Below are 72,089 nucleotides of genomic sequence, written 5' to 3' on the forward strand. Positions count from 1 at the left end.
AAGAACCATTGTCGCTTTCCGAGTATCACAACCTTCGCTAGTATCTCTGGCACCTCGTTTGTGCACAAACAGAATACAGAATAAAGAATAATGACAATAGTAAACATCAGAAGAGCAATAGGTCCTCTCCTCCGACCATGTCGGTGCTCGGCCCCTAATGAAAGGGAAATAAAATCTTGTCGCAATGAATTGAAGATAATTCCGTTTTGAATTTTGGTTCACTGCACCGCGTGCCTACATCATCAATGAGTTTGAAGTGAGGTGTGTGTCCATGGTAGCTCTGCTGTATGTGTGTCAGACTGCAAAATGAGGAACAATGCTTGCATAGCAGGTTGGGAAGGGACACATCACCATGACAACACAGGGAGGAGTAGGATGTATGGAATTAAAAAGATGGATGCAACATTTTGCCTCCAATGCGGAGACAAAAACACACATTGGAGTAATTTTTGTATGGATGAAATAAAGCAAGCACACAAAAAGGGCACACGCACAACTGCATGACACATTCACATACATGTATTATTCCTCCAACACATACCCGATGAGCACACACATTTCTGCTAATCCATTTATCCGGTCCTTGCCTAATTTGCCACAGCGATGACGAACTGAAGTAATTTCCTCCACATTTATTTGTTCCAGTTCAATGAACTCTTAAACAATTCAGTTTGAACTTTGATTACTTGTCGCCCATTTGCATAATCTTAGTCCAGGACAATACATCCGTATGCCAGTATAGTTAAGGCAGTTTGAGAAGAAAAATTCAAAAACAAGCCAGAAGTCACATATTTATCACATTTATCACGTTTAGACCTTCAACAAATTCCTTATGACTTCATTAGGGTTGTTTTCAGACTTGCCAAAATCATCGGCTGCTTTGAACTCATTAAAAAGATTTATCATTTTGACAATAGTTCACTTCAAGGGGGTGTGTTGAATACAAAAGTGTAATGATATGAAACAAATTTGACAAATGCTATCAGTGTGAGCCAGACATGTCAGCAGCGGCAGTCCAGTGAGATTTAACACAGAGATAATAGTGACATCTGCTGGTCACTCGGGAGAATGATGATGCTGGTGCATCGAGCACGTCGATGGAAACCTGTCCTGATGAAAGACAAAGCACAGCTTAGATCTCAGTTTAACGATTTTGCTCTCAAAAAGTGTGCAATACTTTCTCTCCGGCATCTCGGCTCTGATTCTAGTTTAGATTGTTTTAAACTGGCAAGCCAATAAACCCTTGTCTCCTGTCTCTCTACATCTCCCATGTGCATGCACACCCACACACGCGCAGGCCTACACTTACACTTATTATGCACATGCACGCAAACACACACTGTCTTTAGCCCTGGGAAGGCTGGTTTTTCTCTGTGACATCAAATTTATTTAATCAATCCAGCACAACCCCAGCTGTCCAACATGAAGTGTTTCCCAATTATCTTAATGTGATTTGATCCCTGCTGTTGGCTGCTCCGCCACTGATTACGATGTAATAATATACTGAGTACACACACACACACACACACACACACACACAGACAGTTTTCTGTATTCTGTGCTCTGCTGTCATCGGATAGCCAGTGTGAGTAATGACAGGACAAGCTGTGACAAAGGGGGGTACGGGGAGACATGTACCCCAGGAGAGGAAGGATGAAGGGATGGAGGGACAGGATGGATGGAGGGATAAAAAGGCAGACAGATACGGAGCTTTTCGGGCCCCAGCGGACCAAACAGCCACTGTCATCAAAACGCCAGCGCATCCTGCAGGACGGCAGGCCTAACAATGTGGTGACAGGGCAGATGAGACGTTAAATAGACATTAGGAAGCACGTCACAACCCCTATGGGGAACAGAGGTACAGATGGAATAGAAGAAGACAGAAAGAGGTGACGGATGACAGGTACATTTTATGAATCCCAGCAGAGTCTCTCGCGGCAACTCCCTTTGGTTTGATCCTCAAAGGAAGTACATAAGGAAGTGGACAGTTTTGGTGGCTAACTCCATGATGACAGCGTGAACACGGGTCAGATGAAAAAGCCATTATCATGAAAAGCTGGTTCCGAGGTGCAGAGATGTAAACAAACGGCACTGCACATTGTGTGCAGAAGATCACCTGGCAGGGCGAGCAGTGCGACGGGTCTGCTGTCGGCAGAGTGGCTCTGTGACAAACGAGGGGAAGGAGGGTTAAAAGGGGCACACGGTTGTGGCTCTCCAGGGAGTTCTTTGTAGACTAGAGCCCAGGAGATGGTCTGACCCCTGGAGCTACCACCACCACGCCGACCCACCTTTTAACCCGGGCACAGGCGAGAGGGCGAAGGCTAGGAATTTGATGGTTCTCTGTTTTTGGAGCCTTGAGGCTGCAGTGAGGAGTCTTCGAAGCAAATGTTCTTAAAATGAACAACGGAACATTAGGAAAATATAATGTTTATGAATGCATCATTCATTTTTTATTATATGCTGGAAATGCTTATTGTGTAGCTTTGGTAATACATAGTATTAATAATACAACAATATTATTATTTAATCACAGACAGTTAGCCTAAAAGCCTGGGCTTTCTCTACAGTAAATTCCAACGTTGTTATGATATTTATTTTTTATGTGTGTTAATGTTGTCAAAGGGATGCCGATCTTTGTGAGACATGATTGAAATCCACAGGGCACACTCCTTCAATACGTTTATTAAAGTTTCTATCTGCCCTCAGTGCCTTTTTCAGCAACACTTCACTGATTTTGTCAAAGAGCCAATTAGCTGTCTTTTCCTTCACTTCAATTATTTATCCAATTAATTTCATGCCCCTTTTCATTTTAAACTTTGATATTTGTGTTCAAATATTGCAGCAACTCTGGCTCAGGGGAAGCTTTGTTTGGTTATAACATCAACCACTCAAACTTAATCTGCACCGTTTGGAGCATTTTAAGGGTAATTGCCCGTTTGTTCAAGCCTCATATATTGTATCGCTTAAAAGAAAAGTTAAGTTCTGCAGCTTCATTACTGAACTGTTTTAAACATTTTCATTCATCCTGTATATTTCACAGTGGATGATGATGATTTCTTTATGTTTCGTCTATCAGCATCACATTTAACTGCATAAAAACGCGGATTTGAGAGCGACCGCCGGTACAAGCCGAACTGCCATTATGAAGGTAGAGCAATAACATTATAATGGTGCCCTGTCCCTGTTTTCAATTTCACACTCAATGGCTTCCATGTGGTAGAGCTTAATTGGGGCATCATCAGGGGAGTCTTTGAATCTGTATGAGTGTGTGTGCATATGTAGATAGGTATGTGTGTGAGAGGGAGAGAGAGCGAGTACTATATACAGAGTTCCTCCGTTTTTTTTTAGAAAAGCTTTGCTAAGACACTTTTATGACAAAAGGGTGATTTTTTTTACAGTTCTCTTCCTTCAGTGAGCACACTTTGCATGCCCTTAAAAAACATTAATGAGGTTCTGTAATAAAAACCTCTTTAATGAAGTAAGTAAAAACAGCAAAGCAGCAGCGGCTTCGAATTGTGACTCAAAACTATTTTAGTTTTGAGTCACAAATAATGGTCATGTTGATAAAGGTTATTATAAATAATAATAAGAAATCCATTTAACAAGAGAGCAGTGTTTACACCATCTGTCACAGATACACCTATAATACACTGCTGTAGATAGCAAAAAAACACTGCACAAAGGAAGTAAACCAGGTTTCAGATTTCCATAGGGAGAGAAAACAGACGGAGAAAGTTGACTTTGGTGCTGCTGCTTCTGTTTTCTTTCACTATTTTGTAAGTGTTTATAATGAGTTAGGTGTCCTCAGCTTGTCTTTCATCTAAAGATGAGAGAAGTTGTTAAAATGCTTGAGAAGCATATAGAAAGAAGCTGGGGTGGGACAGCAAGTGACAGTTTTCTTGCGTGCTCTGAGTTTGGCTGTTTGACCTGACAGGTTGAGCCCAGCTCACAGTCATCAAACAACCTGGACCGCGATCGTTAAATACACATCAAATGGTGTCTGTCTTTTTTGGCCCCTGTCCCTTCACTCCTTTCGGTCACTCTGCTGGCCCAGTGTCAGCTCTTTGGGCTGCGCGGCCAACAGACCATTTCCTTTTCAAGGTAATGATAAAGTGATCAAACGATTTTACGGTCTTAAGAAAACAAAACAGATGGTACATGCAGACACTGTCCATATGGACAGTCAGGAGCGTCAAGGTCGGCGGAGTAGCCGGGGCAAAGAGCAAACAGCTGTTTTTGATATAAGCTTTGATGATTATTGAACAGTGTAATGCACCATGCAAACAGTGCAGCAGAAGCAAATCATTAATAGTTCATAAGTTAGAAGGGAACAAATGCTTAATGCAAATGATAAATGTCAAAGTAAAACGTTGTTAAATGTTGGTTTTAAATATTCTGCTTGGTAAAAAAAACAACATTTTGGGACACAACATTCCCTCTCTTGCCTGACTATATTCAAAGGGAACTGAATTTGCTCACCGGTAACCAAGATGCTCACTATACTATACACATATGAAAAGCTTTTACTCCGTACTGAAAGGAAAGTAGTGTGACATCAGGCATTCACTCAAGATGGTCAAGAAATACCCCTCCCCAAATTCCCCCCCAGTACCATTATATTTGAGTTTTTTTTAGCTTGATTCCCTTTATTTAAGCTGAGCTTCCTCGCTGTAGGATTTCACTTAATGTACTAATAAATTGTGTGTCTTGCCGAGAAACACATTCTTGAACTACTCCTGTGGGTCTTAGATGCAGTTTATATGCAGGAAAAAGCTCTTGCTGCGCAAATAATCAAAGTTTACGGGACATTGTTGATGTTTTACTGGCTTTGGTTGAAGAAATTCAGGGGGAACATTAGGGTGAGGTACGTTTAGATGAGATGGCTCTCAGGACATGATCCCTGTCAGCATATGAAAAGCTTGTCGATTATACACGATGGTAAATTGTATTTTGCATGGCTGAATTGACAGCACGTTTCACACTTCCTCAGACCTGTACAAGAGCTGACGGTAATGGAGATGACTTGGATCTATATAACTAAAACACACATTTTCAGTACGGTAAAGCAGTATGATGAAAGGAGGAAGTGTCCCAGATAATGATACGGGCGATTAATCATAGCTACCAGCTTTATCCATTAGAAGGGCCTAACAAACGCAGCCTAGAAAGAGGCACAGACAGGCAGACAGAGGTTTCGGGCACTTGAGAGTGGAGTTATAAACAGCAGGAGTGTTCATTTACAGAGCTGCCCTGTTCTTTCATTCAGCCAACGTGTCAGTGGAACAGGTGTGGTGTATCCAGCTGCGTGCGACTAAACATGAACGCTATATTTCTTTCCAGAGGTAGTCACTGAAAAATGCGACCTGCTTCCCTTACATGTGCGTGAGATCATGCATCTGCGTGTTGTGTGCACATGCAGATGAAAGCAGGAAGCTAATCAAATGAAATGCATTCCATATTAATGTGATTTATTACTGCCGTGTAGCCAAATTTGGAGCTTGCAGATCGTCAGCAGAGCAATTCATCTATTTCAATTGCAGCTAACGATATGTGCCACGGGCCCCTGGATGTGTTGTTTTCCTCTTTGCTGACAGCCTGTGTTCTTCTATTCCTCCCTCAGGGATTTTGGGATTGAACAACTCTGCTCCAGTTTTGTGTGAATGACGAATGTGAACACAGTATCTTGTTGGAATAAATTAAGCTTAAAAAATGAGTACGGGAAAGTAAGATAGCAAGAGAGCAAGCAAATTTAGCACTGTATTTAAAATTGTCATTAAGCAACAAATCTGAAATGTTTGAGTTGTATAGAAAAAAATAATTGGAGAAGATGGAGAAGGGATTTTGAGGCTGGCTGAATATTTGTTTTATAATCCTCATGTGTTAGTCAGAATATTCTCACTAATTGGAGCGATCCATGTTGTTACCTTGGAAACCAAGGGTCATACTAATTTACAAAGGTCAAGGTACAATCTTTTAGCAAAAAGGATATCTGAAAAACATCTCATTAAAGTGTTTTTTCCTGTTACTGCATGTCAATTATCATCTGGTTTACCGACAAGATGGGTCCAAATGTCAGTGAATTCAGCACTAACCTGGCGGTTGCTGTGGCAACATAAACATCCTATCGCATCACCTTCGCTATTTCACAAAGGTCATAACTTATGTAGTGGCAATTCCCCAAAGCCAGAGATAATGCGAGACCTTTATACTGCAATATGTTAGAAACAATGAGTGCTTTAAAAAGCGCAGTGACACATGGACATGTCGGTGACCTCACGCCGGTCACTGCATGATTGATTACCGGCCTCGGGCTGTCCCTCTATCGAAACTTCCTTGGTTTTTAAGCTGCTTTTTGTGATGTTGTGATTAAGAATGAGGTCATGATTCATGGTGGGGTCTTCAGACAGGTAAAGGTTGGACCAGAGATTAGAGACGGTGTCCCAGGTGGTCTGACTTAGAGGGTGAGGAGGCTAAAAGGTGGAGTTTAGGGCGGGGGAGGAACCCCCTGGTTATTTGTTGGGGTTTAAGGTTAAGGTCTGGTTTTAGGCCAGATGAGTGGTTGGTATGGACTTGAAAGGGTATCCGTTTCCTCAATGCAAAGCTTTTTTCAGTTTATAGTGTCTTTTCATGGACACTCCATGGATTTTAAAACCGTATCTTGCCTAAATATGATGGAATTGTTTTGACATTGATGGAAACACATCTATTGACTTTCTTACAGAGAGAAAGAAGAAGATCAATACCACATTGATATTTGTTTGCCATTTACACATGAAGACAAGTAGCGCAACTTAGCACAAAGGCGGAAAGCAGTGTGAAACAGTTCTGGTCCTCTAAACCGGACTTAAATATGCTCACAGGTATAAATATATTCTATTTAAGATTGCCTTACTGCTTATTTGTTAATATTATGATTACCACAAAGCGTCCTTCTTTCAGATGTGCACATACAGAGTATGTGAGTTCACCATGTGCAGCTTCCTCTTTTCTGTCTATCCTCTCTTGAAACCCAATGCCCTCACGTGACCCTGTAAGCTTGCTAATTGAGTTCCTTCCGTTTATAACCATATGGTATTGGTTCCAGTTGTACTGCTCCAATGTAATGAGCAATCCCACGCGGAAAAAAATAAAACCCAATAGATTTATAACCGGCTCCTTTTAGTGATTGTAAGGAATGACCCCTGTGATTTAAAAAGGTTAAGATGTCAGTGCATGCTAGCACAAACTGAGCTAATGGCCAGTACCGCAAATGAAAAGCAGATCAAAAAGGTTTCATTTTTCAAACTTCATTGCCCTTTTCTCTCCTCTTTCTTCAACGGCCATTGCTGTTTTACACAACCAGTCTTCAGTTAGAACCGTTTGTTCATATAATATGATATCACCAAAGAAAAAGTCGCCATGCAACAGCGGCTGTAGATGCTGAAATTCAGTTTGATTCCATAACTCGTGTTGCATGCTGGCTGTGCCGAAGCTTCATCTTTTCAGGTTTAATCACACCACATATTTGCTCCGTGCTTCCACACAGTTTTTCATCTGTATTCACATGATCAGCCGTTTGAGATTACTGTTGCACGACACATTTAGGTGTTACCAGCCTGTGAGGGTGTGGAAGGGGGAGGCACGCTAACACACACACACACACACGTTGGAGAAAATGGTGCCAGAGAGTGAAATTCCTCATTGAAAACAGCGAGCTGCTGGCTGCTTTTATCCGTCCCATTTGCAACCACACTCACAGAAACCCAAAGCAACAATTTGCTTCCTGTGCCGGCCCTAACACCCCTACAGGTTAATAAGCATCATGGTGGATGGAGACCCTGCCGCTGCTTCTCGCATACACCCCTGGCTTGTCCTAGTGCCACTTTCACTTCACAGCGAGTCATTGTACCAATCGCTCCTCATTTCCTCTCCGGCGGCGGCCTGAGCTGTGCGGTAGCAGCCGGAGTGCTGCATCCAGCAGCGTGACACGGCACTCATTATGGCCTAATGGAGGTGGAGGTGTTTTTATGGCTCAGTCTGGCCCTTTCAGCCAGTCAGGTGCCACACGAGTCTCTCTCTGGGGACCTATTTACCAATGTCCTCACACAAATACTTACAGATAGACACATGGACACGCACCTGGTTTTACTCATGTCTCCCACCTCACTGAGCTCCTGGGGTTTTTTTGCACGTCTCGACTCAGAACTCCGCCATCGCGGGCCACAATTCAACCACTGCAGTGGAATTACTTTTATTGAAACTCCTAACTGCTGCAAATTGTTTGCAATTACTCTAAATTGGTCTGTTACATATTAGGTTCATAGTGGAAGTAAGTGACTTAGTGAATCCCCTCCGCATGTATCGTGAGCATATTAGTATTGAACTTCTTTGTAACGAGGCTGAGGTTACACAATTATCTATTATTGTTTGGTAATTGGCTCCTTAACTGCTCTCAATCGGTTTTAATGGTTTAAAATACTGTAATCGAGTGAGTTGCTGGTTCCAACAGGCCAGCTAGCACATCGAGAATTCCCCACAGTAAAGCACATATTAAATACACACACCAGAGGTAAGGCCTTTAGGGATTCGGAGGTCACGCTACACTGGCGTGCACATTATGGTCAATGCTTTCCTCTGAGACCCAACGAAAGTCATGTACATGCATCGATTTGTTATAATGAATAGGTGCAGAAATACAAGCCCGGTAATAAGTGGCTTAATGTGGGAGTGAGGGGCGCGGTAAAGAAGATTAGAAATAACAGCAGATGTTGCCCAACCTTTGCTATGATGGTTTGTCTTTTAAACTTGCAGTGAAGTGATAGCAGGTGATAATTTGGTTCTGGATTAAATAGCAAGAAATACAGAGAAGAAAGACAGAGAACAGTCCTTGGCATGCTGATGTTCTTCAAACCTGACTGTTTACAGTACTTTGGTGAGGTTATCTTGGAATACATCTGTGCTTTTTCTACTCCGTCCGCCCCTCTCTCTTGCTCTCTGAGCTCTTGCTCTTTATGCTTGAGTTACCACAATTACGAGCTGAAGCCAGCACAGGATGCGGCAGTGATTTAAAATGATTAATTTAGGGAATGCAGAGAGCTGACACACTGAAACACGTACTCCCACTGCAGCCCAGCATGCCACCCACAAACACAAGAAATACTTAATCGCTCATTCTGGAAATATCCCCAAAAGATGTACAGATTACCTATCTTATCCAAGACCCACTTGAAAAACGCTGTCCCTTTTAGTCCCATAGATTTTTTCATTTTTTTTAGGTTTATCACACACAAGCAAACTGTATAATCACAATAATGTCCTGTGAAATCTTGACTCCATCTCGAAGGCAAGCCGTCTCAATGTTTGATAATGTGGGACCACCTCAGGGGTCAGAATAGGAGAGAAAGAGAAGGAGCTAAGAATAACCCCCAACATCCCCACTGGCACACAACAATTATGCCTCCTGTCTCCATTTCCTTCCCCTGCTGCCAACATCTGACCCTGTCTGACGACAACACAAGTTAAAAGCCCTACATGGCCATGAAATAACATGAATGCATCAAGCCTCTCCACTGAAACTGTTTTCTCCTTGTATTCTGATTGGATTCATGCAATAAAAGAAAATGTTGTTTGTTTGTTATTGTTTTTAATCCTAATCTGACCAAACAGGTTGTATGTTTGTTTGGAGATGTAGACGCAGTTTAAAGTAATTGGCTACCAACTGATTGAGCAGTGAAATATAATGAGATCAGCAACCGAAAACCCGAATCAAACTTTCACTGTATATTTTGGATTTATTTTCCACAACAGCTGATCGAGGGTGGAGAACGCTCCTTGATAAAACGAAACATAACACAGCTGTGCCGTATCACACGAACACACACAACACTCGCAAAGTACACAAGGGAGGATGTTGTTAAATGTGTTTTGTTCAAAGACTCGAAGACCATCTGAGGCTGTGTGTCAGCCTCCTCCCCCCGAAGGTTTAATTTACACTCTATCCTTCTATCAGTCTCTCTTTCTGTCTCCTTCTAGAAGTGCTGTTGGAGATCCACAGATGTTTATTACACTCAGGTATTTATTTTGAATACGGTGCATGTGCATGAAGGAAAGTACATTTTTGGATTGATAGCAGAGAAGCTCAATCTGCGATCCCCAATCTGTGGGTTGGAATATTTGTAAAGCACATTTTTTGCTTGTGATTTTCCTTAGAATAACATTCCCTTTTACGATTCATGGCCAGATCAGAGCCATTCATTTCCTCCCCCCGTGACACTCCCTTCTTGATAATCGGTACTTTCCTCCACTCCCCTTCGTAGAAGAGATACATGCCGAAGAGAAAAATATCACTCGCGGCTCTTTACAAGGAAACATTTGCGACTGGGGGAAATATTTGCGGTTTCCCTTTGGTTATTTCCTGTGAAAAATAATTTCAGATAAAGAAAAAGCTTCTTAAATAGTTCACAGTGGAATTCCATGTTCACACTTCTTCTATTGGTTGATTTTAGTTTTAGCTTTAGTGTTTAAATTATTTTCTCATTCTCATACAATGTACTTTTTGCCATTTCACGCCTTCACGCAATTCTTCTCCCCTCCCAGCTGCTGCGCATCACCTGTTTCCACTTTCAGGTCACTTCAGTCGTACTGTAGAGCTTATTGCTCTCTAAGCCACAAAGCCGTGAGTTTCTGCTGAGAATAAATAAATAACTCAACGCTCCGACACTTGACAATCAGTAACAAACGTAAAATGTAAATAAACAGGAGACCAAGACGGAACCCATTGAAAGCTGTTCCCACTTTCTACATCTCTAGTTGTGTGTTTGTGCTACGGTCGCTGCGTAATGGGCCCTTTTTGTTTGGTGTTTACGTTTGGCGGCATGGCTTGGGGAATTTTCAAAAGCGTGTGTGTGTGTGTGTGTGTGTTTATGTATTTTGAAAATGCATTTAATTGTGCTGAGGGTTTATTGTTTAGACTGCGTAGCTGCGATGTTTGAAACTGACCGTTTGCCTCCTGAGAAATAGTCTGTTGCTGTTTTCTTTGGTTCACAGTGTGTGCGCACTGGAGGAGGAGAGGTCGCACAATGGAGCGGCTACAGAGAGAAAGTATTTTTTCTACGGAGGAGATGAACCCGTGTTTGTTGAAAAGTTACAAACCTTACGAGCGTCGTTTTATGGGAAGTGGCTGAACAAAATAAGCAAATATTTGTACTTGAATATCTTACTTGAGTGATAATGCCGTTATCATTTCTATGAACGAGATAATCCTCCACTTCATATTCCTGTGATGCTGTGTTAATGTTTGTCATTGTGTAAAGCAGACAATACGCTGGTGTCTTCACATGCAACATGGCTGTCTCTACCAGCATCATCGTGGCATTTTAAATAATGCTACAACATTATCCATGTGAATCGTCCCACCTACTCTCCTGTCTTTGACATGATGAAAGAGAGTTTGCTCTGGAATCCTTCAATTCCCTTTATGTCTTATTGGTACAGGAAGCATATTTTACAATGATTATAATGTTCAATTAATAAAACTGGCCGTATATGACACTTCTAACGTAGAGTAAATTATCACATCCAAGTTTTAAAGTTAAAACGACACAAACGAAAGATGATCATCTGAAATATAATAAATTAAAATGTAAATAATCAAAACGAAAGACGCAGCTCAAAACTGTTTAGAACCATTGCTACACTTTTACTAGGCTTCAGAGGGATCAGTACTAGAACCAATAATGAAACAGTTTCATAACCATTTAGAGAAAACGAATGAACGTTGTGCTTTCTGTAACTTACAGTTGAATCCACAAACTGTGGAGACGAGCCGTAGTCGTGACGCGATTTAAAAAGCCCCCATCCCAACACGCCCATGTGTCCTGCATGACTAAGACCCTTTATATACTTAAAGTAACCAGTAAAACACATACAGTATATTCACCTGTTTTATATTGATCAACATCCACGCTTTCTCTGCACTTTTAGTTTTCTGGGAATACTCAAAGTCCTTCCATGCTTGTTGACATGTCCTGTTGAGATGTAATTAATGATCATTATCCTTAATCATTGATAAGTAAGAACAATTGATAATTACCTCTGCTCCAGTTGTAGTTAGAGCTCAAGCAGGCTGGTGGCAGCTCGTGCAATCAAGATAACTTTCACGAATGCGTGTGTGTCCCACATTGAGTAGATGCTCCCTGGGTGACCAAGCCTGGCCGACTGCCCTCTCGCTGGAGATCTTCACGATTGCTGCTAGAAATTACTCACAGATTGCACTGCGTTCTGTATCTCAACATGCACTATGTGTGTGAATGCGCACAAGTCTCTCTCCCACATGAATACCACGAGCACGTGAGAAAAGCTGCTTCCTTCTCCAAACAATTGAGGACTGCAGACCGACTAATGGAAAATTAATGCCTGGGTTTATAACAGTTTCTGCACTCTAACCTCGTTGGATTTCAGAGTGTTTCAACCTACTGGAGACTAACTTTACCCTCAATGTTTTGCCAACTGCCAAGTGGTTTAACGAAACGTTAAGGAGTAGACAGAGGATGAGGACCGAACACTGTGATGTGATGTATTGGCCACTTACATACCCCAAACACATAATGTAGAATGAAAGTGTTTGCAATTCACGAGGGTCAATCCCTTAAAATAAGAGAAGGTTTTACACCCATGTAAAGACCATAAGCACAGATAACACATTCTCCCTCCTGCTCTTTTAGCAGTACCACGCTAATTGTGGAGGAGAATAATCAGCACCATCCAAGACTGTATATTCTTATTAAAAACTGAACTGAGATACTGCTGATCTCACATTTCCGCAGCTTCCCACCTCATCCAGAGTGAACGGTTGATCCTTCTTAATGGAGGATCAACTGGATAACAACATTGTGAAAATGACTGGGGATTATGGGGCTATTCTTTCATGTGCTTTATCTTGTCTTGCATTGCCAAATCCCCTTTGTTCACTCGCACTCTATATATCAAGACAGAGGGATAAAGAAACACAAAGTAAGCTACCACTGTGTAAGCAGTGGGAAGAAACCCATATCATATATGTGCAAACCAACACAAGATACACAATTATGTAGGCTGATATATGTTAATAAATTATGCAACGTCAGCAGTTTGAATCTGACAAGACAGCGTTGTCGGCCACGCGTCGCTCTGCCCCATTTCATGTTATCCATGCATTCATTGATAAATAAGTACACAATATGACCAGGGATGTGATTAAACGGTTAAAAGGGCATTTTGAATTAAAGTTCTAAGGCCTACAACTATGTGTCTGACGCTTGTGAACTGTGTTCCTGTTTGTCATGCTAAAACAATACGCCCCTTGGCCCCGATCCCAGGATGAAAATTGACACATTTTTGAAGTTGTTTGTGTGGAAAATTGTTACTCATGATGATGAATGGTATGGGGTAACCACACACACAAAACCACACACATATACACACACACCGGCACACACATACCTACACAGACACACATAATACTTAGAAATGATGGGATAGGCCGTATTTGGTGCTTTACACAATGCTACACACAGTGGTTTTACGTGTGTGCGTGTGTGTGTGTGTGTGTGTGTGTGTTGTGGAGGTGGGAGTTGTCCTGAGGAAGGGCACACCCAGAAACCGAACCTCCCAACAGGCAGGGAGGACAACTGTGTTAACCTTTAACCTGATCCTCTTAGGTAACTGGGACCCAGTCCCATCTGTTGAGGATACACACCCAAGAGCACTGGGTTAATCTCTGCCCAAGTGCAACAACAAGGTTATCCCATCCTACTTCATGAGTGACAATGAAACTCTCTGTTCTGAATCCAACATTACAGCTCACATCTTACACGGCGGTGACCTCTGTGTGTACTTGGCTCTGACCCTCCCATGACTTCTGCTGCGAGAGACAAAAAGAAGTTTGGATTTGGACTCACTCACGTCTGTGTGTACATTTCTGAGAGTGCAAAAAAGAATCAATGTTTACTTGAAAATCATCTGGGGGTTTGGGACCAGACGCTCCAGCCCAAGACACGTGGCCAAGGCGTCCCACCCAGCAGGGTCTGCCAAAGCCAAAGTACAGCTGCTCAAACCTCTCACCAGCACAACCCAGAGCAACGAGGCCAAGTTCAGAAAGATGATCTGCATCGGCTTTGACTGGACATGCGTGCTGACATGTTCAAACACAATTATCAGATTATCTTCGTAGCGTGACACACATTTTCATGATCACATCCATCTGAGTCACGACTCAAATAAGTTACAGTTTCGACATGGTAATAATACCATTCAAATCGATGAGCTCATCTTAAGATATCCATCAAAAAGATCTTTAGCCTGTAATTAATGGCTTTGCAATTATTTTTCCATCACTTACATGGTTTTGGGTTGCCAGTCTGTGGAAATCCCTCAAACATGAACTTAAAAGTCACTCAACGGAGAAGGGCTGCAGAGGATGTGCACCACAACATTCGGAGAAATCGTTGTTGTAGCACTTTAACAAATGCTTTTCCATAATTTACTGTGCTCTCGCAGCTATGTGCCTTTCCAGAAGAAGACGCCATGCGATAGTACTTTTGATCTCGTTTCTAAAATGTCACAATAGTCCTCCTGTTAGCGGAGCAGATGCTGAGGGCCCCTCCCCGCCTCCCCGCCTCCCCCCTTCCCGCAGCAGCAGCAGCATAATTGGGAGTTTATACCGTCTCTCTTTCCGGGGTCGAACCACCACGGAGTAACCAGCCGCCCGACACACGCACACGCACCGAGTGCAAGAGTTCAACAGCGTTAGTGTACGTTTGACTTCAATAATAAGGGAGTGGAAATATTCTTCTTCTTTTTTTTTCATTTGGGAGGGGGGGGAGTTGGGAGTGTCATTTCATTCAGCCACTTCTCTTCTGCTCGGGACGAAAGTCGCGCTGCCGGTGTGTTTACTTTTGGCCACGTTGCGCATCGCGACGGGCAATTACCGCGAGTGACGCCGCTGTTCACGGGATGCGTGCACGCGCTGCAGGTGAGACCCGGATTCCACTGCGCAGGTGAGGCGCGCCACGTAAAATTGGCAAATGCCGCGTTGTCTTTGCCACCTTTTTTGCATTTTACTAACTTGCAAGCTTGAATAACGGGATGATATCCGTGTTTTTGAACACACTCGGATACAGTCGGTGCCTGTTTGTATTCTGTTGTAGATACTTTACCCTCTAGGTGTACACGTCTTGCTTGACTGTGGATACCATCTTTTGATACTTGATATTTTCTCAAATTCTTCTAATTTTAACATTATACTAAATGTTCTAAATGAAACTCCTCATAACCAGGGTTTTATGTTGATGGATTAAAAAAAAGAGCATTGTGTCAATTAACTTTTCACATAATACAAGTGAATTTGTTATCATTTCACAATCGTATAAAGATTGTTGTATCAATCTTTAAGGAAAACATCATTTGACTCGTAAATGTCTTACTGAACTGTGTAACTAAATGCACCCCAGTATTTTTGGACAATCCAATAACTCGGAAGGTGCATTAATTAGTGAACATTCTTGCTCTACTTCCGAAGCTCAGCTCACCACCACGTGTGTATTTTGTGGTTTTCTTTGCATTGTACAGTATGATTGAAACGGAGTGCTGTGGCTTTAGTGGTGTTCATTTGATCTTTCTCCTACCTGTATCTATAACTTCTCAAGGACCCGCTCTCCACACGCCTGTAAATATTTATCTAACTCCCTACAAGGTGCTTTGGGTCAGCGGGTGTTGTGAGTGAGGCAACTAAACTACTGAGAAGGGGGCAGAGAGAGGGGAGTTGGGTGGATATCGATTTCAGGGCTTTCGATCAAAATGACTGACGGAAATAAATGATTTCTGCTTCAGGCCACAGAAAGTGAATTCAGAAAATCTTATCGTATTTTCTGATTTTCGTCTTTAAACACATTGTCCAATCTGTACGTCATGCAGTCTTCTGCATACACACCAGTTTTTGCAGATGGGGCAAGCTAAGAGCTGCTGCTGGAATCACAACCTGGTAATGTATGCTTGTGCTCTTTGCAGACTTTTGAAAAGTGACAAAAGACTCTGAAACGGGGGACCGATTTAATCCCTCTGAGATCCCTGATATCGTTGGGACTGCGCTTCGTAAGTCATAACGTGAGCCTGGTTGAAGGGTTTCGGTGGCGTATGTGGTTTCCTTTGTTCATTGTATCACTTTAAACCCACGCTGCGCTGTGCTAACCCCCGAGCCTCCTATTTGCTTAAGTTCACTCCTGTTCCGTTCTGCTTGTAATGGTCCGATCCAACCTTAACCTTTTCAATCACAGCAGCCGCATTCAGCTGTGTTTTCAATGGCTTTACAGCACCATTCCTGCGCTCTGTGACAATATCATGCCATTCCGGCTGGGGCTTTTTCCTGGACAGTGATGAAAAGTGAAAATGGAAAAAAAAAAAAAAAAGATTTTCTCAAAACAGGTTTTGTGTGGAAAGTTTCTTTTTTTTTAAAAACATACTTGCAGTGCTGCACACTAGCGCTGCCTTGTATGGTCACGTTTGAAGAATCCTTCTGCGCACACAGAGAGACGAGGCAGTTGAGGCACCTTTACTGCAGTGGCGACGTTGGAGAATCCACAGCGGATAGGTGCGAATGACTAATGGACAGACAGCCCGGGTGCGTTTGTCCGCCCTGCGGCTACGCGGCCTCTGTGTTTCTTCAGTCCCTGCTGAACGATACTCAAGCTGATGTGGGGAAAACGGCAAAACAAAAGCCGCCCCCCCCCCACTGACTGAGACAACAATTACTTCTTGAGTTACTTCCCGTAATTGTAGAGGACAGTAATGCTCTTGAGAGGAGTTGTTCCATAGCTTACATGGCTGAACGCTTGTGTCCCCAGGCCATAGAGAGACAAGTAAGAGCACTTATTACTGTCAGTCACTGTTTCCATTCCCTGTTGTTCCCCATCTGGCCACCTCGGGATGGTATAAGCTTACACGCACACATATGTTCATACATACAGGCTCTCATTGAGAGTCGCATGTCTGGGTCATGCCCCGTTCAGCATGTGAAGAGTTACTTTTTGTTTTTTTGTGCCTTAACAACAAACCTATGGGCGTGTTTTTCTAAATGCTGTTGTCTCAGTTACATGGCGGCTTTTATCCGTTTTGAATAGCCTCTCAACTTTGTTTCCATTTTATGTGTTTTTTTTTTCCATTTCCGGCCGTTCTTTTGAAAGGAGTTCAACTAGAGATCCAGTATCACGTCCTGTCTTTCCTTTCACACTGTGTGTGACAGCAGACCTGAGCTGCTGCTGCTGTCCTGAACATGTCGGCTCCGTCTTACAGGCGAAGATTTGGGGCTTAAGCGGCGACATTAAACAAGTCTCTAACAAAGACAGCACAAACACTTATTATGTTCCATTGGTGTATTTGGTTACCAAAACATCAGTTACCCAGGATATGCCAGTTTGTTTTCAGATGACAGCTTAGGGAGGGACACAATGTGGACAGATTGGACCTCAGGGTTGGAATTGTTTCCATCTCGTCAGAGTTTTCTCTGCAGTCGTACTCTTCACCACCATAACAGAAGGAATTCCATTGGACTGTCGTCTCTTCTGGGCATTAACATTCACTTATTTAATGCAAAGTGAGATCTCACTTATTTGTAATGTATCGTGAATGTGTGCAGGCCCGAATGGTCCACTCAGATTCACTTTTTCTGCAGGGAGTTAACTGTCAGAGTTCTTTCATTGTGTGACCTGTGCAATCTGTAATTAGACAGCCTGTGGATTTCTGATGTATAGGATTTATTAGCAGGTAAACCGCTGCAGAAAATAGGGCCATGGATCAAATGTTGTCCATCGAGAGGTATTAGATATCTTACTAACACGTTTCATCAGCATGACTAGTTTTTATTTGCAGACTTCAGAGACAGAGCTGACAGTGGTACTTTAATTTGTCTTGTGCTGGAAATAAAATATAGAGAATATTACACTGACAAAAGATTTAGAGAGGGAGTGGTGCCTGTCTGTAATTAAGCAGTTTTGTGTTTCTCTCTCTAATGCCGACTATAACTTCAGTTATAGGCCATGTCTTTGAGATGTGAACTCACGCAGACCAACGAGCGAGTTGCATGCTTGCCTAAACGCAAGGTGGAAAAAAAAGTTGATTGACTGTTGCCAAGTAAAACAAGCAATGTCTTGTGAGCTAGAAACAATTATCTATGTTGTTCTGCCAGGTCATTGCCTGTGGTCGGGGGAATCAAGACAAATAGCTGTGCTAATGCACTCTGTCCTGGGGAGATGGAGGGGTTTGATAGTAGTGTTCTCTGCAGGGCAACTGGGTGTTGCTAAATGCCTCATTAGAGGTGTCTCCGTGTGAGAATGCCCATGTCCAGAGCACTTCTTCCCCATCTGCTCCGTGTCTGCTGACAATTTATGCTGGGAATATTATTTTGCTTACTTAGCATGTATTGCACGGCATCTTAATAGATTCTGGATACTCGTTATTCAGCGGCTGCTGATGAATGGCACGTATTCACTGTATTTGTAGGAAGTTGAAACCCCCAAAGTCCATATATTTGAGGAGGTAACGACTTTAAAAATGTTATCTGTTTGGAGATCAGAAGCCGGCGGCCCCATATTGGCTGCTGCAGCTTTTAAATCTGTCGCCCTCACCATTGGGATTGTTTCTCTTCGCCCCTTTGCACCGTGTGCCGGCCACGCTGCCAAAGACAACAGGGACTCTTGCCGGCAGGAAGCGGAGGTGTTGCTCAACCCACATGTACGAGTTGTCTGTGTCTTGTCTTTCACACCTCTGTCTCTCACCATTTCTTCTCCCTCTCTCTCTCTCTCTCTCTCGTTTCATCTCTATCATTCACCCTTTTCAATGCCTTGCTTTATTGTGTGACAAGCTCCCGTCTATGGGTGGAACGTTTTTAATGCTCCTCTCCTAATACGATGAGCCTTTTCTTTTGTTTCCTTCTAAAAGGGGGCAGACGAGGCCTGTGCCGCTGATAGATGTAGGCACTCAAGCGGTAAAGAGAGATACATTACTTGAACGCTACCCACATGGGGGAAATTGTGTCTCTGCTCCCCCTGAAGATGCTGCAGGGAGAATGAGCCCCACTGGCAGCACTATTGCAGTCACTGAAAACGTGTGCAAAGACTTCATTTCTCACTCTTTTTCTGCAGATTGCCCATCCATCACTCAGCGCTCCATATCTGTAGTTCTAACCCTGAAGGTGTGAAGGTGCCTCAATTTGTCATCTTAAGTAAACAGCAGTCTGTTTATCGGGGTCTAATCCTCTCCAGTTTAAAGCTATGGGGGGGCTTGGATGGTCGCCACTATGCCCTGATTTTTCATAATGAACTCAACTTTCAAACACCAGATGCCAAAACTGGACTGGGAAAATAAATTAAGTGAAATGCCTTTTATCTGTCTGCCAACACGCCAGGCAAATCTATGTATGTAGATGTGAACGAAGGAATGTATGTCCTCAGATTGTCAACTAACATATGTATTTTCCCTAAACGGGAGCTTCTCTTATCTATTTATCCCGTTCTTCCAACCGCAAGAAAAATGGTTCATATTTGGACATATGTAAGTGTTGGCCACATTCATTTGGGCAGACATTGTTAATGTTGTTACTGGACAGGTGCACGTGTGTAATGTGAGATGAGGGGTATGAGGAAAGTATAAAGGAGATGTTGCAACAAGGTCTGAAGAGGGAGGAATTCTTCTGATGTGTTCATTAATTTCTTCAGTGACTGCTTGGTTAATTAGTACACGGCTGTGGAATGCGCAGGAATGCATGTAAAAACGCTCCTTGTGTTCATTTGTTATTGGGATATGGGTGATACATTAGAGGGGAACAATAAAGCAATTTCATTGAGTTGGCACAAACAGCACCAGTTTAAGAGTAAATCAGGAACATTTGTTTTAAAAAGTCAGACCTTTAAACAATTGGATACAAGTTGTTTGCAATAGATCCTAATTTCAGGCAGAACTTGTTAACCGCCCTGTTGTAAATCTGCAGTTGATTGGATCTCTTTTTTTATATGGAGTGTTCCCAAAGCAAACAACATTTTCTCTGCAGACGCATTTGTTGCTTGCCCTTTTAAAACGCCCTTTATATTGTGATGACCACATAGACATGTCACAGGACCGCTGTGTTAACACATGTACGCGCATGACCATTGCCAATCAGCATCCATGGAAAGACTAATCAAAGCACACATGTATTTAAATGAACAACAGCTGGACGTTTTTTCGTTCAGATGACTTTGATTGGACCTCTGCCACATCTTCACATTTTAAACATTAAAATACACCAAGATGTCCACTGATTGGCCGCTGTCTCGTGTTCCATCACCACACGTCGCTCCATTTGTCTCCTAGTGAAAGAAAAAAGAGCGAGGGTTCCCATGGATGTTCCCTCATATGTCTCACTTACCATTGAGTGTGAACTAATGTGTGTGCTACACACTTCTTTAATGCACTGTGCAGTCCCAGCTAGGACATGGTTCATTTTTTCTTTTACACAACATAAAAGGAGGAGCTGACAGGGCCCTAAGCCAATGACAAATATAATTTAGCTTCAGAATTGAATGAGTTATCCAAGTCAAAAGGCGATGGCTAGTGGAAACTGAAAGAAGCATGGCCGAGTGAAAGATAATAGAACAGGACTGTTTTGTTAGCGCGACCTTTTGTTTTGGCCAAACAGATTTAAATTCCTCACAAAAGGGACGCAACAGCTGATGTGGGACGAGCAAAGAGAGGGCACATGCCTTCAGGGAACCATGGCAAAACGACTGAATGGTCACAACGGCAACCTGTGTACATATCCTGCGCAAAGTTAGGAGGGACATGCGCACACACACACACACACCCACGCCCCCCCACACACACCCACGCACTTATGATTGCTCCTCCCTAGCTTGACTCTTTACTCCTGTCTCCCTCCAGAGTTGCAGAAAAGGACGTAGTGAAAGCGGACCAAGACCACTCCACCACCATGAAGACGGGGGACTGTGGTAATCAGAGTCTGGGTGAAGTATGGCCTCTGCACTGCGTGTCTGGCAGCAATTATGGCAGCAAAGGGAAGAGGATTAAGGTACTGTCCCATCTAGGCCTTCCATTAGTGGGATTGATGTTGTTGGCCACCCTCCCGTTTGGAGCAAGCATCAAACAAACTGTGCCCAGGGTCAAACTTAGCCAAAATGGTAAGAATTTTTTCTTTTTATTTTCTTTTTGTTAAAATGTTGTATGTAATTGTATATGTCCAGTATTAAAGTGTGATGAAAAAATAAGGTTTGGGTAGTTTTAGGCCATTTTGGATATTTTATCTCCTGCCAACAACCTTCGTCATCAGTAGACTTTAGAGTGACTTTAAGTTACTGACTCACAACTAAGATTCTCTTCATTTTCATGCAATCTTTATCACATTTTTCTTTTATTTAAGCCATTCCTGTCTTCAAAGCCCATGTCTAGCATTGTCCATCTAACATTTTGTCTCCTCTACAGTGTTTCCCTTGTGGTCTTATCCACACAGTCAAGGGAAACGAGTGAAATGAATGATTCTTAACAGCATAACTCAGTTTTTTTGCTAAAGTAAATCTCCTTTGAAACAACACTGTAAAGTAGGAGAGATGTAAGACTCCCTCACTGATCTGTCAGCCCACTGTATAATTCACTGGTCACATATTGTAAAACAACAGCACAATCTATTAACCCTCCCATTGATATATCTCTAGCTCAGAAGCGCGCAGTTACTTAAATAAAACGCTGTTGCAGTCCATATATTTCACGTTGACGCTCTCAGTCCGCGATGAAGCCGTCGTTCCTTTGTACATTAGCCGGTCCTGCGCGCTCTGTCGATGTGTTTAGTTTTGCGTCAACTGTTTGCTTTATGCCACCTGGGGCGAGCTGAATTATTGCTCCCCTTAAAACCCATTCGGAACTCCGGGGCAAACTTAACTTCAAAGTCTCCATCTGTCTCATTCTACATATCAGCTAAAAAAAAAACACATAAATGAACTTCAGTCTCGCTCCATAAAATTGAATCCCCACTGCGACCTAAAAGTAAACTCTCTTTGACTTCAAACCTCCAGAAGCTCTCTCTTGGTCAAAGACTTCTTAAACCCTCGACTGGAAAGAGATATGTCATGAGTCTCCAACATAAATATGTGGAAGAAATGATTGCTACGGACAGTGTTTACCCAGCATTTAGGGGAATATTTAGCTCTATAGTTTGTCTCGTTTTAGGCTCAAATCAAATCAACCTTTTGATAAAATGAAGCAGTTCATCATTTCATATTTGATTGCATTTTAATGGGGCCATACATCTGTAACCATTTTTTCCACAATCCATCAAGGCGGCATCTCTTTGCTTAGACAAGCCAGTTAAGCATTGTTCATTCAAGAGGCCGTCCGACTGCGTCTTTCCTTCACAACAAACGCGATGTCGCCTACAACTCTGTGCGCGCTTCATACACACGTATTGTCATCATCTCATCTTCAAAAGCAGCAACTCCCGCCAGCGATCACTCTTCGAAAACACATTGCGCCGTCCGCCTGTGAAGTCACGGCTGTAATAAGGGAAGGGTGAAAAGATCGAAGTGAAATCATCTGCGTTTGAGTGAGCACCTCCAAAGACGCGGGCCTTCTCCTGCAAACTTATGCAGTCCCCCCTGAAAAACACCTCAAGTTCAAGTTTGGTCCAGAGTCACAACACAGACATTGTGGCCTTCTGCCAAATGGGAAGTGAGATCATCTGGCTTGGATTTATTTTATGCTACACATTCAGATGGTTGTTACACCACATGCCCTCTTCCTGCAGTCTGCGTTACTAAAAAGCTACAGTTTATTAGTCATATGGTCATAAAGTAGAAAGACACTTTGCAGGACATGTTGCTTCTTGTAAACAGTTCTCAATGCCTAACCTCAAATTAGTGAACAGATGTGTTTAGTAACAGCGAATATAAACACAGTTCAGTGATAAATCTGTCAGTTCTGGAGCTCGCCTTTTTGGTTTCTTTATTTCTTAGTTGTTATTGACATTACTGGACATAAGTCTGTTATGAAATCCCAGAAAGAACATCCTACACTGCAAATATATGACTGCAGGCCAAGGCCATGATCCTGCAACATGAAAGCAGCATCCTAATCTCAGTTAGCTTACATTAAACTAATCTAATGAATTTTGTTTTACTTCACGCTTAAATGATGTGACTTCCTCCCTGCAGATATGGCAGATTCATTTACAGCAACACTGCAGCACAATATCTTTTCCACTTCACGCTCATATTAAACTTCAACCTTTAGTCGGAAAGGCACCGGTGCCTCACTAGTCCCGGTGATTATTGAGCACTTCTACAATAGCAGACATTGTGTAGTGTTAGGCTACGGAGCGTAAAACTAGTTGACCAGCAGAGCGTCAAACAGGTTGATGTCTTACTCAAATAAAGGTGTTGGTGAGAATGCTGCAGAGTTTGGGGGGGACTTGAGTGCTGTGCTGAGCAGCAACAGCTCTGCATGCTGTGTCTGTCAGCTCATATTGCCATGTGTTTACAGAGCAGATTAGCATTAGCCAAGGGCTAGCAGGTTTAATCTCTATGTGAGGTTTAGCCTCCCCGGGCTGGAACATATGTGGGGGTGAGAGATATGAGCATGTGGGGGTGCTGTGTGTGTGTGTGTGTGTGTGTGTGTGTGTGTGTGTGTGTGTGTGTGTGTGTGTGTGTGTGTGTGTGTGTGTGTGTGTAAGAGGAGGTATTAAGCAGGGTTGCTTGGTGCGGAGGGGTCCTAGAAGTTCAAATATTGAGGGTTGGTAACCTCTCCAATCCTTCACACCAAGAGGGTAATCACAATGTCAATCCTTTCAGAGTGACTCCCACCGGACTCCCCCCACATTGAGCCAGTGTTTATTCAAAGCATGTTGCTATACTGGCACACTGAATTTAGCCTGGTGATGGAGGAGATTTCCTCACATCAAGGAGATCAAGGACGCAGTGCTGAGCTGAGAAAGTAGTCAGTGCTGAGCTCCCAGAAGCCTCGAGTCCAGCCGATACTGACACAATGCACAGCCTGTCTATGGTACACATTGATTCTTTGTATACCGTTTATTAAAACCACTACCACTGATAATCAGATACAAGTAAAACAGGACACTTTACCATCACCTAATCGGTGAGCAAAAGGTATTCTTATCACATGCTTATTCATACCAGGCGTATGTTGCAACCACAGCTCAATTTAAGGAAAAATGTTTGGTCACCTGCAAATGAAGTTTGGGTTTCTGAAAAGTATTTTTTTTGCCACACGTCTATTCAACGCTAGTTTGTTCATTTTTCATTGTTAGCTCTATGCATCCACCCTAGTATCTATGTCTGCCTGTTGCTCTCTCTGGGACAGAACTGCTGCGAGCCGGCAGTGTTTCTCTGCTGATGGAGCCCTCCGATGGCCTGCACTCCCACTCGCTGCTGCTGGACGAGGAGAGAGGTCGTCTTCTGTTGGGAGCCAAGGATCACATCTACCTGTTTGACCTCGACAATCCGGCCGGAGCCCCCAGAGAGGTAGGCTATGCTGTGAAGGGCACTGAGAAATGTTAAAAAATGCTATTCACAGTGGAAGGCTGTAGAGACATTGAACTTCCGACAAGAAAACGAGGCAGGGAATACATTTAGCGCAATAAATAGACAGCAACCTTTGAGTTTCTATCTGTTCAGTCTATTTACTACACAATAAAGGTTTATTTTGGTAAACGTTTAAGCGTTTCCAGTAGATTTAAGAATCCTCACATCCTCCGACCGGATGATCGTGCTGTAAGAAATTCATGTCTGCACAGGAGATGAAGTTCCTCCTCCCCAAACAATAAATGACGCACCCTGCCGACATCCAGAGTCTTACTTGGAGTCACTTGAGACTTCCTGACAACCTCTTCCATTTGCTGTGAGCGGCTTACTGTTCTGGAGACACACCATGCTTCAAGGTCATGACACTTTTACCTGTCTCGCCGTTACTTGAGTTGATGTGAGGTATTTCTTTTTCCATTAGCGTGTTGCTAAGCTGAAATGAACTCAGCCCTGTGTTGCTTTAGAGAGTAGCTGACCTCTCAGTAAACAGCAGGCTGGAGATGTCTGTCTGGCGAGGTCGGGGTCATCGCGGTGGAGGGCACACACACACGTACACAAAGTGTACAGACAGACGCACAGCGCTCACACTTACACAAACACATACATGCCTTTGGACGGATGCCATAAGCTAAAGTTTGTATATGTGAGTGTGTGTTTATGCAGCTGAGATTCATCCGCGAGTGGGACGACAGTGTGTATATTTGATTTTTATCTGGTTATTTTACTCTCAAAGTGTTGCCTTTTTGTTGCTTTTCTGGTTATCGATACTGATGCCAGGCAGATATCCACCAAAGGTCTAATTCTATCTGACCGCTGGGATCAGAGTTTGAATGTGACAGTGATCTAAAAAAGCAATCTTTGTGTTTCACTTAATGAAGAAGCATACCTCAAAAAAGGAGCCCCAGGCACTAAAACACAACCCATTTTCTGCAAACAAACATTCTAATTGCTTCTTCCTTGATATTCGGGAGATAGCTGCTATGATATCAACGTCTGACCACAGTCTTTAAATATCCCCATATGCTGAGGTAAATTGATCACTTGATACTCTGGCTTTCAAAAAAAAACCAGTTGAAGCCCTTCACAAGCCTCACGGGGTACTCATTCAACACATCCCGTTTTAACACTGTTTTTTTGAAGGTTCCTCGGTGGCCTGCAAACATTTGGGATCGTGAGATGTTTTAATATTTGTGCTGGTGTATTTGCATGCGTATTCGGGCTCTGTGGACCAATGAAGAAGTTTGGAGATCGCTCTCCTTGGTGGGATCTAGGGGAGGTAACAGGTTAAGCACATAAGCCTGTTATGACACATGTGTGAACATGGTGCGTTACACTGAAAGGCTCTCTGGATGTTGTGCGTCCATTGCCCTGTTCTACCAGAACCTCGAGGTGTTGATTATTGTACAACTGAGATCTGTTGTTCAACCGTCCCCTAAATGTTGTTGAGAGGCAAAGTGTTGACACGCTCATTTGATTCAACCTGCAGTTTTTAATACAATACTGGAAAATGTATAGAAAGAAAGGGCAAATAACTGAATTAAAAAAGTGAAGAAGAAATCTTAAATAATTACAGGAAATAGTATTTAGAGAACTGGCTTGCCTGAACTTCTCTGGCACTTTGTGTCAGAGTTGAGGAGCACTGTTGGTTGAGGAGCACTCTGGTCTCCTGTTTTTAGCCTGTAAAAGCCACTAGAAGGACATTCTGATAGATCTTGGGAAGCAGTAGAAGGCTCATATCAGTAGTGCCTTTTACAATTGTATATTCCACCCTAAACTGCACATGTATTCACTGTAGAGATGCCAGGGAGTATTATGACCGGCATACTGCATACAGATATGTGAAATTGTTCTCCTGTTGGTTATCTGTCATTAGATCCATTGGCCGGCTCCCAGAGACAGAGTTGATATGTGCAAACTGGCGGGAAAAAATGCAAATGTAAGTTTTTCCAAAAATCTCTGAAGTCTATCAGTACACTGTTTTTGTGTTATAATATACACAGAATGGTCAAACTTCTCTCAAAATGTGAATCCATGCTATTTCTCTGCCCCTTCTTGTTCTAGTTGGAGTGCGCCAACTTCATAAGGGTCCTCCACAACTACAATCGCACACATTTGTATGCCTGTGGGACGGGATCCTTCCACCCCAACTGTGCTTTCATCGAAGTCACAGGCCACCGAGGGGTAAAGTGGATATCAGTGAATCTCAGCAATACAGCTGACGCAAGTTCAGGAGTTGCATTGGATTTTGTGAAAGTTTATTGTCAGAACCTTTTACCGTCTCTCAGGATGGCGTCTTCCAACTGCTGTCCAGTACAGTCGAGTCTGGCAGATTGAAATGTCCCTTTGATCCCTTGCAGCCATTCACCTCCATCCTCACAGGTAATATGAGCGATCACAACGCACTCTGGCAGTCCTCTTATCCTTCGTGTACCAGAGTCGCATTGCTTCGCAGCACTTTTTAACCAGGAATACATTGTCTTTCCCCTCCAGTCTCTACTCAGATGTTTGAGTAAATTTCTTTAAAAATTCCATTATATTTCCTGAAATGTTCCTCGATTCGTATTTTGGTTCACTGAGGCAACCCGACAGGATGGTAAACAATATAATTTGTCAAATGATGGTGGTTAAGCTGTATGTTGAATGACTGCTATTTGGCTTTTAATTCTAAGCACGATAATGTTCTGTATTCGTGAACGTTCCAGATCAGTACCTTTACGCGGGCACATCATCCGACTTCCTGGGCAAGGACACGGCGTTCACGCGCTCCCTCGGGCCTCCACCTGACCAGCACTACATACGCACGGACATGTCTGAAGAATACTGGATCAACGGTACACACGTGCTTGAATAACAGCCACCTTAACAGGCTGAGTGCGCTCAAAACTTGTTATTGCTTTTTTCTCCATACTTCCAGCCTCTCTGGTGATACAAAGAGCCTCTCTGTGCCCTCAGGATGGTTATTGACATTCCACTGTGGAGGAAACAGACCACTTATTCATTTAGCTGGAACTTTTATATGAACGCCATAGCTGAACAGGAGCCACACCTACGGTGGAATTTACAGTGTGCCACAAGTTTCACGTTCTCAGTCACACGACCGCGTAGCCGCACACACACACACACACACACACACACACACAAACACAGGCATGCAAAGCCATCACTGAGGAGGAAGTCCCCTCTCTGTGTAGACATCTGCAGTCCTGAGTGTTTCACAGCCACTGATGGGTAGTCGTGTATAAACTGTTGTCACCGTGATCTAAATCCTTACACTTGGCCTCGACATTTCACAACCACAGTCAGCGGTGTTTGGAGTCATTATGTCTGTCTCTCCGTCTCTCCGTCTCGCTCTCCAAGTGCCGTGCGGTGATGCAGGCATAGAGGGGGAGAGCACGTCTTACTGGCCTCTGCGTTCCTGTGAGCCTGCGAAACATCTTTCCAGTGCTGCGGGACTAACAATTACCTTCTGTCGAGTGTGTTAGCAGTCGTACATTTAAGTTGTTCCAGTTGGGGAATCACCCTCTGGTGGTTGGCTCTTCTCATAGAGGTTGAGCTAATGTTGATGAAATGTCACTGCAACACGAAGTGTAAGCTTTTGGACTGACTGTAACATGTTGTCGATCGTCTCCTTTTCCCCGCAGCTGTTTCCTACATCTCGTGCTCATCCTTGTTCTTCTCCACTTTGTCCTCATAGCTGCAAAAAAAAAAAAAAAAAGGTCAAACAAACAACATTTTTGTAACATGAAAACTGCAGTTCTCCTCAGCTTCCAGTAACAATGAGAAGCCAAACAGATTTCCCATTGTTGTTGGTGGAGACCAATATACAGAATGTATTGTTGTTATTTTGGGTTCATTTGGTTTCCAAAAACAAGCCAAGGCCAATGTTGCTCCGTGTCTGCTTGAGGTGTCAGTGGACAACGTAATCAACTTCATACAGGTGGCAATAGCTCCAATAGGTTTGTGTACTTACCCTGACATGGTTAACTATTCCAGCGTGGGTTTTGGAGTACATGATCTCTATTCCACACTGTTGCTTAACATTTACTGCCAGACAAGCTGAAAATCATCAAAAACTAACCTGAATATCCTGGAATTTGCTGTATTTGTCCATTTATCAAACTACACCGCACTGTTGAAGATTTGTGCGCAACCAAAGCCTTAGCTTTGTAAACACTTTTACTAAGTAATGAATCTGACTTTTCTGCACAGAGCAGGATAGTAAATAAACATGTGCTAAGTTTAGTGTTAATGCCATCACAAGGCAGCAACGCATGGTAAATCCATTACCGGACTTATTTTAATACTCTCCCTTCGCTCTCTCCTCCTCTGCGTGTCTTCAGAGGCCAGGTTTATATCTGCTCAGCCCATTGCAGACACCTACAATCCAGATGATGACAAGATATACTTCTTCTTCCGCGAGGTGTCGTGGGAAGGAAACGACAAGAGCATCCTGTCCCGAGTGGCTCGCGTGTGCAAGGTGAGCTGTCATACAAGAGAGGTGTAGAAAGCGTGAGGTTGTACGGAGGGCAGACAGGTACGGGGAGAAGGAGAAGTGGATGGAAGAGGGGAAAATGCCAACTTGAGAGATGGAGCTTAGGCAGAATAGGTGAGACACTGTGGCACCATAGAGAGAGACAGTAGGAGTGCAAGACCTCCTACAGAGTGTGAGGGAGTCATAACTCCTCCAGCCCCTTCTGATGGGGTTTTGTGCGTCAGCCGCTACAGAAGTGATTTACATCCGTTCTGATGCTTTCTTCTTCTGTGGTTATCCCAAAAGGACTTTACATTGAGAGCTTACGGCCTTTAATGCAAAAAGAGCTACAACCATAATTCAAACGCTAGTACAATTCTAAACTTCAAATTCATACCCAACAGGACTATTATCTATGTTCAATTTTTAGATAATACAATACATCTGAGAATCGTGTAATGCTTCATTGCCCGCTAACTTCTATTTGACAAAATCTCAAAACAACTATAAAACTTTGATTGATATGCTGATTGAGGAGCAAAAAGATTCATGATTAGGGACCAATTCTTGCCGTACAGTGCACCATTAGTCATTCCAAATGGGACTGGCCCTCACAGCAGTTTGCTATTAACGTTTGGAGGCCTATTGCTACATTCTTAGGAAAAGGCTTTCAGCCCATTTATGACTTGGGAGTCATCTGTAAAGCAGATTCCTCCGGATTACCGCTTTCTGTCCTTATCTGTAAGTGTGCATTTCCCTAGCAAAGGCACTTCACTTGATTTCTCTTTGAAGATTATCATCATTGAGGGCTTACGAGTGTGTGTGTGTGTGTGTGTGTGTGTGTGTGTGTGTGTCGAACATTTTCTCAATTATCAATTGGTTAGTGCTCTGCCCAACTTTAATTGGGAGGATCTCTTAAGTGCACCTCTTTGAATTGCATAGAACTTAAGTATTCTTACCACGGCTTAGGTTCAAAGGTTGCTGCTTAAAACAGCTATTCATATGCTAAAATACAACCTGCACCTTCAGTTTACAGCCTCACTTGATTTTCGTGCTCTCTTGAAACATGCTGCACCTCCATGTGTTTCTCTTCTCCTTTGATGTCTCTCCATTGTCTCTCTTTTTTGTCTGTTTCGATTACTCCAGACTGTCATTATATTAACAAGAAGGTTTTCCAGGCTGAATAAGCAGATCCATACTGGAGTCATACGGTTCAACTATTCATTTTCAGGCTGTGATGCCGTGTGTCTTCTCTCTCTTTAAGTCCATTACACAGATTACAAAGAGTTTGTAGTTATTTAACAATTTTTAATTTCATTTATTAATTCTGGTTTGCCCTTTTCTCATGTTGGGCCGCTGCACTATGCTGTATGGTTTTGTTTCAGTGTATGCGGTTGTGTTTCAGAACGATGTGGGTGGGCTGAGGAGCCTGACCAATAAATGGACCACCTTCCTTAAAGCCAGACTTGTTTGTTCGATCCCTGGAACAGACGGCGTGGACACACACTTTGATGAGCTCCGTAAGTGTTTGTGATAATAAATGGTGACAATCTGGACCAATTAACTGAGTATCATCTTCCAAAGTCTTCCTTTTAAGTGCATTTCGAACAATGTCAGCAGTCGTTAAGACGCATCTCTTCTTATTTATTCATTAAGGTAATAAAATAATTAACCTGCATGTTGATTCCTCTCTTTCTTACAGAGGACATATTTCTGCTCCCTACCAGAGATGAAAAAAACCCCAAAGTGTATGCGGTCTTCACCACCTCCAGGTAGGTTTGGTTTTCATCCAACCCTCATCAAGGCCAACTTTCCTCTTCCTCCGCAGCCTTAAACTGCTCTCTCTGTTTCCTCTTTCCTCTCAGCTCCATTTTCCGTGGGTCAGCAGTGTGCGTGTACAGCATGGCGGACATCAGAGCCGTGTTTAATGGTCCGTACGCACACAAGGAAGGGCCCGACCACCGATGGGTAGAATACGAGGGAAGGATCCCGTATCCCCGTCCCGGAACGGTGCGTTGCCAGCTGAAAGGCGCCGTAACAAACTAAAAGCTCGTACTTAATCAATCTGAGCTAAATAGGATTTTCTTTGCACAAATGGGATTCCGATTCATTGAATCCTCAACTTTCCTGCTGATTATATAATAATAAACACAGCCTGATTAAAAAATGTCAGGTTTAAGGACTAAATGTTCACGACGCTGTAGGGTATGCATGCTGTCATCTGCACATGGTGTATGACATAACCTTGGCTTCAACGAGGCTACTAACATGTTAATCAATGACTCTTTTGTCTGCAAAACATAATCAGGGCAAGGAAAGAATGCGTGGAGAATTAACTGTGTGCTTCAGGTATGCAGCTGTTTGAGAAATTGTTTACTCAGAAAGGGGGGGTTGGAGTGACAGATGTTCCAGATGTGAGACGCCTCCCGCTGTTCTTCATTTCACCGCCAGGGGAAGACATGCGCCACTGTATTGTCAGACAGAAACAACTAGTCATTTGGGTGAAAAGAACTGTGGGAAAGATACTCACTAACAACCACTCTAGGAGTTAAAGCATCCTACGATTGTGACACTTTTAACAGAAGATCAACATTTCTTTACTTGGTCCTTCAGTGTCCCAGCAGGACGTATGACCCGAGGATCAAGACCACGAAAGACTTTCCAGATGAGGTGGTCAGTTTCATTCGATTCCATCCTCTCATGTATCACTCCGTCTACCCTCTGACTGGCCGACCGGTGTTCACACGCGTCCGAGTGGACTACACCCTTTCCCAGATTGTGGTGGACAGAGTCCTGGCGGAGGATGGACATTATGAAGTGATGTTTCTGGGAACAGGTGAGTTACGGACCCTCTCCGCTTACTTGGGATTCTGTATTTGACCAGCAGAGGGCACTACATGACTATGAATTGCCTTTGGCCGATTCTGCTGATGCTGTTATAGTCTTGTGGTTGTAAAACAAGTCACATTTGCATCCATTATCCTGTCTCAGGTTCTGCATTTTAACACAGGAGTGCTCAGGTCAGAGTGGTCTGGTGTTTGTGCTTTAGTGTGTGGGCCAGAAGTGCACGTTTGCATGGGATAAGAAAACAACACAGTTTTAATAGCTGGTTGTTTTTTTTGCAAAGATTCACTTCTGAATTCAAATGTGTGCAGTGTGCCTTGCTAGATTCATCCCAATAACTCCTCCTGCATCCCGTTTCACTCTCTGTCGTAGACGTTGGCTCCATTCTGAAGGTGGTGAGCATCACCCAGGACAATTGGTCAACAGAGGAAGTGGTTCTTGAGGAACTTCAAGTGTTCCAGGTACTGTTTGCAGCACAGCTACACTCACACAAATGTAGAAAAGCAGGAACACAAAAGTGTTATTATAGCTGAGCTTTTTGATTGATGATGCAAATTGTTTCCTAGTTGGTGGAACAGTTTACTCATTAGATGGTGAAATGCTATTTGAGACACTGGCGGATTTTTTAGAGCCATTAATCAATTAACTTATGTGTTGTTTTTACTCAGTAAGTGCTCCAGCAATTGGTTATGTATTATTCATTGAAGTGTAATGTTCGTTTGTTTGACTTTTTGCAGGTTCCCTCTCCCATCCTCAGTATGGAGATGTCCTCTAAAAAGGTTTGACGTCGTTCTCATCCATTTCATTCCCACGCTTCTTCTTTTGCCTTCATTCATGCCTCATGCATTCATTCACGCATACTGTTTTTATCCCTAATTCCTTCATCTATTCAATTTTGCTCTCTTTCTTTAGCCTTCCCCACTTCCTTGTACCTCTTTCTCCCCCTTCGGCCTCATTATCTTAGGGTCATGGGTGTCAGTAGACACTTCAACCCCAATCATTGCCTCAATTAATCTCCAGCAGTGTTTGACCTGTGCGTGTGTCGGTATGCGCACGCTGGCTTTGTGTTTTTGAGAGGCTGTTTAGAAGTTCTGCTCAGAAATCTCCTTAACTTCCAACGAGTCAGAACATATCCTTGGAGTCACATTTGAAAACAGAAATCTTGAAATCTCTGTGGTCTGCTCCATGTGCCCGTTTGAGGTTGTAATGAGTTATTCATGTTATAAAGCCTTGACCCACAATTATTCATGAGGTCAATTCACAGTAGGGGAACTTGGAGGTAAATGTTGATGTATGGAGACCACATGTGAGTGAAATCCTTTTTCTTTCCGGGATAATCTATCAATGTACAGTTTTATGGGCCGCTTGTGTTGCTGCACTTTATTCAGGTATTTCTCTTCCTCTAATCAAAGGAATCTCCTTTGTGGATGAGACATTTAAACTAATATTCGTCTGTACGTTTGCCTTTTCCTGAAGCCCAGTGTGGTGTGTGTGTCTCCTTATAGCAACAGCTCTACGTGGGCTCAAGTGAAGGACTAGCCCACGTTTCAGTCAGTAGATGTCAACTGTACGGCCACGCCTGTGCCGAATGCTGCCTGGCACGAGACCCCTACTGCGCCTGGGACGGACACACTTGCTCACAATACGTCCCTGCGTCCAAGAGGTATGCTGGCCCCGTGAAGAAAATACTTTGTAGCATCATCCAAAACGTAGCATTCATCTCTTTTTGATAATTTTTGTGTGTGTCTATGGAACAAATGTAGGGCTGTTAAAGGTCAAATCTGTAACTCTGCACATTCAAAAGGGCAGAAAAAGAAAATTCCAATTTTTATCTCCATTTGCTGTATGTAATTATTTTGTTGTGCACTGCTTCAAATCATCAGTTATTCTCCAGAAACATGCACCGTCAACATTGTTAAGAAAATTGCACCATATAACAACATATAACCATTTTTCAACAGACACACAATATTGCATACTTCTGTAAGCATAAAACTGACAATGCAAAATATTAAACTGGAACATTTTCATTTATTGTTAAATTTATTCCCTCTTTGCTGCAGCATTGCGTGATTTACAGCAATAAACTTGAAAATATTTTGCATCCAGTGGAAAAATAAATATATCCTTTGCGTTTGTGAGTGAAGTGTGTTTGTGATCCCTTTGCTGGCTCTTTACTCTTAAACTGCCAGGCGGAGTTCCTAGTTCTTGCTAAATATGTTTCCTATTTCGGTTCTCCTCACCTCTTCAGAATATTTTTGACCTTTGGGAATCCATCCGTTGAAGCATTATTAGAGAAATGCTGTTCCTCAGCTGATTAACGCTGCAGTCATTCCTCTCTAGTCGGTCCTGTCGGTGCAATGCCTGTGTGTGCGTATTGCTTGTGTGTCCGTGCATTTTCTTTGTGTGCTTGCTTGCACGGATCGGTTCGAGGTCACACTGCCAGATTTTTGTCCAGTGGGGAGGCTGTTATGGTTTGTGGAACAGTGGAGGGCCTGCGTTTGGTCACCAGAGCTCTTTGAAAGCTCCACAGTGTCACGTCAGTGTAGGCTACAGATGTTCAAGTACAAAGGAATGACTAAAAGAGGCTATATGACCCTCTGCCAAATCGGAGGCCAAAGAAATGGCATTTTTCACTTTAAAATAGTTTCTAGTTTTAACTAGATTCAGTATTTTGCTTTTTTTTATGATAAACTATGTTTTTTGGCATAGTCTGTTATTATTAATGTGTCATTTTAAATAACAATGTAGATTTTAAATGCACATTAGCTATTATTTTCATCTTGATCAGTGTTGCATTTAGGTTATTGTGGCACATTTAAACCATTCCCAAAACTAACCTATTGAAATTCCCACTCTTTTTTTTAAAAACAAATTACAAATATTGGTGACATTTCTTTCCAAATTTGACTTCAACTTGTATCCCAATTGTGTGTTGTTTCTCCAGGCGAGCCAGAAGACAGGACATCAAGCATGGAGACCCTGCCAGTCAATGCTGGGACACAGAGGACAGTACGTACACCTTGTTCTCTTAAGAAGAAGTCTCACCTTCTTCAGATGTACACACATACACAGTAAACAGATACACGATTCTACCAAAGGTCGCTTGAGGAAACCTGTGTGATTCATTTTTTTTCTTGGATTCATAACGTATGTGCTTTCTTTAGGTCTCGTCGGGGGACGGTTGGAAGAGAGGGTCCTCTATGGGGTGCAGAGCAACTCAACTTTCCTCGAGTGTATCCCCAAGTCTCAACAGGCTCAGATTCGGTGGTACATTCAGAGACTTGGATCTGAACGCAAGGAGGAGGTCAGAAAATGCACTTGTCGACACATCGTCCAAACACGAATTACGTCGCTAAAGCCTGTCAACAGCTTATAAAGTATACAAAGTTGTATACTGAGAAGTCAAATCCTTTGTGGAATTATAGGTAATAAGGGAGCCATTCGGGATAATGAGTGTGAGAAATGACTTAATCTAATCTAGAGACCCACCTGAGTGAATGTGACATTATCTATTTTTATGAAAAATGAGGAATTCACAGATTTAGTTGCATTTTCTCACGAGGTCTTCATTCCGCAATGCAACTGCTTTTACCTGTTCGAAATGTACTTTAGAATATGCAGTATACTTTCACTTTTGTTCAGGACAGAAAATGAAGCGGTGGATCAGAAAACCAATTCTATAAATTGAATTTCAAAATTTACTGACTTCATACTAAGCATTACTGAAAAACAAATAAATCTCTTAAGATCACGTTAGTTGAATAGTGAATACTTGTAAAAAGTGGTGCATATTTAGTGTTGTTTCTCCAAACCCTAAAAAACAACTTTGATTACGTTGCACAAAAGTCACTTCAGATCTTGGGAGACAAAGTTGTACAGAGAAGGACACACGGCGACAGAAAGTCTAATGTGTTTGTATTCGAGGTGTGGAAAGGAACTCATTGGCGATGACACTCGTCTCCTGAATGAGACAACGGAGACGTGCTTACTCAGCACCTCCCTGCCCTCCTCCTCCTTATCCAAACACACAAAGCCTCCTCCACCCGCTGCGAATGGCCCACTCAACCCATTCACTCCTCCTCGCTCTCCCCACTTCCTGATCCACTGGTTTACTCCCACGACCGGCCTGCTGTCCTCCTCTGAGGGGAGAATGTAAACACACTGACAGGTGCGGAGGCCATTAAACAGCCATGCGTTGCTCTCCTGTGCAGCAGAAAGCTGTATGTGTCTTGGTGTGCGTGCGTGTTTGTGTGATCGTGTGTCTGTTTCTTTGTGATTCCCTCCAGCAGAAATGATAACATGGTGCTCCCTGGGGACGGCCATGTGTTTGGGGGGTAATCGACACAACGGGGTACATTATTTGTTCGTGTGTGTAGGCACGCAATGATATGTCACCTATGGTGCTCTAGACAAAGCGATGAAGGAGTGAATGCCGACAAATCTTTTGGGGTGTCATCATTTTTGTGAGGAAGGATCACACACTGGGCTTTACAGCAAAAGAATTGTCATAATGCCCAATGCTCTTTATTTTTATAATATCAAACTACAAAGTGCTGCTTTACTGCCTGAAGAATATTCGGATGATGAGCAAATCCTTAAGGAATCAGATGGCTCATTACGATCAAAAGAAAAGAAAATGACTATTTAAACAGCTTCATAATAAAGCTTTTACATGATAATATAATAATAATACATAATATTACATTAGCATTTAACTAAGAAGAATAAGAAATAAGATAACTACTACTAAAAACAAACTAGTTCTTTTTTAACCCACATTATGAGTTTGATGCTTGAATAATTATTTCCATTTCCCTCTAAGGCAACAACTTTTAGCAAAAAAAAGTTTGACTGTCTAATATGAGCTCCCATTTACAATTAAGCCCTTGAGTGATTTGTTTTTTTGGCTGAAGCCCAGCAATGTCGCTGACCGTCAAAACAATGAAAAGTAGTTACAGAGTTTCACGCCAAGCTGAAGGTCAAAGAAACAGAGTCCGTGTACTTATAGTTAGTTGAGTAGAGACGTGTATGAGTCGTAGTTCGATCTGTGCAGCACAGTATTCTTCCAAATGACTTTTCACAGGCGTTTTAATTCGAAGATACTCAAATAACATTTTTGACCTGAATGCCTCGGGAGTGTCTTCCCTTTTCGGTTTCCTTCCACACTTTCGGGCCTCTTTATAGGTCAGACCAGCAGCTCAGCACCTGCAGCCCGTCTCCCTCACACTCTTATCACACGCACACACACTGCCTCCTCTTATCCCCACACAAGAAGAAATCTATTAAAGATTGGAAGAGAGTCCAACTTTCTCACTGCCTGTTTGTGTATTTCACAGCCTGGAATGTTGGCCAATTAGAAAATCTACAATTAAAAAAAAAAAACATGGACAATGTTGAATTTCATATTATTCATTAAAACCAAGCAAAGACGTCCTGAAATGATGGGACGTTCTCAGACAAAGCAAACTTAAGGCTTGCACTTACCAAAAGCAGTGCTTCACTTAATAATTAAAAGTGTCTCTGCAATACTCCACATGCGTGCACGCTTGTTTAAAAATACGTATGTAATTGCTCCCTAAAAGCTTTGGATTGTTGGATTTGGATTGGCACCGATAAAGACAATCTGCGTGAATTTAAATATCTGGCATTATTCACAGATGCCTTGATTTTGGACCGGTAGTGGTAGTGGGTCCCTGCAACGTAACTGCAGGTTACATTGTTCTGTGTTTTGTCAGATGTGTCAGGAAATAAGAGTGATGGGAGAAATTTGTTTGCATTAATACGGCTGAGGGTCAAGATCCAAAGAGGCTCTTTGCTCTGCGGGTTCTGCCTCTCGCTGGGCGACACATCATCAGTGTCACACCGGAAAAAAGCCCCACAGAGCCGAGGTTCACAGGAAGACAAACAGGCAAATATTCATTGTTTTCCACGCGCTATTACACCCCTGGGGGGTCGGAGCGGTGCTGTGGGATGTATGCTGTTGAAGCATCCGCAAAAGACACATACACATAGTGTGTCATGCACACACAGGGCTGTCCTGGGAACACAGCTGTGTTGTTTTTAGGCCCCGACAGCAGCTATGCCAATCGCTGAATCATGGCGGACGCTAAATGACAAGAGCGGACTATAAACATCGCCACGCCACTTACCCTTACACCTTGATGACAAACACAATAAAACTCACGCACACACATGCACACGCCCATTTATTTTTCTGAATACTTTCTGTAGCCTTTGCGTACTTCTTTCACTCATCATGCGTTTAAAGATCTCACCACCACCCCATAAAGGCCCCTGGCTCCCCACACACAACTCCATATGTTTCCTGTTTCAGGGGTCATTACCATGTCCAACGCTGCCTGGATACAAATCAGGCGTGAACGTGTGTGTGTGTGTGGTATCAGGCTGGAGTTTTGTAATACACAGCCATTCCAATTCATCGTTGTGGTCTTTGTAAAGCTTTGAATCTCGATCTTTGGAAAGCAATAACCGAGGTCACGCGGTTGACCTTTTCCTCGGTGACGAAGCTCTCACACTTCTCTTCCTGTGCGCCAGGTCCGGCCGGATGATCGCGTGATACGCACAGATCGAGGTCTGCTGATCCGCTCCCTCCAACCCTCTGACGCCGGCGTGTATGCCTGTGTTGCCGAAGAGCACACGCACTTCACCCACACTCTGCTCCGTCTCACGCTGCAACTCGTTACACAAGGACAGCTGGATGGAAAGCCCAAGCCCAGCGAAGACCCGGCAACGGAGCTGCGGCCCGGCGCCGAGTCCCGCCAGCGGTATAAAGACTACCTGAGGGTGATGAGCAGCCCCTTCGTGTCTCTGGAGGAGTACTGCGATTCCCTGTGGCTGGAGAAGAAGCCGTCCCGGGTGCGGGGACGAGGCTTGGGGGCCGGCAAGTGGAAACACATGCAGGAAATGAAGAAGAGCCGGAACAGGAGACAACCTGAGGAGCGAGGGAGAGGGGTGAGGACAGCAAAGCAGTGAGGGGTGTGTCTGCATTCACCGGTTGGACGAAGAAACAGAACATGACACAGAACTGCAAAATTCTCAGCTCAGAGTTTACAAAAGACTCACTCTGAAATATACAGTTCAAGAGTTAAACTAGTAGCAATTTTAAGTAGTGTTGGGTTATGAATATGTCATTCAATGAATCTGCCAGCATCTGTCCTGATCGCCGATAACATGGCTTTAAATGAAAACTAGAGACCGAATAACAATAGATATCGCAATACTTGAAATTAATTTGACATCAGCTGTCCGTCGGCTTGATCGGTCGTGGAGGAGGTGAGCAGATTTACGGTCTTCCTACAGCAAAAGGGTTCGCCCCAATAGTATACAATGGCGGTTAATAGGGGCGATCATTTGATATATTGAAACCCATATTTGAGTTGGGAAAAATATAGAAGACAAGTTTGCTTGTGGTGATGTCAATGTCATGTTGAATGACTGTAAATATATGTATACCATGTACAGGAGATATAGAATGCTCAATTTGGTCTTTATACTAATCTGTTTATCTGTAATTATACTCACATACGTTTGGAATGACATTTTTTGCAAATGTCATTCCCACATTGTAGGTTTAATTGCTATTTTTCGTAATTGCTGATTTTTTTAAGTTATTTAAATAAATTTGTCCCGGGCCTCTCTTCCCTGAATGTTTTTTGTCTGTTATTGTGTGAAGAGATAAAATCAATACAGACAATATAATTTACGGTGAAAGTGCAGTTATATGCAGTCTCAAGCAGACAACAGACATGGCAGAGAATAGGTGAGGGTTAGTTCAGCTGAGATTCTCCTGTTATAGCAACACAAGTCCCTGTACACTGTATGCCGATGCCAGAATGATTCAGGACCAGCTGTTCTCTTTGTGACGAAGAGAAGGAATGTTCAGGAGAAACTGAGCTAAACGTAAAAGTTGTTATCAAACTAAGCATTTTACAGGTTTCCTAGAATTAATTAATCAATATAAAGTTTGTCATCTAGCATTATGCGACCCTGTGATATGCTCTCTCGTTATTGTAAATCGTATTTTATATGTTTTTTTATCTGTTCAGGGTTTGGAGCAAAGGTCTCTAAGCTGTGATCTGTATTAGTTAACAATAATAATTAATGCACAGTATTTCTTTGCCCGAATGACTTCTTTAATTTAACGGGTCAAATGTTACATATGATATATTGTTATGAGAATATTCTTATATGTAAGAATATGTTTACCTTTCTAAAAATGTTAGCTAGTAACGGTTACTCAGTGAACATATTAATTGGCCGACTTTTTCACAATGCTTTTTTACATAAGACATTTTACTTTTATCTAAAATGTATTTTAAAAAATGCTATTTTTACTTGAGCAAAGTATTCTTGTACTCTTTTCAACCTTCCCCATATTAATAATAAATCATGGAAAACTGATTTCATTTCTTTTACTGACCTCACAGGCCTCCTGTGGATATGTGATCGTCTTAGCTTTATTATTTCACATTACTATTATCATTACACTTACCGTACTTGCCTTCTATACACAAATGCACAAAAGAACACCACCGAAGTCTCACATTTTGTGGTGTTCCACAGGGATTTCTTCCCACTTCCCGGAACAAAGGATAATGAATATTTTAAGCATTTCCTCCTTGACTATAGTTTATTCATCAGTCAGCTTCTAAGAAGTAACTACATCCCTCCCAAAAAGGAAAACAGCAAAGAGTCACAAAGAAAGGACTGCTTACAGACTTGAAAGCTCAAGAAATATGAAACCACTTAAAGAAGAAAATACTCAATAGTCGTCTTCACGAAAAAAAAGCAGTGCTGTTTGAACTCTTCTTGTGTAACTTAGCAAACGTTAACCCTGTGCGCGACGCAATGGCCGTGTCCCAATCCACACTATATGTGTGTTGTGCTGAAATATAGAAATTTAACAATTCTAGCCCTCTTTGGGCTTCCACAAACGAGATTATAAGGAGGGAAGTGCTCAATTTGATGTGATGGACGTAATGAGCTGTCCGCTTCGGACCCCTGTGGTGGCCTTACAAGATTCACATACAAAGGCACATGCACATACCATACTCCTTTTTCACTGTCTCCTTTTTAAATGGTTTCTGGTGTCCAGTGACCCACGTGGACACATCGAGGTTAGATACAGTGCATTGGACTGGCAGCTTCCCAGCAGGAGGAGGCTCAGGTTGGACTGGCATCAGAGGCTGACTAATTGACTGATATCATCTAGGCCCTGATGGCGTTGATGCTCGGTGCAGTTCTTTAATTAAAACGAAACATACTTGTTATGCGGGGTGGAGTAACATCAAACTACAATATATGTCTGAAGGCAAATCATTGTCAAAATCCAAGAGCGCAAACGAAGGGGTTGAAAAGTCAAAATTCCTTCATACTTCAAAGTTGGCAAGATATTCACAGATTCGGTTTTCCCGGTTCAATAGCTCGTCAGCGAAACGTTATTTTACTAATACGGACCGGTCTGCGAGCTGGACGCATTGCTCCTAATGTGCGGCCGAAGTGAGACTCCGTATTGGTAAAATGATGGTAAATTCGGGTTGTAGTTGGTTGTCAACTACGGTCCACTACGCTTACAGAGAGGTGTCGTTTGTTTTTTAACAACGTTTTAGCTCATGGTTTTGACTTCCTTCCCTTTTGTTAGTGTGGAAATGGGCTTCTATAGTTCTGGGAATGCATAATTCTCAACAGGGATGAAATACAGCCAAATCCAAATATCGGGTCTGCATCATTTCCATCATCCATTTATGCAGGAGCAAGAATGCACAACTACGGCGACTTGGCCAGAATTAGGATATCAAACACACTGACAGGACTAGAGAGAGAGAGAGAGAGAGAGAGAGAGAGAGAGAGAGAGAGAGAGAGAGAGAGAAGGAAAGCAGAATTGAGATGTCAAACCACGGATGTTTTATATTGCAGAGGATTTACAGCTGGGCAGAAATGTGCATTTCCCAGGTGTTGACAGTGAACTTCTGTGCCGGGTGGAGACTTGGAGAAGTGTTGTATGGGAGCTGTCGGACTGGGCGGTATTTATTGAGGCCTGGAGGTACCGCAAGGCGAGAGGTATGTTTGTATGAGCTACAAACAGTTGTTTCCTAGAAGTAATGAGTACCTGTGTTCCCTCTGCCTGATTTACCGACACACACAATCTCTCCTCACTCCAGAATTTGTGGCAGGACATCCAAGGTGCATTAAATATCCTGAACACACCCTGTGGGAGATGTTTTCATCGGTTGCGTGAAGAGCTGCTTTGAAAATCACTGCAAATGAGACGTCTCAAGGGCTCCTTGCTCGGCCTTTCTCGCTTGTGAATGCATTTTATCGATGGCTTCGGGTTAGCTACTGAACTTTGCAAACCTTTTAAGTTGCTTAATTCGTTTATGCCCTCAATGGATCATCCAGCAGGAACCACATGTGTCTACATGTGTATGCATGCATTAGTGAATGAAGGCAAAACAACGTAGTGGGAACTGTCAAATAGTACTACCAAAAGTCACGTACTAGTTCAATCATGAAGTACCAGCAGCAAACAAAAATCACACATATCACGTTAAAAAACACCACAGGACAAACATTGGGGACTATTGTGAAAGATCTTTAGTCCTTTGATACATTTTGGATCTCAGATTATATTTCAGTTAATAATTGGCTAGTAGATCAGCCATATATATCAGTGTTGATATAGTTATGTGTATATATATGTGTGTGTGTGTATGCAACAATAGAACAGACCAAATACTGCTAGTATCTGTTTCCGTATGTGTGTGTGTGTGTGTGTGTGTGTGTGTGTGTGTGTGTGGCTCACACTGCTGCTGGCACCCACAGATCCCAGGGGCAAACACGGTGTGCGTATCCATGGAATGGATATGCCTTTCAGTACAGTTTGATCCCACACCTCATTGACCTGTGGCCTTTCAATTGTTTTTTCCAATTGGTCACATATCTCTACACTTTCACTGCATTGCTCTGCAGACACATGGACGGCTCTAATGTCATTTGGAAAATATTTCCCTAATTCATGTGGCAGATGCCAGCTGGAAGGAAAGTGCAGGGTGACTAATACCATATTGATCTATTTTGGGATATTTATGATCGGAACGAGTACCATCACATCATCACTACTGTATCTCCGTTTACATTTTAATTTAATTAGCAGTTAGACAGTATTGTACACTTGTTGGGTCATAGGAAGCAGTCCCCTGCTGAAGAGCGATTGAACCACGTCCGGCTTCCATCGGTTCAAACAAATTCATTGGGATTCAATGTAAATATGTTAGTCCCCTGTTCAGTTTGCAATAACAGTTTGCAGTAGGACATGAAGATAGAAGGACAGAAAAGGCTACACATTAGAGTACCTGGCGAGGGGTCGGGGGCTATCAGAGGTCAGGGTGAGGAGAGGAAAGCAGAGAAAAAGTGCCTACTTGTGTTGAATTAGTATCTTCCTACAGCCGGATGGCATGCGACGGCCCTGCCTTCCATCATACCAGTAAGGACGTGACACCTGAAACCAAACACCCTGCGACGCTGGCTTAAGACTCAAATTACTCTGCTTGACTCCAAGCTGAGAAAAAAATTCCACTCCTTTTGAGGGACAATTTGTTGTGCCTAATAAGCAATAACAGAAGGTTTACCAGTTGCATTCTTCTCACCGCGATCAGATATTTAATCTTGAGGGTACTAATTCACTTTCCCCATTGTGGTACGTTATGTGTACGAGCACTACAAGCAGGCTGCAGTGAGGAGTTTTAAACACGTCAACGGATGAGGTGGCTCGTGAGTCTTTTAAGACTGTACTTGTGTGTGTGACCGTGTGGAAGTATTTTCCAAAGGTGTGAATGGTGATGAGTTGCCAGCGTCGGGAGATGGAAAGCTTAATGTTTGTCACTGTAACATCTGCGCTGTGGATTTCCTCGTGACTCTGTTAGACAGTCAAGACTGCAGCCACATCTGTTCTTATATCTCCATTGATTTAATGCTGAATAAAAAGTCATTTAAAATTCCACTGGGGCAAAAAATGGTGACAGGGATAGAAAAAAAGAAATCTAACTGAAGTAACAATTAAGTTGTTCTGCTCCTGTTTTTATATTTCCAAACTATTGCCGTTTTGCAATAATGAACACAATTTGCCTGTTTGACAGGGGGATCCAGTCCAAACCGAACTGTTTCAACTTGGGAGTTAAGTTCCCAAGTGCGTCGCCTGTGAGCGATTGGCAACCACAGGGGCAGAACTCAAAAGCAGACTCAGTCAGGATGAAGAATAGAGATAGTTTACTGAAGAGGGTTTCGGTACACGTGTAGTCAGTCACACAGGCAACGGTATCCAAATCAACCGGCAAAACTCACAGGTACACGGAAACTAACACAGACAGACACACGGGGGGGAAGCCACCAGGAATTGCTGTTAAACTCGCTGGAAACAGAACTGGGATTGACACAGACTAAATACACAGGGTGGGCAACGAGTCACAGGGGGAAACAATCAGGGAGGAGCTTACAATCACACAGGAAGGGGGGGGAGCCTGAAACCAGGGACGAGTAACAGAAAACACAGACAAGCAGACGGTGAAAACAAACTATATTGAAGGACTCTGCCTGGCATCGCTAAATTCCCGACAAAAACAAAATGATGACAACATTTCTGGAAAAGCAATAAAATGCGGCGCAGGCTGGACAATAACATGAATCTGGTTTTAAAGTCAACTCAGCAACTGGATTTTAGTGGCAATACTAACCCCATTGCATGCAACGAGTAACTTCATCACCAGACAAGTATACATATATAATTATAGACTGGCGTGTCACATTTCTGTTCATGATTGTTAACAACATTTGGTGGTGACGCCACAGCATGCAACTGCAGCATGGAAGTGAAGTGCAAGGACAGATTTCTTGTATCATCCGTTTAATCGGTTACAGTTGAAATAATAAATGGAAAGGCCCATGCTCCGGTTGAAAGAAAAATCTTTTTCAGGAGTAATGAAGCGAGAAACAGTCAATGCTAGTTTCATTTGCAAAGAAACTAGCATCCGACCCCGTACACTGCTTCATCATTCAAATACCTGATGCACAGCGGGTCCTCCTTGTGCTTTAAAACGGGTTTGTATGATGGATGATTCAGTGCTGCCTGCGTTTCTTTGAGTGTGATAAGCCCCCGACTTCTTAATGAGCTCATCCTACATTCTTTGCTGGCTGATTGCTTTCCTTAATCGTCAACAGACATATGGAGGTCTAACATGCTTTTAAAAAAAATGTTAGCTTGTGAAATGGGCGGTATTTTTTCTAATGTCTTTTCTGCTTCCTTCCTCCCTTCTTCGTCCCTGTAGTGTTGACAGCCTCACCCATATGGCCTGGTCTTTGATGTCTTTCCCAAATCGACGTGCATGTTGGTGGTCATGTTGCTTCATGGCGGGAACATACCTGTCTTCCCACACACACACACACACACACACACACACGGTTCATGTTTGTGCAATGCTATTTACATTGTGATGTACAATAAATATGGGAGCTACAACTATATAACTCACCTTAATTAACCCGTATGGCAACACTGAACTCACATGCACAACTATTGAAAGAAAACTTGATTGCATTAGAAGTGCTTGCATGGTGAAAGGTTCCGAGGCATCATTTTTTGGCAAGCATGAAGGGCACAGCTATCATTTGGGCAGAGGATGTTCAGCAGCCTTGTGCAAGTGACGGATGGCCGCACTCACTGCCATTTTATAGCTCCTTCAGCATGCCTAATGTTGAAATATGTGAAGGAATAAGCAGAGAATATATTTCACACTGTGAAGGTCACATCCTACCTGCTATGAATTTCATCAGAATCCTATGCTCACCAGATATGTGTGTGTGTGTGTGTGTTACCTAAAGAGAAATGAAGAGAGAGTTGAAATAAAAGTCACAATCAACTTGATAAATGACATAACGTTCTCAGTGGAAAGTGTCATTTCACAAGATTCATGAGCCTCCGTCCTTCCAGCTGTTCAGGTCCGCTCGCTGGATTCAAGGCTGAACTATTTCTGTCGATGGTGTCTGATATCCTTCCCGGGAGCGCCAGACAATTTTAAAGACTACTGCAACTTCATTCCACTGTGCTTTTCGCCTCATTAATATAATGCATTTTATTACTGTTATTGCTGTAATCATTGAAGCAAATTTGCACTTCTCAGCAAGAGGAAATAAATGATTTTCTTTATATTAGTGTGAAGAGAACATGTTAAAGTGAAATTTCTACAATTCGAATGTGTAATATAAAAGGCAAACTATATAATGAGAATTTTTTTTAAAGAACTTGTATTTTGGCTTGATCTTGATTCTAATTACACAAATGTCCTTTTGTACCCCTTTTCACAGGCTAAGTTAATGCAAAAGATATGCTCATGATCATTTGTTCGTGTGTGCGATTGTGTGAGTATGTGTGTAAATGAAAGAGTCTGCGAGAGAGATAAAGAAAGAAGAGATTGATCACACAGAGGTATTACTCCCCCTGCCAATCCTGCAGCGCTATTATGCAGATGAGCACATTAAATGTAGTTGGACACCACCCAGCATGTCATTAAATCTAAAATGGCACCAGGATTTTAATGTCAGTCTGCTATTGTAATGCGCTCCATTTTTACGAATATTGTCTATCGAAAAACCCTGAGCCACCATTAACTACTTGACAGAACCTCTCCATCTCCTTTTTTTTTTACATTTATCATTCTCTTTGCTTTTTTTTCTGAAATCCTGGTGTAGCAACGGTCTCTATTTTGTATGTCTCGTAATCCAAACCCAAAATAAAAATGCACCCAGCAGACAATTACCTGTAGCACCCTATTATACCTCTGGACAGCAATGTGTAGATGGCCTCATACGGCAGTTTACGTTTACGATGATACGCTCACAGGCCCACAGTGAAAACCCATTACCCCAATTACCCAATTATTTCAAATGACATGATTATCAGTCATCATCACCAATACCGCTGTAGAACCACCTCTAAAGTCACTGTTTGGCATTCCTGAACATAGCCATTCATATCTCCATTTCCTCAGTGTCAACATAGACACACATGCAAACACGAGCACACATGCAGTTAGTCCTTGACCTCGCCGTCATTTCAATGATGGTCATTCACTGCACCGCGCTTCCTTTTCTCAACCATTTAGGGATACCGGGTGAAGCTCTCGTATCCGATGGCAAAGGAAACAGAGCTGTTAGTGCAGGGTCACAACCTTTCACCTGACATGTGAGAAGATTGTGTGCGCGGGAGTGTGCGTGACATGTGAGAAGCACTGGTCACACTGTTCTACCTTCAGTGAAATATTGTTTTTGAGGCTCCGCTGCCTCTACCTGTCCATCCATCTGTCCTCAAACCCAGGATCAGACTAAATAAATCGGGCACTCTTTTATGCTTTTTAAATAACAGCCTTAACCAAACAGTGATACAAACTGCATCCGTGTCCTTTAATCAGTGGTAATAGCCCGGGGTCTTCCTGACGATTATCCGTCTCCTCCTCCTGTTCACGGCTGCACTCCTCCGCCTGCTCTCCCCGTTCCCTCCTCCTCTATTTCATCTCCTCCACCCACCTCCTATAATTCATGGCATCCGGCCGGGTGATGATGGACATCTCAAGCACAGCCCCCTGTTTACGCTGTCTAAAAATAAGACTAGGTTAGGCTCAAAGCACCATAACCCATGCACGCCTTACATGTAAGACCCATCAGTAGCTCTGTGCGTGTGTGTGTGTGTGTCAGTATGTAGAGGCGTGTGTAGGTGTGTGTGTGTGTGTCAGCATCTATAGGTGTGTGTAAGTGTGTGTGTCAATAGGTGTGTCTCTCTCAGAGGTTGAAAGGGTCATCAGTCAGGTCATGTGTACGATACCTAAACACGGTAAAAGAGACGTTCAACTGAAGGACGGAGGCTCTTGTGTCACTTACCCCTCATCTTGCCTCTTCCTCCCCATCACCCCCCCCCCCCTCCCCTTAGTGGGGGTAATATAGCCAGAGCTATTCTTAGCTTCTGTGTTGAGCCTGTCTCTGGGGAGCTAACCTAACCCCCCCCCCCCCCCCCCCCCACACACACACACACACACACACGCGCACGCAGGTGTCTTGACACGTCTGTACTTGATCTTTATTAAGCAGTGTAGCTCTGAAACTAATTTCAAACTAACAGCCCTCTAAGTACAATATCCAGTTACTTCTCAATTAATTTAGTGGCATAAAGATTGAGTTGTTTTAATTTGTTGCAATGGTACCGCTTACAGCCTCATCACTGATATATTCCAAAGAGCAAGCAATACAAATTGCATTTTAAGTGTTGCAGGTCTGATGTCTCTTTCAGAAAAGGAAGATTTAAAGAAAAATAATTTGCATAAATTACTATAAATATAGAATAGTGTGCAATTTGATTTTATTACCACATTTGGAGTTGCATATGTTTTTCATTTAAGCTGAGAATGCGACACAAAATCTAATGCTCAAGTGCAAACAATCACATTTCTCTGTTTTTTATGTGTATTAATGTATGTAAGGCTTTAATTACGCATGTGTGTGTTAACAAAAGTTTAAAATTACAGAGGCTAATAATAGAATAAAATAAAGTCCTGAAGTGAAACGCCTTAACCTTGGAGCTTGTTAGTAGCTGTAGGTGGAGTTAGTCTTTATCTGTGTGTATCTCTACTTTCTACGATTCATACATTCTTACACTGTTCATAATAAGTTATGAGAACACGCCTGCCTTTGTTTCATCGCGAGACAGTTGGGGTTTACATGTCTGGTTCAGGACTACAGCTGAGACTTCCCTCTCATGTAAATCCAGTGGTAAGTGCCTTGAGCACGTCGCACTTCGTAACAAGGGCATTGCCTTACAGACCACACGCAAGATCGGCACCGAGCTAAAGCCTGGCACAGGGTACAAAATCCTTTCACTGCATCTCTGTGTGTGGTGGAGGAAGGGACACGAGGAGGAAGGTCTGGTTCGGTCCTCAGCGCAGCTGTCCTGACCCGGGTGAGGGCCGAGCAATTTTCACCATCCAGCCAGAATTCACACACATGAACACCTGGCCACGAATACCCCACCGTGTGTGCCACAGGTCCTCATAAAAGGTTGTTTCTAATCAGTGCGGTTGTAAATCACACTTGAAATCATACAGACATCCTCGGGTGAGGATGTTATGACATCTTGTCTTTAAATTGTATGACTGTGAAAACAAAGCAGAAGGTAGAGGGACATTTTTTCTTCAATAATCAAAATCTTAAAGTTTTACTTTCTTGTAATGTATGTTTGAAACTAACTTCAACAAAGTTTATTAAATTCCACTGGTGCCAGTATCTTGGATACTGTATCTCCAGTATTCCAGGATTCCAGTATCTGGAAAGTGGAAATTTCTTAATAAGCAGATTAAATTTGTGTTGAGACGATTTCTCAACACATATTTGCAGTAATTCAAGGATATTCTTTATAACCCTTAATTCAAATCTTAAATAACTGGACCAAAAAAAGGCACAATTGAGAAATGTTAACTGATGTTATTCTCCACTGTGTGTTGATGAACCACTGAAACTGAGACACATTCATATAAATGAATAAAAGCACTCTAAAGTCATCTGCATGTTGGATTAAAAAAGTCTGCTTGATTCAGACCCGATTTCTGTTCTCAGTGAACAGCTTCGGGGGCAAAAGTCCCATTTGTTGCACAATGCCGGTCCACCATACTTTCAGTTCAGTTCAGTGGTTGCGCAAAAGAGTCTGCAGTCATTTGCTCTGCAGCAGAGCTTTAATGTCGTGTTTCTGGTGGTTAATGGTCTCCCATGAGCCTGCTCCTGTTTTACTGCCCAGCCTGTGGGAGGGACGAGGGGAAAGAGTGATGGCGCCTGAGGGAGAGAAGAAGTAGAGAAGCCCAGAGAGAGAGAGAGAGAGAGAAAACAGAAGGATGTAGTTGACAGGATAAAAAGAGGGTGCAACGATGCCTTTGAAACAAGATGGGGAAAGAATACGATGACAACGGGACTGAACAATATGGGAACATGATCTCATGTTATTTTTCTTCAGCAATATATGCAGCAATACATGCAGTTTCTTTTTTTCTGTATTATTCCCCAGACACAGATGAAAATTGTTTAATAAAATGATCATCACAACGCTGGGTACGGTCAACGTGTAAACTGTGATGATGAAAATAATTAATTTGCATTGTATTATCTCACAACGTCAGTTTGAATGTGAATCACGGCCCAAATTTGAGAGGTACAGGGATTGTGGTGTGAGACATGCTGTAAGGTGACCCAGAGCCCTGCAGCCAGTCTGACTCCCGGTGATGGATGAGCGGTTGAAAAGGAAACGTCAGACTACTGGAGCAAAAAACTTGACATTTATCCACACAACATCATTATTTAGTAAGTACATTTCTGTCAAGCAGACTATGCAGGAACAAGCATTCAATACCAAACCAGATGGAGTATGTGATAAATGCTTTTTAAGCTTTATGTTGAACTACAATTATTTAGCAATTGTATCAGAGGCGCAAACTGCAGTAGAAACATAACTCTGGCTGCACACCGTCGCAATCTACTTAATTGTGTGTGGCGTCTGTGTGTGTGTGTGTTTTACTGGTTCTGGTTCAAAATCTACTTTAACTTTTGACTGCTCACAGTAAATGCTGATCAGCGACGTCAGCAGTAGACGCTTAGAAAGGGTTTCTTTTTTTTCATATTTGTATTTCAATTTAAATGACAAATGAAGGGCTATATCAAGTGGAGCAGTGTACTGTATGAAGGCAACTTCCTACCTTTAAATATATGCCCATATACTTTATTAAATGGGGAAATAAAGGATGACGGGGATGAAGTGATTTTCGGGCGGGGGGCTTTCCATCTGGGTTTAGCCTGGCTGTAAAGCAAGTGAACAGGAAGCTGTGGTTGTATTTGGGTACCTCTGTGGTCTGCAGAGTTGGAGTCAGTTATAGGGCAGCGAGATGAGCAGCCACACCAAAGCACCCTCGCTGCAGTTATATATAGAGGCCGCTCACCCCCGTCCGGCTCTGCTGGTGAATGAGCTGCAAGCAAACACATTCTACAGCTTCCAAGACCTGTTTTCACACCCACCGCCTTGGTTTTCACATCTCTTACATCTCTTGTTCACTCTTTTGGCAGTGCAGCATGCGCTTTAAGAGAGAATGAAAAGCACGAACCGGTCTGGAGAAATAGCTATTAGCGTGACATATTAGCCACGTTTCTCACGACGTTGCCACAATTTGTAGTTTTAATTGCATACACATACACGGTTTCCTCTGCCTGTGTCATTTACCCTCCAGCAGCGGCAGGAGGAACGGACAATGCGGCGAGCAGTAGGTCGAGGCCTCCCGTTGAGCTGTGGGTTTTTTCTGCGTGCTGGCTGAGAGCGTGCGAGAGGTCGGCGCTGCATGGACACTGTGGCCATTGTGCTGAGATGGCTGACGGCTCCTTTGCTCTCACTGACCAGGTGTTGCAAGGACTTTCACACATGGTGATGTAATCATCGATAAACCTTTTTCAGTGTTAAGGTGTCAGTTGTTGATAACAGCAGAAAGTATCTGCTGCACATTTACGACCCAAGGTGTCACAGTGGAAACTACAGCTACATCCAGGCCCTGAGATAACATTTATACTATTTAACTTTCAATCTTTATTGAGTTCATGCCCTTGCATGTCCCTTTGTCTTTACTCACGAGGTGTTGTTTTTTGGGTTGGTCCTGGTCACCACGTGGAGCTCCTGCTGGGTGTGCAAATCAGCACCTTGTCGCACACACCAGCTCAAAGCCAGCTGTGACAAAACACCCAGAGAAAGGCAACTGGTGGAGTAACATGAAGAAAAAACACCCGAGGAGAGAGAGATTTTTGTTTTGCCTCAGCCCTCATCACAAGACTTGTCTGTGACCGGATTGCAGTAAGTGCCAGGAGATACTTTCCCGATCCCTAAAATGTGCTGACAAACACACAAGTGGAGACCAATGTCTTCATTGTCACTAACAGCTTCTGCCGCAACAACAAAATCAAAAGCCATGGAGGAAAAATATTAGTGTGTGCACGTCGATGTAGGAGTTTAAAAGTGGTTTAGTGACAACTCATAGACACACACTCTCTCTCTCTCTCTGTGGTCCACCTGTTTTTCCCATTACGTTCCAGACACGCACTCACCTGATCAATCACATTCATTGGTTCAAGATCCTATATCCCACATCAGTCATCACTTCATAATATCTTAACAAAAACTATTTCAAACATAAAGCGAAACACATTCTTAACGAATATATCTATCTTGCAATCAATGTGAAAAAAAAGTTTCAATCATTTCCACTGTGACAACTCTTCGGGGTCGGGAGTATTATATATCGCTGTGCCGTGTTTTGGCATCTGGCAAACCTTCCAACGCACGGCTCTGTATCTCAAGCTGGATTTCCTGCATCATATTTCATGTCTCACTAGTAGCTGACATGGCCGCTCAATTTATTCTTTTAAACGCAGGACAGTACAGCCGGAACCCCCAGAAACGCACTGTTCTCAAGGGCTCCGTACTTGCTAGTGGTACACCTACATGAATAAAACCTCCTCTCACCTACAGTCCAAGCAGCCGTCAGTTCAGCGCGGTTCCAGTCACCAAACATATCCGTCTGGGGTAACAATAATAAATGTTAAGGCCGGGCAGGTCAGGTTAGGGAGGCCGTTGTGTATTTTCATACAGCTGAAGACCAGGGCTGCATACTAATGGTCTAATGCCCGACACATGGTTCCACTTACTGTAGTCGACTACAGGACCGACGCGTCCTGGACACATGATACGCTGCAGCTTGACCAGAACCTGCGATATGTCTGCGCACACTTTGTGGCAGGATAGACTCTGTACAGGAATTTGTCAGGGATTTGCAATGTCAGATAACAATCTGCACCGTGTAGTCCACACCCTGCAATCAACATTTTTCTGAGTATCAAATGTTCTCAAAATGTTCAGTGTAAAACAAATACTGTAAACATAAAATAAACTGATCTTTATATTTATAAAGAAATGTATCACAAATGTATTTTTCTTTATAGAGTGTTAATATCTGACAGTCATAGACGTGAAATAAAAATTATTCCATGATTATGACTTGTTCGCTCATTCTTTTGTAAAAACAAACAGCAAAAACATGTCCAGGCAGGTTGTTTTAGATTTGTACGTGGGATTATTAGATTCATATTACAGCCAGCTTTTTTGGCACCTGCTTTCTATTCAAACAATATGACCTCGGATCATATGTCCCATTCTCTCTCCATCTGATGTACTGAAATCCGAACAGACCTCTGATAATGTTTGCAGACATTCTTGGAAGAAATGCTTTAATTTGTCTGGAATTTAGTGCGTCAGTCAATAATGTTCCTTTCACAGTGGAAACAGTGCACGAGAGATCTCAGTGGCTGAAACAAATCATCGCAACTTTGATTTAATTGCCACTCAACCTCCACCACATTAAATAATGTAAATACTGTTTATAAAAATAATAATTAACCCAGTAATGCTCATACATGACAGCCATGTGAAAAACTGAGCAAAGACAAAGCAAAAACAAGGTATTTAGGTCCTTAACATAATCTTGTTACTGACAAAAAGGATCCTGCTGCAACGATGAGAAAACATCTGTTTAAAGTAAACACATGACCAAGTCTACGTCCCTCATGTTGGTGGATGTATGTAAACTGGTTTTCCACCAAGATCGATACTTTTTTACTTGAATAAAATTATGTTTTTTTAAATAGACTTGGCTCATATGCACTGAAGCTCAAGATTTCATTTAGTTATAATTTCTTCTTTTCATTGTGAATATTAATAGATCACGTCACGTATTTGAAATTGCTTAACAATATGCTTGAAAGATATGTGCGTGCTGGAGAGTGCATGAAACCGCACAGTCACATCCCTCCATGTATTGAATCTAATCTGCTGAATTTACAGGCGTTGCTTCTGTTGGGTGTCATTATCTTTCAATAGAAAACTGTATTTATGTGTTTGATGGCTCAACAGTGTGCACTTTAAGCGATTAAGTTTAATTTCAGGGCCTGTAAACATTATAACCTCTGATGTTAAGCAAATGATCTGGAGCCTTGCATAACTGTTGTTTACCAAATCCATAAACAGTATGCTAATCTTTGGAGACGCGTAATTATTTGTTAAGACTCTGAGACTCATCTGTCCCATAGCTTTCCTCAGATCCAACTGTTTGGTCAGATGTAATTGTCTGTGTTATGTGTAATTCGATTTTGCTGATGCAACGGTCACGTCTCAGTTAAACCAATCACCGTGTACTGTTCTGTATCATAATGAAAAAACACACTTCCATAAAAGACAAATTATTCATCCATGCTGTTTTGTAAAATGCCTCTAGGCTCAGCCGGTCTGTCTGGCCCTCTCGATGTAGAAGGACAAGCAGGAGGGACAGTAGAACACTCAGTACAGAGGGGCTTTGTTAAAGGTAACACACATGTGCTTGCAGCCATAGGCACACACACACACACACACACACACACACGCATAAACACACTCTTCTCAGCACCACGGCGGCAAGCAGTCCCACTCTGTTTGCGGTAAAAACACCAAAATTAAGCGCTGCATGCTTGTGGTTTTTAATTTTGTGTGCTGACAGCCTTCCAATAGTCCTGTGGTGGCACTGGATAACTTTATGACCATGGTGAGTAGAGCTTAGGACAGGGACCAGGACAGACACCTACCTCAGCTTTAAGCCCCAGACAAACACACACACACACACACACACACACACACTTCATCAGAAATCGAATCTGGAAAACCAAATTATTACTCCAGATGTCCAACATTTGATCAACCAAGGACGACTCTTATTGGGGGACATAATGGAGCTATTGAAAAAAAGTTATGTGGTGAAATAATAATATTATTGTCAAAAATAAAAATGTAAACACTTACTCACGCATGGCACGCCAAGTCTGTGTTGGTTGCTGTGGTCTCTGTAATTGCCTATTTTAGGAACAAATACCCACTTTGCCGGGCTTCCCGCCCAATATCAATAGCAGCCACACGAGTGCATTGTGTGTGTATGTGTGTATGTATTTATCGGGGCTTCCCCTTTGTGCTGACTAGTAGTAATTGAAATAGGTGGTTTCTCCTGTGCCAGATCCTGTGAGTGAAAGCAATACGTAGATGGCTGGCTAAGGAAGCTCCTCTTCTGTTAGATCACCATAGATCCATTGCAAGCTCTTGAGGGATGAAAACAGATCCGACTTTGTGCCTTTGCTCAATGGAAGCTCGTGGCCCATTGTCTTTACTATTGATTATGTGAACCTAAGCCCGAGTTGACAATATCGACAAACTGTCAAGCAATCAAGTGTGACCTCGGTAGTAAAAGCCGAACGTCACTGTACTGAGAGGAGTAAAACTGTTCAGAAAAACATTAGCAAAGCATAAAAAAACAGTCACTACCACAGAGGCCTGGTAAAAAAAAAGGGCTCAATGAGATCGAATAACCACAAGTAGTCATTTTAATGTACATTTTAGTATGTAGAGCAACTTGTAACAGTAATTCTACCTATAAACTGTGTGGACTGTGGGAAGAAAAGATCTACTCTAATACTAATATTACAGTAGTCACTATACAGTAAATGGCATCACATTCGTCATACACACGCAGGTCCACACATGACCTTTGACCTTCCCTGCATTCGACCCGTCCTAAGCTTTTCATTGAGCTGCTGTAAAGCTCCCATGGGGTCGACGCTCCGCTCTACACTTTGATTCCTGGCTTCTACTGTCAGTAAGTCAAACAACTAACCTTGTGGTTTCTTCCAATCTTCCACTGAGCCACAGCTACCCTGTTGTTCACAACCGAGCTTCTTATCTGTAGCAACACATCTTATTTTGTTTAGTCAAATCCACTTGTAATTACCTGAGTGGGAATCTGCATTGTGCTGAATGCTGATACGACATTCCCAGCCATGGATTCATTGAAAGACGTAACACAAATATGCACGTGGAACACATTACGTGTGGGCAGGAAGAAACGGCATGTGGTGTGGTCCAAGTGAAAGACGTGCAAACGTGTGAATCTACAGAAACGCTGCACCAGAGGCGGCCTTGAAAGATCTCTCCCTTTAGGTGCTGGAAATGTGGCTGTTCCATTGACGCATGGTGGTAAAGATTTGTGTTGATGAAAACCACATGCGATGCCAAAACCTTGACTATGTGGCTCCATTTTCTTATGGAAGCCGAAGCTAAGTGGCTTGTGGTCGAGGTTCAGTGGACGTCTCGTTAATAGGCGAACGGTGAGCTGCATTAATTCCACGTGTTGACAAGTGTCTCCAAATGATTTCTCGTTGATATGGTGTGTTTTCTGAATGAGTAAACGGGTTATATGAAGTCATCGGTTGGACTGTTGCAAGGGAAAGATTTGCTAATCTGCTGGAATATTGTGAATGGTTAGCAGGCGTGCTGCTCTACTGTGTGAAGCACTTTGGAGAGTTGTAAATCCTTGTCATTTGGGAACCCTATTCTGTACATGGAGTGGACTTTTTATGGGTCTGTGGCATCTGGAACACACACTCGGTCCCACAGTCTCCATGAATGATTCACAGATTAGTTATTCTTTGCTGGCCAGCTCCCTTCGGTACGGTTCGGTTTGTGTCTAGGCACATCCTTTCTCTTCAGGGAGATACTTGCATCTGTGATCCCCCCCCCACAGTACTATTCATTTACCCTGTACCTGCCAAGCTAGTTCTCTCTATCTCACTCTCAGCCAAACACTGAACACACCCAGGTTCCCCACAGAGGCCGGCGGGAGACGGGCGTACCCGCTGCCAGCCACTGCGCTCCGCTGAGAGCGGCTGACGTCAGCTCTCCCTGGTGATTTTGTGAAACACATCAACACTCTGACAACAATGGGATTTTTCACACCATGTGAGCATGAAAACACACGAGCACACCTGGGTTTATTTTTGAAAGACATAGGGAGGGACAGAGAGAGAGAGAGAGAGAGAGAGAGATGCTAATGATCAGTGGTTGGCAGATGGTACAGTGATGTAGCGAGGACTGATATCACTGCCCACTTAAACTCATCTGCTGTTGCTCCAACCCCCCCAACACTATAGCATAAGAACCAGAAGGTCTGAATGCACATTCATCCACAGGCTGTCTCACTCCCTCTCGCACCCAATGGCTATTTGCTCTCATTCACACTCTTGCAGATAGAAGGAACTCTAAGGGAACATCAATCTGGAATCCTAATTGTAAGTGTACACGCATTTTGTTTGTTTCCACAGCATTCTCCTTGCAGGGCATTTGATACGTCTATCCTACGTAGAAGAAAGGTTATTCGTGCAAAGGTCTTTTGGGGTATTGCTGATGTCATGCTGTCAGTAATTACATCCTTTGTCATGGCAATACAAACTTAGTTGTTGGGCTGAGTAACAGATATGTGGAAAGAACCGGGGGTAGGATCGAGGGGGGTGAGCGTGCTACGTGCTCCCACCACACAACCTGGTATTTATCAGAATAGCAACTAGGACAACATCTCTCCCTGTGCTTCTGGAGCCCAGTTTATGGAAGTGTTGAGTATTACAGTCAAAGCTATTATGGAGTCTGTAGAGTCTCATAACTTGAATATTGGTCTGAAATTGGAATAATAAGCATTGGAAACACTCACAGCTCTTTTGTTTTATTTAAGTGTGAATCTCGGGGAGAACTGTATACTTCATCATTTCAAGAATAATTTGTTTTTGCAGTTTTCTGGGCCGCATTTCAAAGACGAAGAATTTCAAAAAGAATCTTATTATCACACAGACAGACACACACACACAAATCTGCAACCCCACCATCCACTGTTTACCTTTTAGTGAGTGAGAAGCTTCGATTCAATACCCAGCCTCTGTAACCTGATAATCCATTAAATGACCCCTAACAGGACTCATTGCTGATTGGCTAACCATCTCTAGCCAAATATCTGCATGAAAAAGATACACAATGCATGGTCACTATCAGCCCTAGAAAGTGCTTAAGATGTCTGAAGTTATTCAGCAAAATTGGATTTACCACATATGGCCCTGTACTTTGTGCAGTACTCTTAGTGAGTCATTCCTCAGCTCTACATGTGTTTACACTGATCTTTGAGGTTTTACATATCTTATTACAATCTATGTACACGGATGTGTTCTCTGGAGTGAGAGTCTGAAAGGCGTCGACGCTTATTTACCACCATGCTGGCCTTTGGGGATTTTAGGTAATGGTGCTGACTGTGGCTCATGCTGCTCCAAATACTGTAACCCATACTAACCTACACCAAACACACACACACACACACACACACACGTCTCAGTAGAAAATAGATGCACTGCTGCTTTGTCTCAGGAGAGACCGACAGAAAGAGCAGACTTTACTTTCCTCAACATGACCGATTTCTACCGTACACATAACTACTAACATCAAGTATGAAACCCACCTTAAAAGATATTTCCTGTTACATTATCAATTCGAAGCCCATGAACCCATCCCATGATGACGGAGAGCAAAAGTCCTTGCATGATGTTGCAGCCTTGCTGTTGTGGATACAAAAGGCCAACATTTAGGCCAGCTTGAACTGAAAATAGAATAGTCTCCGAACATTTGGTCCACTGTTTTCCCCTCACATCGCCAGGTGCTGCAAAGCCAGAACCGTGCACATGCTTTTTTTTTGTTTCTTGTGTATTTGTGTAGCTGACCGTTACCACATGGAGGCGAGGTTCAGAGGAGTTGGCATAACACTGGGAGAAATGACTTCAACCAGAAAAGCTATGTTGTTCCTTAACGTTGCTCTCATGATGCGGTGAAGTGACTGTAAGGACTTTAAAGTGCACCACTTCAATAACACGTTGGCTGAAAAAAGAAAAAACATCGCTGTTGAAAACAAGTGGACGTGTAGCTTCCCCTATTGTTTATTGTCGTGATGTCAGGTGGCAGGAAGCATGCCAGTCACTTATACTATTTCCTCTCATTACACACTCTCTTGTATACTGGTGTTAGGGTCAGCGAGTGAGGAGTAATTGAGCCGTAGCTTGAAAGAAATGTGCTGCTAGTTTACTCCCACCGCATTCTGTCACTGGCATGCACAGCATATCCCGAGTGGCTGTTATGGTTTGCAGTTTTTTGAATGTTCGCTGGCAGTTAAATATTTGCTTTACCATAGACTCTTTGCAAAGGATCCAGACGGAATCAGCCATCGGTCAATTCTCTGCCAGGTATTTTTTAAAACAGGTAAACAGAGGAAAGCTTGGGAGTTTTTCTAGAACTGCACCTACTGTGTCTTTTTTTCATCAAAGGCAATTCTGCTTTTATTGATGTCCAGAGATCGGGAAATAATTCATTTTAGTATCATTTAGTATATAGCCTAAACACAACAAAATTTAAATGTAAAATATGGTTGATGGAAGCAGATTCAGGTAAATCAAAATAAGTGACAAAAGATAGTAAAGTACATTTATGAGAGAAACTCTGGTAAAACAGAGAACACTGTCAATGCTGCTTTCTTGTCAGTAGTTCTATATAATGCTATGATAGCAATTTAACAGGAAAAAATCAAAATAATCCAGTATATTTTAACAAATAAGGGTGCGTCACCTTGGCTTGTATTTAAAAAGTCGTAGGAATTATATTATTCGGTCTAGGATTCAGTGCAGATTCCGTAACAATGCATTTTTAGTATTAATGCGAAGATCAGCCAAGATCGCCCTCAAGTCATCTGACTATTTCTGCTGCTATTGGGTTTTTTGACCTGTATTATTTTACTGAAAGGTTAGTTATTGTTCAAACATCGTACCCTTTTAAGCTCACACAGTTGTGATAACTGATCTTAACTGTGTCCAAATCTCTGACCTTCTGTCAGTTACTATCTACAAGGTCATCTTAGAAAAAAGAACCCATTCTCACCAGCTCAGATTTTCTTTAAGTCACTGCCTCAAACTGTGAACAACAGCTTGATCTACTAGAATCACTTGCACAATTTGCTCTGTTTACTGTCTTCACTAAACTGAAATTGTCTGAAAGCTCCTCTTGTGCATATTGTTTTTGACCTCCATATGCTTCTGTTTCACTTCCACATCTATCCACCCAAAATCCCACTTTTAAAGGTTCCTTTCTACCTGTTTTGACAAAGACAAAGTCTTTCATAAATTCTTCATCCTCTCTCTTGTTCCAGCGTTCACCTCCATATCATCCACACGGCATCCTGTCCAATCAAAGGCCTGGCCTTGCTGACACAGATGGGCGCTTTGCTACTTCATGCTAGCTGACCCATAATGTGAAGTCTTCTGCCCCACCGGACGCTTCTGTTTGCAAACTGTGACAAGGTATCGGATTTACCCTTTTCTGTAGGTGCAGGTAGCGTGGAGGAACAGGGGGTCTGGTCACGTTCCTCCATATGACCTCTCCCACCCCCAACGCACCGCTGACGTATATAGACATGCGTGCACGTGCTTGCATACACACACACACACACACACACATACACACATTCACCAAACACAAATTCCGGTATAGAAGCTGGTGAGTGACAGCGCTCTGTCGTTAGACCCCTGTTTTGAATTAAAGTAAGCCTCTATGTCAGTGAAGGACGAAGCCTTATTAAATTAACCTAAGCGATTGTTTGGCATTTGCTAAAGTCGCTCCGAGGCACAGAATTTCCACACACGGATATCCTAATTAGCTCAATGAGTCATTCGTTTTAGGGTTATTAAGATAAAGTTAATGAAGGTAAGACTAATTAAGACATGATGGATCGACATGTCTATTGCACTCATTAAAAAAATATCTTCCCCCTCTGTGTTATCACTCGTCTGTGTTATCACTCCTATCTGATTTTACTGCAGAATGCTGGCTAGGAGTTAAACATTAAAGTGTCATGCAACTGGATTATCTTACAGATTTATCTTCGTGGGGAGATTTATTTTAGTACTTTTACCGATCACCATCCTTATTTCTATTCTGTAATAATGTCTAACAGGCCTGCTTATATAAAGCAGCCTGTAGCATTAGCTAAATGAAGTAACAACACCAAATAGATATGAAGCAAATGCTACTGATAAACACAACACAGAGGTCCTGCATCTTTGAATTCGCAAGAAAGATGAGGTGACCACCAGACTATAGCTTGCAAACTGCTGTTGTACCGTGTATTGATGACACCAAACGACACAATTGAACCTGTCATGATTTCAGTTGGAGATTGTGGTAAATTAGCAAAAGTGCAGTTAGATAAACCTGTATCAATTCACATTTTACATTTAGCATTTCATTTCTGCGTTCATTCTTGCCGTGCTTGTATTTCATGCCGTGCAACCGAATGGCCACTTCCCCAGACAAAGCTGCAGGCAGTAACACCTGAGGCACACAATCGTCTGTTTTGACAACCACTCGTTCAATTGACTTTATTGCTGAGGACCCAACGAAGTGCAATGTCGAGTGTAAATTGGGTCGGATGAGCGAGTCTTGTATGAGTATCTCACACTGATTTGGCCAATGAAGAATGTGAAAAACGTGCAGTGGGACCAGTTGAATAAGACACAAAATATGATGATAATGATGATATTTATTAACCCGTTGGACAGTGTAGGGATACCTCATATAAGCTTTGTGGACAACTAAACCTGGGTGGAATTGGATTTCCCTCCCTCTTGTTTAGGGAGGAAAATAGACTGTGTAGAGCAGAGTGATATGATGAGCCTGATGTCTGGAGGTGAGTTTAACTTTGTTGGGAGAACGTCCTTGAAGTGTGCCCCTCATACTGCTGACCCCCCCCTACGGAGTGACGGGTGAAGGGGCTGTGCAGGGTTATGATAAGCTCGTCTGTGCAAGAATCTGCGACAGCAGTCAAAAGGTCTCTGATGTCCACAAAAGCTCTGTAATACTTTATTTCATTGTCAAATAAAGGTTTAGCGTCAGTGTAAGCAAAGGAATGAGGAACAAGAATAGAAACCTCACGAAAAGGTTGTGGCATAAAACAATATTATAATTAGACATACATCATATAATGAACTTGAGTTGGTTCATAACATTGTTGTTGTTCCGTGGTGTAATATGCACTGATGGGTCCCACCGGCTTATTTTCCTGATAATATTGTGTAGCAGTTGAGCGAATCCTTATTTACTGCTTACTCCAATACAACACAATGTATTATGCAGACCTCATATCAGAGAGCGAGCCATGCAGGGTAATACACGCCTGTGGGTTCAGTTAACTACTCAATTTAATAATGTAGCTTACATTGTGTTCTCAATTAAGCTCTGTTGCATATTCAGAGCCATCAGGTTCACTCTGTCCCTTTTCCACTCAATTTGATTATTTTAAACAAAACATGGAGGGGTTTATTCACATAGTTACCGTATGCTGCGGAAGACCTCGTTAACAACCATTTAAACACAAGTCTACAACAATTAGATTAAGCATACTCAATGGATCCACCTTGGTAATGAAAACAAAATGACAAATTTATACAATGTATCCCATTTGGACTGAAACATGAAAGACGCAGAACACAGTGGTGCGATTGGAGATGGTTTGGCGCCAGGCAGCAGGGCAGAGCCCTCGGCCAAAGAGGTGACGGGGGCACAGGCGGAAAAACAGTAACGGTACATGTCTTTCCTGAGGTCCCTTTGTTTGTTTTTTATCTGCAATCGTCACTATTACCAGTATGAGTGGGCCCACTGTAACAGTGGTTGCTTTCATCTCCGTTCACCCACGGGTCGCTTAAGACTAGATACATCTACGAAAGATGCGATAAGGCACCGAAGCACGAGAATATGAGGCTTGGATGAGGATGAGATAAAAGGGTTAGCGAAAGGAAGGGTAGATAAAGGAAGTTTTAGACTGGGAGAGCAGTATCTCTATTGTGTTTGACGCCTTGGCAGAGGCCGATGCCTGACTAATGTGGCGTGATACACTGGCTACTGAAAGCAGGGCCAAGGGTTCCTTCCTGGGCATGAGTTTCTGGGTTGGAGCCTCTGCTTAATTGGACAGCTGCACCATTTTTCCTTATACATTTTCCACAAAGGAGGATGCTGAAAGCCTTTTTCACTCCTGCCTGGTGATTCCTGCATACATCTTTACTCTTCCCAGGTTTGATTTCCCAATATTGGCATTAGTTTGGTGTAGAACGCTCGCTATCAGAGTAGTGATCAGACATGGATATGTGTTGTGCTTTTCTCTTCCCTTCAGCTAACAGCCTCTCTCACTCAACTATGACAATCTCTGCAGTTATTGATACTTTAGTTAAGGGGGTCATACAATAATACCCCCTTCTCTTTCTGCAGGTTGCAGGGCTTCGCTATACCTACTTTACTCTTGGTATTCAGTGAGTGCCCTGTATTAACTTACAGGAAGAATGCAGGCTTCCTACTTAGAATTGAAACTAAACACACCGTCCTTTCATGATGACTGTTTGTGTCTGTGGGGACTGATTTTGATAAATGCATTTTGTTGGACTCTTTGTTGGATAATGAGTAAGGCTCTGATTGTGGTGAGTTATTATACAAATGTAATAAGACATTATTTTAAATGGTACTTGGCGCACAATTAATTTATGAGCCGAATGTTGAAAAATCTCGTTAAATTTATAGCTGCACCTGGCATACTGCAGCTCTAGTTAAAGTATGTATTTCTGAAGAAATACCTGTGAGGGAAAACAGGGAATATATAGAAGGACAGTGGTGGAAAGAAGGGTGTTTGTTGGTCTAACTGGGGAAAATGCTGAGTATTAATTCTTTGAAACTGCAGATGAGAATGTACCACGGTACATTTTAAAGTCAACACCTGGGCCGACTGCCCGGGATGAAACACAGGTTGTGTCACATTCCTTTTACGTGTCCAGCAATGAGCCCAAATTAGCTGCAATTTCCTCCTGACTAGTTAGCGTAGATTGGGCCTCAGTGAGCTTCTGTCCGGGGCTACGTAGCGCTGGACGTCGTGGGGATGATTGAAGACAGACGCAGATTAACCGGGGACAGAGTGTGCATGTGAAATGGAACCACGGCAGAAGATATTAGCCAGAGGTTGTTTTCTGTTGGTTCTGTTATCCGGGTTGAAACATAAACCCCTTCTCTTTGGTGTCGTAACGAGCTGGGAAAGATCCCATTCGTGTCATTTTAAGAGCTCAGGCGGACCTGTTGAGCCATGCAGAAGGCCCGCAGTGACCCCGCTCTAAGACACTCTTGCACAGTGGTAGTTTCAACATAGAGTTGATTGATGTTCAGAACGATTATTCTGTCTCCTAATAATAATGAATGAGTCTGTCTCAGTGTTTTCCCTAGTTGTTGTTTTTTCTCCTTTTTCACACCGTTTGCTCGTTCTCCCCTAGTTGTGTCGCTGCCCGTGTTTTGTTCTCCCTTCAAATCTTCTCTTTTGAGCCCCACAGTGATGTAGAATAGGGGGAGATTGCATTCAGTGAGGACAGCGCAGCCCAGGGCCGAACAGGGATTGGGTTTATGTCAGAGTCAAGGTTCTTATGGGAGGTATAAATCTATATGGAAGGATGGAGCTCATGGGTCCCTTCTTTCGTTTGACCCCAAGATCAACACCAAAAGCCCCATTGAAGGAGACGACCCAGGTCGATCGATCACAACCCTTCCTTCTCCAGACTGCGTGGCATCGACGAGGTCACTTAATCCATCGGTAAATGTCAGAACGTGCAACGTTTATGGGCTAAACTGACACTGCTGATGGGCGTATTTAGGGGTCAGCTGCAGCCATTGAGGCAATTTGATTAAAATGCACCAAGGAGCATTACAAGGACATGTGAAGCCCCGGCATACCATGGCAGTGGTCACTCAGTCACCGGTGCCTTGTTGTGCGAAAATCATATATAACAACAAGTTGATTATTATATCTAAACGTTGCATGACTTGGCAGGGAAAGATGACTTAGTGTATCAGCAGGTTGGCAGAGACAATAGCTCCTGTGTGTCGTCTGAACTACTGAGCCACTGACACTGCCCACATTGTGTGTGTGTGTGTGTGTGGGGGGGGGGAGAGGTTTGAGTCTGTCACATATTTGCCTATAAGAAGTTATTGTTTTGACTACTTCCAGAAAGTATAACATTACATGCTGGGCTTTTGATTTAGTGCTTTATGGTTCTCTCTTTTCCATCCAATTCCCCCCCTCGCAACTCCAGCTCTGCTGAGCTTACCAGAGAGGGAAGTGTACGGTCACGTCAATTCGGAGCATGAAGGGAGTGAACTGTGTGATGTCTAGACTGCTGTCACTCCGCCGAGCCGAGTCAATAAACAGTATCAGTGATGAGTTTCAGCTTGTCCGTTTCCACCTCACACACAAACAGGGACACACGATGTTAACAGAAACAAACTGGTCTTTCTCTCTCACTATTCCCTCTCCACCCTCCCTGCAGAGAAAGACTGCTCCGACATGTGAGCTCTGCAAACGTAGGTGTTTTACTCCCAAGGTCTTTATTACTTTTTCACAGTAACTCTGTAGAAAATGCAGCAGCTTAACAAACCTTGTAAAATATTGAATTCATGCAACAAATGATGTATTTGACATTGGAGAAAAAAAAGCCTAAACAATTGAAGATGTGGAAGGATTTTCCGGAAGGTTCACAACAAACTTTCCGGTTTCACTGTTGATATAAATTGTTTTGTATTTTTTTGTCAAAATCATATTGGTTATAAAATATAGAGCTTTAACTTTAAGAATTAACATGCATGTGTATAAACTGCGCCTGCATTTTTCTTGGAGTGGATGTTATTGTGTGCTTTCATGATGAGGGTCGATACTGATCAACAAATCAATTCAGAGTGAGAAACGGCTTACAGTTTATAAAAGATAACATCCAAAGTGTCCCTTTAGAATACTTAAACCTCACAGATGAAATGTTGAGTGCTGTGGGGTCAGTGTGCTGCAGCTGAACCTGCAAAAAAGAGGATCACGTTTCATTTTTTTAAACAAACACAGTCTAGCTTGGAGGCATTTTGTAAAAAAGTGCTGCTCACAAATACAATATTTGGTGAATGCATCTTTGCTATAGTCTACACTGTGATCCACATGGTGAAAAACATATCTTACCTTATACACCAACACGCCTTTTCATTTCTGCTGGCTAGTTCATCTTTGACTTCATTTCTTGGAGTATACAACCGAGCCGAGGAGCTTCCACTCCCCCTGTGCTCGTCGGGTAATCTCTGGCCGACTGCGTATGAGTCAGAGAGAGATTGTGTGTGTTTTTGTCGTTCCCCGTGGAGGTAAGAAGCAGGTAGCCTGAAGGTTGAAATATTGATGGATGATGATAAATTCATGTGGCTGGTGAAAGACTGAAGCAGGCCTAAACAGACGCTGGGTTTTTTCAATCATAGTTTTAAGATTCTTGTTTTCCAGGTTCAAAAAATTGGAATTGTCCTGCAGAGGAGCGAGGGATTTCAGCTTGTATTCGTCTCAGTGACGTTTCAGAATGCTGTGTGGTTATCCTTCAAATCGTTAAGAGCTTACGGAAGGCGTGCTGATAAGAAGTGGCAAATTACACAGTCTTAGTTTTGCTGGAATTGAGCCCTGTGGTTGCCTCGATGAATATGTGGTCGCGTTGCTGTTGAAAACCCAGCTCTGTTCCCAGTAATTTATTCATAACTCTAAGGTTTTTGCTGTATTTATCATCCATTTTTCATTAAAAAAGAGCAAATCACCAACAGCATGTTGTTTATTCAATCATTAATAGTGCACGGCATTACACTAGTCTATTTAAGACATAGTCTCATCAGTTTGCTTGCATAGTTTTACCTCACTTTGTTTGATGCAGCAGTGATTATTTCACCCTGTCCAAACCAGTTGTCTAAATAATATCATCAGGTGCTCAGTAGTGGTCAGACTTATTATGCTTTTCTTGTATATTGACCCTGAGGTACAGGTTAGGATGCCAATGGCTCCCACAGGGATGAAAGGCCTTTTCCTTTTTTTCTTTCTAGCAGAACGTTCCGCCTCAGACAGCTGGCTTACATTGCTGCAAGTTTGTGTGTGTGTGTTTAACATTATTGCCAATAATAACCATAATGACAAAGCATCACAGAATTTAAAACTGCGGCGCCGGTTCTGATATATCATGCATATTTTGGGGCAGTGGATTAATATCACATTCAACATTATTCAAATTCTCTCATGGTTAATTCTACTCCGGGGAATTGAAGACAGATGAAATACGAATGCCTTGCCCAGTTCTAAAACCTAACAGGAATGTTAAGTTTTAAACCTGTAATATACTCCGACTATTAAGTTAGACGCTCTCGATAGTTGTAATTCATGCACTTTCTCTTGTCTTTCACACATGCTGCCCATTACAATCACTCAATGCTGTGAAGTTGGTTGGATGAACTCTGCAGGCCGGTATTGAAAAGGGTTGTCGGGCAGCAAATGTGTTTAATTTGCTTTCCTTTGGCCCTGTGGTTCATTTTGCCAAGCCAAGTCCTCTCATTTAGGGGATTATGTTCCAAAGGCTTCTGGGGTGTAGGTGGAGGTCAGAGAGGATGAAAGACAGATGAATGGAGAAAGTGATGGAAAGAGTTTTCACTGCGGGCTTTAGGTTGTAGCAAGAGAGACATGGCGGCAGATGAGGGGGGTAACGTATGAAGTGGCGTGGGGGGAGGGGACGCCAAGACAGAGGCCGACGAGGGAAGCTGCTTGTCTGCGGGAAGATCTGAAGGTCGGGGGTGTACTTGTGTGTGTGGGGGGGGTGGTGAGGTGGGGAGAGTGTTGTCTAAGCAGAGCCGAGTGAACTCTGACGGTGGGGGGATTTGGGGGGGGGGTGGGGCTCCAGCTTTCTACGGGTATCGACAGATCCGGTGCCACTTCTGCTTCACTGGCCTGATCTGCCCCACTTCCAAACACACAGTGCACCTCTCAGCGGGTTAAAGGAGCCCTTCCTCTCTAGCTGCACTTGCACGTATGAGTTGATGAACTTTGAGATGGGCCGAGTACGCTCAGTGAATCAGATAGTTTAGACCTCGGGGCTGAATTAGTGCTTCACAAAAGGGGCCATTCTCCATGAAGCACAAAACTCCCTTTGGGGCTCTGTAAAGACCCCCGCATAGTCAAGGACGCGTCCCTCTTTTTTTATTGGACCAACATTATTCGTTTGATTTTGCCAACCATAGGCGACGCCGAGAGATAAGGGACAAAGGAAGTGTTTTCAAACATTTACAAGACTGTAAAAGTTGAAGAAAATATTAGAATCTGCAGAGCAACACACAGAAGACTTCTCTCCTGGTCAATAAGAGACAGCAAAGAATTTTTTGAACATGTATTTAAAAAAAAGGAAGAGGATAAAACATTAACACCCTCCAAACATACAGCAAACTCTCAGTGGGCATTTAATTAAGTATTTAATGTGGGAAATGGTATAATCAATAAGCATAATGCTCTATTTAGTAAAAGTCTCTGTCACAGTGTTTATCATACAAAGCAGAAATAGAGGATTCTAACCAAAACAAGAACAATTCAATCCCAATAAAACAGACAAGGCATCAATCAAAACAACCCACGTATCCTAACAAAGAGGAAGTTGTGAGAAAATGTTGGAAGAGTGCGTGAAACGTAAGAGGTACGAGCAGAATTGTGGGACTTCGGTGGGGTTCAGTGGAGAAGAGGGGCACACTTGAGTTCTCTGAATACCTCCCTTATGTCAGGAATGAGGATATTCTCACTCTTTGAGGAGGGGGCCTGATGGATGTACTGCCAATTTAAAGCTCCCACATATCCATTATTTATAAGGATCAAAGCATTATTAATCAAGAATTACAAGTGGAAAGACCTCACTAGTGAGAAATATGTTTTTTAAGCAGCTGTTACGGGCTCAAACCGCTCGGAAAGAGTACGGCCAGTAGCCGGAGTGGAGTTACATCCTCAAGGACCCATTCACTCCTTAATTCACCTCCAACAACTGCTCCGCTTGGCTTCAGTTATGTGCTGACTGTTTCACATGATCCTTGGAATAATTAACTCTGCCAATCCCACGTTTTAAAGAAAAAGGACCTGTCTGTTTCAGCCACTAATCCGGCCTGTTTGGGAAGCAGAGGCTGTGCGGTGACACTTGTTCCTCCACTCCCCGGAACCTCACATTAGCATAACGGTGAGGCCCGTCCACTCACTGCAGGATTAGTTCAGCTCTCCTCCCACTGTCTGATGGCTCTTTATCCAGACGGATACAGCCAGATAGAGGTCCTAACCACGCCATTGACGGCGAAGGTCATTATCATTCACCACCAGAAGGAATCGGCTTACCGAGAGAGAGTGAGGGTGATGGAAAAGAGAAAAGACAGGGAACTCCCCTTCAGTCCATGATGGAGTGGCCAATAAATGCCCAATTAATCTGCCTTAATCTGACTCGATTCTTAATCTGTTTTGCTAATGTTTTTTGGAAACTGTGATTATTTTAAATGTGGATATTTCTGTTGTTCACACACATGCTTTACCCTCCTAATGTTTCAGTAAAGAGATGCATTGTGGCAGTATTAATAGAAATTTGGGAATTATGTAAAAGGATGGGGATGACGTTCTTTGCTCCGTTATACACAACAGACTTTTTGACTTGAAACATTAAGTTAAGGTTGAAAGTTACTTAATTCAATCAAAACTTTTTTGTATGTCAATGAAATTGACTTAAACATTGTCCACATATACCACGAGATATTATACTGTACAGTAAAGGCAACGTCCCCACGTACCCATCAGACTCAATAGATGATGTTTTAGATTGTATAGAGATATTTCATTATTTACATTAATTAGCGTGGCGTTGTTGCAGCCTCTTTCCCACTGTCTGTCTTATTTAACCGACCGATCTGACGGATATCATGTGTCATTTGAATCACGGATATTCATTATTTTTACAGTACCTGACTTTTAACAAAACAGCCCACTAATTCCAACACATTGAATAAATAAGTGTAATACATTTGAACACAAATTAAGACATGAATTAAGTTAAATGTATTTCCTGATAAAGTTAGTCTTCTGAGATATACATGATTATGAATTAATGAAGAAAATAAGAGATAAAGTATCAGTGTGATAAAGAAACAACACTGGGGATTCAGCAACAGTTAATCCTGCATACCTTCATTATGTGGAAAAGCTGCAGATAATAAAAATGAGGGCTAAAGACATTTTGGACACAGATAATGATGAATGTGGTTAAGAACATAATGGATTCATTTAGAACAGATTCAGTCCACGTGGGGACCATGACTCATGTGCTTCCCCTGTGTGTGTCCCGGCTTTGTTAATTGTTGGTGAAAGTTGGAAAATAGCGTCTGTTCATACTGAGAACGAAATCCAAAAATCGTTTCTTTACATCCTCAGAACGTTCTTCTCTCTAACCTCCTGATATGGCCGCACGGTGCCTCATTACGTTTGCTTTCCCTTTTTCTTTTTTTTTCCCCTCATGTTTTTCTCACCCTCACTCCCACCTACACTGCACTTTCTTCTTTTCTCTCTCCCTCTCTCTCCCTCCCTCTCCCTCCCTCTCTCTCTATGACTATGCTGTCTGCCTCAGCTGTTGGCAGTTGCACTGAGTGCCTTGTGCTGTGGGGACAGGGCCGTCCAGAGCAGGGCTGAGTAGAGAGAGGGAGGGAGGGAGAGAGAGAGAGGGAGGCAGGAGACAAAATCAGTGTGAACGGGGGAGAAAGAGAGTGAGCGCAGATTGTCTTTACAAAGCAAACTGGATTAACAGCTGAAACAGACTGGACCTGTTTCTTTTTTTTTTTGTTCTGTTGCAAAAGGTAGAGACTCTATAACAACGTTGATGGCTGTTTTAAAAAAACAAGCTGCATGCTCGTTCGGTGCCAGGTCATAAAATGATGGCATAATTACCCAATTCCGCTCGCTCTTCCTTGCATTTAGTGGGGTGAAGATCTCCTCTTCGTGCTCGGTTTGGTTCAGTTCACCTCGGACCTTCTGATGTCGGAGGTGACATTGAGGCGTAACCACAGATTCTCCTCCGCAGGTTCTGTCTCCACTGGAGTTGGACTCTAACTTTGGGGTTTCGACCACGGGAACAGGAGAGGGGTTTCTGATTTTGGAGAGGGACGGGTTCTACTGAGAACCAGTCTGGACCGACCCGCCAGCACTTATTCCTAATCTGTGGACATCAGATCTGAGATCTGCGCGCACTGGAGGTGTGTATCGAAAGGACTTGTTTGCCCCAGGACCATGGACTCCCTCTTGGGCAGCATTCTGCTGCTGTGTGGGTCGATTCTGCTCAGGACAGAGGGCATCAGAGCTCAACAGACCAAAAACAACGTCCCTCGGCTAAAACTGGCTTATAAAGGTGAGATACTCTCCTTTGTATTCCGTCTAAAATTTCAGTTTATAAGATTTGTTATGAATTAATGATGTCCTATTGATTTAAAAAAGAAAAAATGTGTGATGTGATTTAAATTGCATGTGTGGTGCCAATGAAGTGACTAGAAAAGCTCATGGAAGTTATCCTGAGACACAAAGACACTTTCTGTCTATTTATCTGTAAAGACTACCAGCAAAGCAAACTGGGATGAAAAAAGTGGAGCATTCTGGTTTATCAGATGTATGCTTCTTGTGCCATGGATTAATGCTGAACTGTTTATTTAGTTAAGTTTTAATTCAGGTAGTATTAAACAGGACATCTGTTTTATATGGTGCTGGATCACATTCCCATTTAATTGTGTTTATTTATTTATACTAGTATTAATGATCTATTCATTTTTTTTTGCCAAAACAAAAAATAAACTGAAATATATTTGGCAACCTCTTGTGAGTGTAGTAAAAATAATTAAGGTCCAAACAGCTAGGAATATTAAATAGGTATTAATGGAAATAGTATACTACATGGACCACATGGTGGTATTTAGGAAACGATAGGATTTGTCAGATATATCTTAAATTACATTTATCCTCAAATTAAAATTACATATTTTCTCAGTAATTTATTCATAACTTTCACTTTCACGTCACTCTGCTCCTGTTTTTATCAAATATCTGTTATCAGTCTTGCAATACAAAGCGGTGCTCGACCTGGACTCCCTGGCATCCGAGCATCACGTATCCCTCTCTCCCTTTTCTTTTACTGGATGTCAGTTTTCCGCTTCTTTCTTTTCCTGCATGGTAATTACACTCAGGATGAATGGTGTACGTCTGTTT

At 42.7% G+C, this 72,089-nt stretch overlaps 2 protein-coding genes and 1 long non-coding RNA gene across 8 annotated transcripts in view; 2 read left to right on the top strand and 1 right to left on the bottom strand.

Annotated features, from left to right (window-relative positions):
- Positions 1–14,685: 14,685 nt before the first annotated feature.
- Positions 14,686–40,329, top strand: sema3d (sema domain, immunoglobulin domain (Ig), short basic domain, secreted, (semaphorin) 3D). Of its 4 annotated transcripts, none has more exons than XM_040161916.2 (18): positions 14,686–14,989; positions 20,926–21,182; positions 24,370–24,530; positions 26,464–26,526; positions 26,652–26,771; positions 26,876–26,969; positions 27,293–27,421; positions 28,931–29,067; positions 30,467–30,581; positions 30,764–30,833; positions 30,927–31,071; positions 31,675–31,897; positions 32,278–32,366; positions 32,643–32,684; positions 33,411–33,568; positions 34,853–34,917; positions 35,073–35,212; positions 38,464–40,329. In XM_040161916.2, the coding sequence occupies exons 2-18, from the start codon at positions 20,975–20,977 to the stop codon at positions 38,899–38,901; spliced, it is 2,397 nt and encodes a 798-aa protein (XP_040017850.2). In that variant the 5' UTR covers positions 14,686–14,989; positions 20,926–20,974; the 3' UTR covers positions 38,902–40,329. The 4 variants fall into 4 exon arrangements, with proteins under 4 accessions (XP_040017850.2, XP_040017849.2, XP_077938261.1 ...); XM_040161915.2 differs by having other exon boundaries at positions 14,692–15,014; XM_078082135.1 differs by having other exon boundaries at positions 14,744–14,768.
- A 3,848-nt stretch (positions 40,330–44,177) lies between these two features.
- LOC144383644 (uncharacterized) lies at positions 44,178–47,887 on the bottom strand. Its single transcript, XR_013451061.1, has 3 exons — positions 47,854–47,887; positions 45,453–45,668; positions 44,178–45,346 (listed from the first exon to the last, which is right to left on the bottom strand). It is a non-coding gene; the product is annotated as an uncharacterized LOC144383644 (long non-coding RNA).
- A 22,559-nt stretch (positions 47,888–70,446) lies between these two features.
- Positions 70,447–72,089, top strand: part of LOC120808774 (semaphorin-3ab) — a 20,098-nt gene continuing 18,455 nt past the window's right edge. Inside the window, exons 1-2 of one of the 3 annotated variants that reach the window (XM_040161918.2) lie at positions 70,468–70,693; positions 70,918–71,241. In XM_040161918.2, coding sequence (XP_040017852.2) covers positions 71,124–71,241 — 118 coding nt within the window. In that variant the 5' untranslated portion in view covers positions 70,468–70,693; positions 70,918–71,123. Of the gene's footprint in view, positions 71,242–72,089 lie in introns of all 3 variants that reach the window. The other 2 variants (XM_040161920.2, XM_040161921.2) reach the window with 2 other exon arrangements.

This window comes from Gasterosteus aculeatus, chromosome X, assembly GCF_964276395.1.
Source record: "Gasterosteus aculeatus chromosome X, fGasAcu3.hap1.1, whole genome shotgun sequence".
In the NCBI taxonomy this organism is placed as follows: Eukaryota; Metazoa; Chordata; class Actinopteri; order Perciformes; family Gasterosteidae; genus Gasterosteus; species Gasterosteus aculeatus.

Excerpts from the sequence above, each read along its gene's own strand:
- sema3d (XM_040161915.2), top strand. The coding sequence starts at position 14,971 with ATGCGTGCACGCGCTGCAGGTGAGACCCGGATTCCACTGCGCAG. Across the intron at positions 24,531-26,463 it reads CGGCCGGAGCCCCCAGAGAG|ATCCATTGGCCGGCTCCCAG; the intron begins GTAGGCTATGCT and ends ATCTGTCATTAG. Across the intron at positions 32,685-33,410 it reads TGGAGATGTCCTCTAAAAAG|CAACAGCTCTACGTGGGCTC; the intron begins GTTTGACGTCGT and ends GTCTCCTTATAG.